The sequence below is a fragment of the Vicugna pacos genome, chromosome 2 (genome assembly GCF_048564905.1).
Source record: "Vicugna pacos chromosome 2, VicPac4, whole genome shotgun sequence".
Classification (NCBI taxonomy): domain Eukaryota; kingdom Metazoa; phylum Chordata; class Mammalia; order Artiodactyla; family Camelidae; genus Vicugna; species Vicugna pacos.
In genome coordinates, this window is record NC_132988.1 from 108,207,867 (window position 1) to 108,279,955 (window position 72,089).

The following is a 72,089-nucleotide window of genomic DNA, read 5'->3' on the forward strand; positions in this document are numbered from 1 at the left end:
CTGGAGAAGAAAAGTTTCAAAAGAAATCAGGTAAATTAATTAATGGAGCAAGTTCCAAAGATTGAAATAAAAAAATACATAGTAGTTATAATCCAATAAAGAAAGAGGAAAGTTTTCATGTCAGTGATAAAAAGGTATAAAACTGGATTGGTAAAGATGTATAGATTTTTCAAGTGGACAGGGTCCAATGAACAGAGGGAAAGAAGTGAATAACATTTATTGAATTTTCCTTATGAGACAGGCTTGGTACTGAATTTTATCCTAAGTAATTCTCATAAGAACTCTTGTAATTATAGGTCTACTTAGTTTAGGTTATATGCCATAATTTTAAAAAAGGCAAAATCTTAGTGGCTTAATTAAAGTTTTACTGCATGCTCACATCAAGGGAAAATAGTCATTCAGAGGCTATCCAGATTCATTTCCCTTGACCAGCCATTGAGTGTTTGGAATTCTCCACTGGAAAGCAGATGGCTGATAGAACAGGGGAAAGTGTTTGTGTAGGACTAAACCCAAACTTTTAGGGATCAGGCTTGAAAGTGGCATGCACTAATTCTGCCTAGAGTCATGTTATCCCTGACTCACTGTCAAAGCTTGACAAGGAACCTTGATGGATGCCAAAAAAGGAGATGGAACAGGGCTTGGTGAACTTATAGCATTAAATATGAGATAGTAAGTTTCATTATCTCCATTTTGCAAAGAGGGCAACTGAGCGTGTTTAAGCAAAGCAGCACAGCTTAGAATATTGAGTCTGGTTAGTTCTGGTGTTGATTCTCACAGTAAGTTTGGCTGACTTCTGCAGGAAGTGACAATGAGGGCCAGGAGTAGAGAGGGAAGGCTTCACGATCCTTTTGGGGAGAAACCAAGTATATAAGATGTGGGAACAAACTCATTACAAAGGATTGAAAGCTAGAAACTTGCATCTCCCTTGAATCCAATTACTCCAGTAAACTGAATTCATTCATTCATTATTCAAAAAATATAATTAGGTGCACATTACCTCTCAGATGCTATTCCAGATGTTTAGTGCACAAAACAAAGTATCTACCCTCATGAAGCTTACATTTTGCTTTGCAGAAACAGAGCAGTATAACAAAGATGTTGATTCTGTTTAACTCATGCCAAAGAATGAAATACTAGATTAAAAAGGGTAAGAGGTAACCTAAAATTAAACAAACAAACAAAAAACCTAAAAAGTTAGCATAGGAACAATGGCTGCTCAGAGGAACTATATAAAAACCAAACACAAAAAAATAAAAAAAAATTAATGAAGAGTTTCCATTGTAGAAAGTGGAATTCTAATTGAACTGGCTTATATGTAAGGCTCTTGGCTAAGGTGCCTTAATAGAAGACTGTAAAAATGGCGGGGTGGGGGCTGAAGGATAATTATCACTCCCAAGTTATTATATGATTATTAGAAAAATAGAGAATAGATGTAATAAAAGCAAAAATTCAAAGACGAAAATAAAGCAAAGCAACTACAAAATAAATTATTTTTAAGAACTTCAAAGTGCAATAAATACGAGTAAAATAAACAGAGTGACAGGAGAGAAAATAAATGAGAGGAGACGCTATCTTCGATAGTACCTTAGATACCTTAAGGAAAGCTACTCTGATTAAGGTGGATTTAAAAATGGAGGATGGGCTAAGCCTGAAATAAGCCAGGAACAAGCCTGCTAGGTAGAAGGAATAAAAAGTACAAGAGCCTTGAGGCAGAGTATTTTTATAGGAGCAGAACATGTGCTACTATAGTGAGTAGGAGCAAAGGGAGAGTGGAGCATGCAGAATTCACACCAAGTTATGATCGATTAAGTTTAGGTTTATCAGAAGGGATTGTTGACATTTAAAAGAAAATCATGTTATCTCCTGAGTGTCAAATGATTGAATTCTTTAGTTTTTTAAAAAAGGAAATAGAAAATTCCTTTCATCCTTTGCTTATTCTGCTCTCATCAACTTTGTTTTTCTACTAGAATTTTATCATAATGTTGTAGGGAGGAACAAATCTGACTCCATTTTAGACCTGTTCCTTTGGCTCTAACCCTGTGCCCTGTTTCCTGGGCTTAGTCATGCTGTTCTGCACCTTCTGTAAAAGACGGTTGCCTGGAGCCTGAAATAGACAGGATAGTTTGGCCTTTAAGGGTATAACACTTCCCCATTCATATAAAGATAAAAAGTTGAAGAATAGAAAATAACATTTTACAGGTTTACAGGGACACGATGACTTGACAGCTGGAAGAACAAAGGATTCCAACACCAAGAAGCTTGCAACAAACAACCAAAACCCCTCTCCTTCTTAGTATAAAAGGAGCCTAAATTCTGATTTGGGGAAGATGTTTCTCTAGGACATTAGTCTCCCATCTTCTTGATCTGCTGGCTTTCCAAATAAAGTTGTATTCCTTGCCCCCAAACCTTGTCTCATCTCCCTATTTATTGGCCTGTCATGCATCAAGCAGAATGAGTTTGGACTTGGTAACAATAAGTGCAGCCCACTTTGGAAGTTTCCAGGCATTCGCACCAGTTTTAGCTGCATCAGACCTTGCCAGCTCTTTTAGGAAAGAATCTTCCTGTTCACAGAAGCAGCAAACAAACTTGGACGAGGGGGAGAGAAACAAACAAACATGTTCTTTGAAGTAACTCAACCGAAGCTCAGCCTTAATGGAACCACTTTTTGCCCTTGTGACCTTGGGAAAGTTATTTAACTTCTCTGATCTTAGTTGGCTCATCTTTAAAAAAGAGACAATAGTACCTAACTCTCAGGATTGATGAATGAGTTAAATGAATCAACATACGTTAATGTTATGGCTTGAAGTTTATGTCCCTATGTATAATTCATGTATTGGAATCCTCAGTGTGATGGTCTTAGGAACTAGGGCCTTTGGTAGGTGATTAGGTCATGTGTGTAGGCCACTCATGCATGGAATTGGTGCCTTTATAAAAGCGCCCCCAGAGCCCTCTCTTGCCCCTTCCACCACGTACAGACACAGTGAGAAAATGGCCACCTAGGCACCAGGAAGCAGGCTCTCACCGGATATCAAATCTGCCAGTCCCTTACCCTGGTACCACCCACTCCCAGAACTGTGAGAAATAACGTTTGTTGTTTAAGCCCCCCAGCCTGTTGTATTTTTTATTAAAACAGCCTGAATTGATTAAGACAGTTAAGTTATATAGTTAACTACTATAATTCCCAAAACTTAGAAAGGGCTCAATGAACAGCAGCTTTTAAAAAAGAGCATGAAACACGCCAAGCATGGAGTACTCAAGAAGAAAGCCAGCAGCACCCACTTCAAAGAAGTTAGAAACATGCTTGACTTCTGAATTTTTGTCACAATCAGATGGTTCTTTGTGTAACCTGGAAGTTTAGTTAAATAACTCATTGTTTTAGTTAAGGTGCTCCAGAGAAATGGAACTAATAGAACGTGTGTGTACATATATATGTAGAGAAAGAGAGAGAGAGAGAGAGAGAATGAGAAAGAGAGATTTATTATAAGGAATTGCCTCACGTGATTATGGTAGTTGGCAAGTCCAAAATTGCACAGTGGGCTTGCAGGTCAGAGACCCAGGAGAGGGGAGGCTGTGGCTCCAATCTGAAGTCAGTCTGCTGTAGAATAAGACCAATAATGTAGGTGGAGTCTGAAAGCTTTCTGATGAGAAATTCTCTCTTGCTCAGGAGAGGCTGATGTTTTTGTTCTATTCCAGTTTTCAACTGATTGGATGAGGCCCACCCAATTTATGAGGGCAATCTGCTTTACTCAAAGTCTAACAGTTGAAATGTTAATCTCATTCAAAATACTGTCACTGAAACACCTGCAGTATATTTGATGATACATCTGGGCAATCCATGACCTGCCAAGGCTGACACAAAAAAATCAACTATCACACTCATGTATTTGTCTATACTTCTGTGACCATGTTTCAGCCAAACTGGCTCAACTGATAGATCCTGTGAAAATGTCTAAAGATAGCATTGGTAAAAATGTGATTTTTTTAAAAAAAAAGTTAAGGTTGGTTTTATAACAGTCTCTATCTCATTTTGAAAAGATTTGAAGTAGATAAAAAAATAAAAACCAAACAAAAATGCAATATTATGTTGCAAGAAGAATATGGAAATACTTAACCTGGTAATACATTGTCACACTTAATCAGCATTTGTTTCTTGTATTCATACCTCAACTTTTACTTGAAAACCACTGAAATGCAGGAAAATATTATAAATTGGTAAAAATGAGAGGGAAAGTAAATAAATGAGAAATAACATGAAGTTGAGGTAGAAATGAGGGAAACATACACCAAAAAGCAGAGGGCACAAAACCAAATAGTTAATGGGAAGCAGATACATGATGTAAATGAATGCAGTGGGCCAATTTACGGTAATGTGGGTAGTGGAGACTTTGTTCAATTACTTCCTTTAAAAGGGACTAACTCTTAGGTAAGTGTGGTAAGAATATGGGTGGACTTTTGTAAAAATTGTGTGTGTGTTCTCTGTGTATGTGTTTGTGAAATGTCTAATTGTCCAAACAGAGTTTACAAAAACAAAAACCAAAACCCACACATTCAGGAGACAAATAAAACCCTGTACGCAACCAAATATTGCTCCCTGCATCCTCACTTCAGTTCCTCATAGTAGTTCTTAAAGTTATATCTAAACTTTCTTGCAACTAGAATATACAAGGAGTCTTAGTCGGTTTTAGGATTAAAAATATCTATCAGATAAAATCAAATAGTTGTTAAGGAGAAGAATGATTATGATCAGACGGAAATGCCTCTGCAGGGGCGTAGAAATAAATTTTTGTAGTGTACTGTAGACATAACAATTAGCCCCTTGGTTCACCTCCAATAATATTTATGAGGGTAGGTGGTAGTCACTACTGATGTTGAAAGGAGAAAAAAAAAATACATTCAATCCCTAACATAAAACTACAAATTGGCAATTTTCACAAACTTTAAAAACACAATGAGGACCTCTTAATTCCTTACTTGGACAATCAACAGTTGTTATACATACCATCCTAAAAAAAAATCTATAAAATTATTGAAACATTTATTCAAACATATGGAACTGTGAATTTTCTTTTTCATTCATCGTTGAAAGTCCTTATTGTATTTTAAAATGGTGTAATATGTCTCTTACAATTTTTTTTCAGGTTTCAACATGTAAAATGCCTGCCTAAACTTCATGAGTCCATAGCAATATGCGTCACAAGATACTGTGGATTTAATGAATGTTACTAACACTGCTAACACTTTTAATATTTTACATTGTTTAATTTCACAGACTCATGAAACTGCAAGACTTTTGTTCATAATTTCACAGAAACTACTAAAATTTCCTTGACATATGCCAAATTTAGATTAAATTGTTGCCGCATAAGTATTTAATTAAGGTGAACTCCTTAATGCTTTAATACTTCTGGTTTATTTGTTCCTAGGTGTTTTTTTCTTTCCCACATATCTTCTAAAGCCTGGTATGAGTTCCCAGAGGGTAATAAACAAATACAGATTGTAGGTAGAACATATTGTAAAGAATTAGAGAATATATTTTCAAAATATTTTTGTATACTTTCAATAAAAGGGGCCAATTTTCCCTCAGAATGCAGTTTAAAGAAGACAGGGTTAAATTCTTTCTTTTAATCGATCCTTCTCTAAACAACCAATCATTTATTTAGAAATGGATGGACATCAACCCCGTTGGATATGTATCTTCCACTTAAATTTAAATTCTTAAGAGAGCAAAGCTTGCTTTTAATATTTTTGAATTTCTAGAACTGTGCATAGTTCATGGCACAAAGTAGGTACTTAGGAGATATATATTAAATAATTAATTTATCTACATGTGTGTGTGTATGTTTGAAGGAAAAATATTGTACTACTTCAAGCCAAAATTGTGTGCTCAGCCTATATTTGATGACTATATACATGTAAATTTGTGTGTCCTTTTTCTTTCCCTAGACACTTTTGTTTAAATAAAATGGCCTTCCCATTTTGTTTAGTTGTTAGATTTTTGTCAGAGAGAAAATTAAGTAAAATACAAAACGGAAAAGCTAAAGAAAAGAGTTGAACTACTTTGAGTCCCAGAGGTTCTTCCACTTGGACCTAAGTTATTTTCATTGATTAATGCGAGCTACCTACTGCTGTTGTAGGTATGGGTAGTCGACATGTTTACTTACAGAATTTTTCAAGAGCAACAAACTTTTTACAAATTGTGAATCCCAGGAAAGAATGAGGCAAATATCCCCTTTCCTCTTTCTCCTCTTCCAAGGAGCCAAGCACGAGATACAGAGAATTGTTGCATAAACAGAACCAAAAAGATTTGTAGCTGCTACTTGTACTTGAGTAACATGAATATTGGCCATGCATTTAGAAAGAAACTTCTGGAGCAGATATTAACTATGAATAAGAATAAAAGGCTTTAGATCAAAGTCCTGATATCACTAGAAAATAGAGAAAGAGCCTGGGTATTTTACTCCAGTAGATAAAATTGAATAAGGTGGGATTAGCTGTACTTTTCAAAGACTGGCTTTGTTAGACAGAGTCAACAGCTGCCAATAGGTTATAATGAGACAAATGCTAGAAGATTCCTCTGTCCCTAAATTTCTCCTTTGTCAACCAAGCAATTGTAAAATGATAATAACTCTACTGAGGAAGGTTCTTGCGAGAGTAAGGGATGATCTATACATGCACCTGGCAGTGTGTTGACCTAACACACAGAAGCATCTCAATTAATATTCCCTTCCCTCACCTTTTTCCTGAAGTCATGGAAGACTCTGGATAAAATTAAGATGTTATCTTTGAAGCCTAACATTTAAAACTTTCCATTTCCTCCCCTTAAATTGGAAAGTTTCAAAGCATGAACTTTCCCTAATAAAGACTGACCGTAGGTCTCCAGTTACCTGGGCAATCCTGGTTTAAGAGGTGTAATAATTAATAGCATTGCCTTAAATTCTCAAAATTGTCTTAATTAGGGCGAGAAAATATACAATAATCCTATTAATAAGGCATATCTAATTGAACATTTGAGTGTGACCATTAAGAAAGTTCTGGAAGCAAGATATGACTTTGGCAGTGCTGGATCATAAAAGCTTCATTATGGAGTTACCTGAACAGCAGTAGAAAACTGAAAGGTCAATGAGAGAAGTGAGAAGGTATGGAAAATAGAGAAGTCCCTCTCAAAGGGGAGGGTTCTATGACCAAAACAAGTAAATAAATCCACCTAAATCATGTAGATGGGTAAGTGCAGACATAGGGCAGTAATTAAACTTAAAATAAATTATAATACAATAAGTTCATTTGTTTTGTTTATTGAAATAAAGCATTTTTGGTTCAAAAATATGTCTTCTATTTGGGAAATCTAGAAAATGTATAAATAACAAGATGTTTGTGTTTTAGAAAGTTTTGCCTAAAATGTATCTGGTATAATCTTAAATGTAAGGATTCTAAGCTTCTATAGGTTCTGGTAGTCTAAGTGTCGATACTAGAAGAGCTTGTCCTTTTCCTCTTAAAAAATACACAATACGTTAAGAAATCTGAGACACACAAAGATGCACCCAAGACCTAGTCAGAGAAGCTTTGCATAGAAAGCTAATAGGAACTTAGATTTGATTGGAAGCTTACAGCTGGGGAGACAGGAGGTGGTGAGAGGAAAAACCCCAGCAACATGGCTGGATGCCCAATCAGAGGGAAAGAGGCAGCTAGTGGAGGATTTCCCATGGCAAGGACTCAGAAGAACAGAGATGTTTAGCTTTAAAATATCAATTTATGTCTCTGTGGTGAATTTTTTAAAGTTTTTCTTTCTCTTTCTGGCTTACTTCACTTAGAATGACATTCTCCAGGAACATCCATGTTGCTGCAAATGGTGTTATGCTGTCAGTTTTTATGGCTGAATAGTATTCCATTGTATAAACATACCACTTCTTCTCTATTCAATCATCTGTTGATGGGCATTTAGGCTGTCTCCATGTCTTGGCCATTGTAAATAGTGCTGCTATGAACATTGGGGTGCAGGTGTCATTTTGAAGTAGGGTTCCTTCTGGATATACACCTAGGAGCGGGATTCCTGAGTCATATGGTAAGTCTATTTCTAGTCTTTTGAGAAATCTCCATACTGTTTTCCACAGTGGCTGCACCAAACTGCATTCCCACCAGCAGTGTAGGAGGGTTCCCTTTTCTCCACAGCCTTTCCAGCATTTGTTATTTGTAGACTTTTGAATGATGGCCATTCTTACTGGTGTGAAGTGATACCTCATTGTAGTTTTGATTTGCATTTCTCTGATAATTAGTGATACTGAGCATTTTTTTCATGTGCCTATTGATCATTTATGTGTCTTCCTTGGAGAATTGTTTGTTTAGGTCTTCTGCCCATTTTTGGATTGGGTTGTTTGTTTCTTTCTTATTAAGTCATAAGAGCTGCCTATATATTCGAAAAATACCATATGAGATCACTCATATGTGGAATCTAAAAAAAAAACATAAATACAAAACAGAAACAGACTCATAGACATAGAATACAAACTTATGGTTGCCAAGGGGGTGAGGGGTGGGAAGGGACAGACTGGGATTTCAAAATGTAGAATAGATAAACAAATTTATACTGAATAGCACAGGGAAATATATACAAGATCTTATGGTAGCTCACAGAGGAAAAAAATGTGACAATGAATATATATATGTTCATGTATAACTGAAAAATTGTACTTTACACTGGAATTTGACACAACATTGTAAAATGACTGTAACTCAATAAAAAATGTTAAAAATTAAAAAATTAAAAATTTCATCTCAACATTTCATTAAAAGTTCTGTATTCAGAACAACCTTGTGTCAATGGAACTGTGGGAAAGTGAATGATCTGAATGAGGCAGGAAGTGATGCTTTACCTTCATATGGCAATGGGGAGCAGAGGTGACTATCCACTGTGAAGAGCCAGGTGACCACAGGAACATCGCAGAGTTCTGGTGAGGGACCCAAAGACCAGGGAAAGCTGGCCACAGAACAGGTTAATTCAGAGGTGGACATAAGCCAGACCCTATTTATCCTAAATATATTAGAGAAAGGTTACCCTCAGGGTTCAAATTCCAGCTCACTGCTTAGTAGCTGGGTGATCTTTGACAAGTTATGTAATCTCCTAATCTGTAACCCTAGAATAATGAGAGCATCTCCTGCAAAGATCTGCTGGGAAAATCCTATGCAATGGTTCACTTTAATGCACACAACTCTGTGCCTGGCAAGTAGCCAGAACTCTATAGACGATAGCTGGTAGTTCGATTTAGCATTAGTAAATGATTTTGTATTCAGTATAATATTTTTGTGTTCACTTGATATCATGTTACAAATATTCTCCATATCACTGAATATTCTTTGAAAACTAAGTTTTCAATAAATGTCTAATTGTATGTGCTATTGATTCATATGCTTAATTGAACTATTTCTTCATTTATGACTATGTTGTTTCAAATTTAAACTATCATAAAAAGATAATAGCAAGCTTCCATATTTACAACTTGATTGACATTTCTGATTATTTAATCAGGAAAAATCCACTGAATGCTACTTAAATGTGCCAAAGTATAGAAGCATTTTAAGATTATTCATACAAGGACAATGCACTCTGCTGGAGAAACATACCAAATCATGTTATTATGATGTTTCCTTGCAAGCAAAGCACCATTGTGAAATGGGTTAAACTAGAAGATAAACTATTAGAAATTCCCAAGCTAGGGCAGCCTCCAAAGTTGCTTGATAAGGAGGATTAAGGATCCACGTTCTTTACATTTCTCCTTTCTTGGTGTTGACGTCATACTCAGGCGGGCAGCCAAGTGGCTACTACAGCTTCAGGTATCTCCCCTGGACACAGTAAGGCACAGTGCCTCCTTCCATGCCAACAAGGAAGTCTTCCCGGAAGCCTCCACACACTTCACTGGTTATTGGCCAGATTGATCACATGCTTATTCCCAACCAATCCCTGTAAGAGAAGTTGGAATTGCACAACTGACTTGACTAGTTACTTAGAATGGACTGGATACAAGAGAATCAGCAATAAAAGCCACGATTTCCACAGTCAGTGTTTGAGAGTACCACTTCAATTCAATCCCTGCTGTACCGAGTATTATTGTAAACTTCCATTTCTATTTGTTTCCCATCAAAAAATATGTTTGGGTACAATATACACCATGGTTCTGCACAAATAGTGTTGACTAACTATTGGGCTGAATGAAAAAATAAATGAATAATTGCTAGACTGAGCTTATCAGGTCTTCAGTTCAATTGGGCTGTACGCTACCAGGTCAGACACTACTAGCTTGGGAGAGGAGATGAACTTTCTTCAATACAAAGGAGATATTATATGCAATGAAAGGATCTTGAACAATAATATTACCCAAAATCTAAATCATTATTTGGAGGAAACCTATAAACTGACTGTAAATTAAAATGTGAAAATGAGTGTAGAGGGAAGTGAAATTTAAGCTCTCAATGGGATAATCCTTCAGCAGAAATGGCCTCACACTGTTTTTCTTGGATTATTTTGAAGCCCATTGTATTATCTGAAGGAAGTCTATTGAACAGTGATTGACTGGTGCTGACCTGGTGTTACATTCATTTTGCACAAAAGCTTCCCTGCTATAGTGCTTGGTGAGTTTATATATTGAACTCAACTGTGAGCCTGAAACAAAATAAAACCACTCACACACTCCTTGAAGGTTTAGTATGACACATTCTATTGTATTATAATTTTGAAAAGAGTCATTTCTCCTGATAGCTAATTATTAACTTTCAAATGGATGCTGTACAAATTTCAATCAAATCTCTTTATTTTATATAATTCATATGTTGTCAGGAAATATAATTCCCCTTGAAGGAGTTTCGAAGTTTCACTGACACCCAGATTTCTTTGTTCTGGTTTTGGTCTCCTCTCTTGCTGCCCCCGGGGCAAATTGGAAAACTACCTTATTGCGCTTCAAGCTTTCAAATTCCTTGATGTGCATCACTGCACAGAATAAACATTCAGGTGATTTCCAAGCTTTTTTTCTGTTTTCTTTCCTTTTTCACCTTGACCTAAAAGTTGTGGCGATGCTATGCCTAGCAGGAGTGTTTCAACAAGTGCACCCAAATATTACACGTGAAGGATTTCACTGCATATTCACAGTTTGATCCCAAATTGTAACTTGAGTGTTATTCACATATGGCCCCCAAATTTGATTTTTTATAGAGAATATTTAGAATCTTGTTTTAGACTAACGCTGATATGCTAAAAGTGATAGCGGTAAAGATTCCATGTAGTCATTGCTTACAATTATGCAAGGAAAAAATAAGGAAGCCCTAAACTAAAGCAGTCATAGACACACTTGGGGAATATAGACAGGAGTTATTTGGAAGGTTATTTGGAATAAAACTTCGACCAATTGGAAGTTGGAGATAAGCTGGAGAGAAAATTTTATGCCAATTTTCTTGCCTTTGAACATTGGAACTCATTCAAATCTTCATCACAAACTTCCTCTGTACTGGGAACTGTTTTAGGTGGTGAGAATATAATCATAAACATGACATATAAAAAGTGTTGCCCTCATTGAGATTACATCTAGGACAATTGTCTTGTCTTGCTTGTATCAAGCATGCAGACTTGGTACCACTAAGACTGAAACTCCAAGGAAGAAGAACATGTGTGAGGGAGGAAGAAAGTGAGCTCTGTTATGGGCTTGTTAACATTGGAGCACAGATTCTGGTGACGGTGTGCAGCTGGCCGATGGGTCGAAGAGTCTGGTGCTCAGGGAGCACTCTGGGGTGACATTTCTCTGGTGCTCATGCAGTATTGAAAACTGTGGGAAGAGCAGCGATCAGAATGAGGATGAACTGATGAAGCAGTGATGCTCTTTAACTGCCACAGAGGTAGGTGTCGGATAGAAAAAGCATTTAATTACTTTACACAAGAAGTATCTTTATGCAGAGCCACTTTCAGATCGGACCCTAAGCAAGAAGTGATTTCTTCCTCTCCAGAGAACTTTTAAATTTGCCCTTGTCTCAGGTCAACCCAAGGAGTAGGAGGTGAAAACGGGAAGGATAAGGGAGACGCTTGAGGCATCATGTCGGGACACCGTCATCTTCTTTGAAGTGCAAAACCCTTCAAGCTTCCAACTCAAGCCCAGGGCTTATTCAGGGGCCTGTAACTGAGGCATCCAAGTAAAGTCAGTTGCTAGCAGATGGATCTACTCCCTCTAGCTGAGGATTCTCACATGAAAATGTGGGCCAGGCAAGACTGGGACCTTTACTTTATTTTGAAGAGATATTGGAAATCATTCAAATCCTTATTGCAAACCTCCTCGGTGCCAGAAAACTGTTCTAGGTGGTGAGAATATAACAATGAACACAACAGACAAAAATGTTGCCCTCATTATATTATATTCATCTAGAACCATGGATAATGAATAATTAAATCACGTAACATCTGATGGCGAGAAGTGAGAAAGTGCTGGAGAAATCAGGGGCTTCATTTTAAATAGATGGTCAGGGAAGGCTTTACCAAGGATGTGACATTTGAGCAGGATCTGAGATAGGTAAGGAAGGGAGCCATATATGGGCAGAGCAGGAAGTCATTTTCACAAAGGAAATAGCCAGGGCACAGCCCTAAGTCAGGGCTCCAGCTCTTGACTATATTCTGAAGGCAGAGCTGTGAGGATTGGCTGTGAGATAAGATGGGGAATGTGTCAGAAAGAAAGCAAACAAATGTATCCCTAGGCACATTTGGAGCTCTCTGCATCTGAGACAGAGAACGAGTTTGAAGTCATCTGTTTGAGAAAGAAGGTGTTCAAGAGAGAAGATAAACTGGGGCAGGTTAATTTCAGGATGATGGGCTGGAGCCCAAACCTGTGCACTTTCTCAGGTGCCCTCGACTGGCTTCTTCTTCCTTCTTCCCTGTTGCTGGCTGTCCCCTACCTATGCTATAACATCCTTCTATTTTTGACCTTGGATGAACCAACCGGTCATATCTAAACACTTGGATGATAGCACACTGATAGTCCACCAAAAGGACAGAAGTTAAAGAGAATTGCCTGGAGGGAGCCAGGCAGATTTCTCTCTCCCCTAGACTACTCCACACTGTAATTTTTTCTTGTAGCCTTCCCTGGATGTGGAATAAAGAAGCCTACTTAAGAGTTTGCCATGTCTCTCTGTGGCACATTGTTCTGAGGTGACCAGTGCAGAAATGCTTCACTTTATTCTCTTACATCACTTCCTTTCTCTCTCATCACCACTGCCCCAGGCTTGCATTTTAATTCTTGCACAGAATCATCTTTCTACATAAAAGACGGACTAGAACAGTTACCTAAAGGACATGCACGTGGAGCTGCCAAGCAGGAAACTAGATGGGAGACTGAAGTATGGGGGTGGTGCTTTTGGGAAGATCAAACTACATTTGGGAGCCATCAGGGCGTGGATGATATTCAAAGTCTTGGGACTGGGTGGTCTCCACAAAGAAATGATTGTAAATAGAGATGAGAAGAGGTCCAAAGACTAAGCCTTGGGTACTTCTGCATTTAGGGGTCAGCAGCGGAGTGTGAAAAGCAACAGCCAATGAAGGAGAAAAAGACTCTGAGGGTGTACTGTGGAAGCCAAGCAGAATGAATTACAGAGGAAGAAGTGAAGTGTCAACTGATGTGCATATTAATGTGAAATCTCCCAATTTTATAATGTTAACAAGAAAGTCAAACTTAAAAAAAAATAGAAATGATCAGAACACTTCTAAGAGCTATTTGGTCTTCAAACTGGTATTTTGCAAAATGCAGTCTGGTAAGAAGGCTTGCCCTGACTGTGATAAACAACCTTCCTTTTGCTCTTTCTCCACCTGTGCCAAGGCCATGACCTACTATTCCCCCCCACCCCCAAATATATTTCCTAGTTATAGGTTTTTCACCTGGACTTGAACTTAATAGAGACAGCTAACAGTTATACAGCACCTCCTTTTGCCAGGCATTGTTTTTATCTAGCTAGTTAGCCAGCTCCTTCCCATCATTTATCACATACACATATACATACATGCTACACACATGATGGATAATTTCTAGTATCATCGCCAGTAAAATTCAAGACAATTGAATTGTTGAGCGTCTAAGTAAATGACCAAACATCGTGCAGTAAACATGAGGCAGAACTGGGATTTGGACCCAGGTTGTCTGGCTCCATGGTCCATGCTCAGAGCTTCATACAGTACTGTCTCAGGAACTGTGGGCTGTATGTCTGGACATCCGGCCAGCTAGGGGAGTTGCATTAGGCATTGTCGCCTCGGCTCCCCAGGCCCTCCCTTTTCCTATGCTGATTCAGGCCCCTGGCGGGCCACATGCCTCAAACACCTGAGGGTGGGCATATTGAAAACACCTTTCAGGGAATTCTAATACACCCTGCCTCTCTCTCTCTCTTCAGCTCAGGGAAAATCACTACGTTAGATGGCTTGTGTGGACATCTCTCAGAGGGATGGTAAAGTCATTAAACTGAAGTTTACGGAGGATTAAATGTCAGCAGTGTGCTAAATACATATCACAAACTTAAAAATGCTCACCTTGTGGGTGGCTTCATTGTTTTTTTGAAAGTTTGCGTTTTTTTGAAAGTTTGCCTTGCAAATACGTTTTGCATAAAATACTTAATTTTCAGTGTATGCTGAAACATACATTGCTGGCTGCTGGCTAGGTCAAACTTTGTGACCCTCAAGAATCGCTCTGATATTTGGTAAAAAAAAAATTCTTCATGATCGCAGATAATTGTTCTTTTTCAACTCCCCACCCCCACTCTTCCATGGGGAGAACATTCTGCTTATCTTACTTCCACTTATACAATTATAAGGACTCGACTAAAATCCTTTGCCTTACGATCTACTTGTTCATAATACTTTCCTGGGTAGTTTCCTAATGATGATAAACGTGGACCCAGAAAAATACAAGTTTTGGAATATGAATCAAATCATTTTTTCTCCCCATATTCATGTTCATTTTCTTTTGATACATCCCCGGAAAGAAGCTGTTCTTGTCACACTTTCCTCACAATGACACCTTTATACTTAAAGTAGTATGGAATTAATTATGAAAAAGCAATCATCCAGAATAATTAACAGCAAATGAAGATCTATAGCTTGGCTTATTTAAAATAGGCAGACGAAAACAAGGTGTTACTGTATAGCACAGGGTACTATATGCAATATCTTATTATAGCCTATAATGAAAAAGACTATGAAAAGAAATATGTGTGTATATATATATATGTATATGTATATTAAAGCTGAATCAGCATTCTATATGCCAGAAATTGGCACAACATTGTAAACTTGAGTATACTTTAATAAAAATAAATAAAATAAAATAAATCTGTGGTCTCAGTACCCTGGAGAGAGGTCCTACCTCACAGAGGATCCGTCTCCATAACTGACCCAGATGTGTGTTTTGTTCTCCATTCTCAGCAGAAATTCTAATACTGGATGGACTGAGAAGCTGAAGGCTTGCCAGAGAGCAACAATCTCTGGGTAAATGTTCAGCCAATCTTGGGCTTCAACAGTCTAAATGGTATCATTTCTATCACTTAAAGGCTCTTCCCCCACTCCCCCCCCCAAATCTATCATTCCACTTTTCATGTAAAGCTTGAAGTAATACGCATATATTGTGAGTGAACTCTAAAGCAATTTAGCTCATTTTGTCCCCGAGATTTACAACAATGGAAAAGTTCAAGGAAAAAAGCAACATAACGCATTGTTTTATGGATAAGAAAAACAAACCCAACAGAATCAGAAATGAAGCAGAGTTTTCAAACTGACTGAGGGATCTGAATCTTAAACTGCTAAGTCCCACTTTCTGTTTGCCTTGTCTCCTGTCCAGCTGCAGGAAAGGGGGCTGGGTAAGGGGAGCTATAGAAACATCCAGCAATAACCTGCTATTTGGATAATAATAAAGACAAATGTAGCGTGAAGTTCTCGTAATGCAGGAGGATAACATTGTTAGAGGGAGAACCTTAACTGGTCATTTCATGTTCTGCCAGTAACAATCCAGGAAGAGGAGTGAAATCTGCTATTGTTGACTTTATATGGAGACTCGTTCCTTAACGGTGTAACACAGGTCAGCATAGCAACTACTAATATTTTCCTGCATATCATATTATGCTCTGAAGGTTGCCTCATTAAATTTATATCAAATCAGGAACAGGATCACCATTAGGAATTCAGTGTTGTGACTCTGAAATTACAATATTTCAGTTTTATAACTTTGGCCTGGTAATCACTAGAAGCAGTGCTCTCCCTAGAGGTGAGATTTATTCATCAGTTTTATTCCAGAGGGAACAATAAACTAGAAACCTTCTTGTTCGTGAACATTAGCAAGAATTGTTCGTGGAACAACTTGCAAGTCATTCCACCATGCAGAAACCACTGGGCCCCTTCAAAGAAGCCATCCGCTCCACACTAAGCCCCCAGGATAGAATTTTAAGATTGTCTTCTAACTGGTCTCCTCTGAGCTAGAGTCATCTCCCTCACACCCAAATCTGACTCTGTCACTTGCCAGCTTTCATTCAGGTTTTCTCATCTGTAAAAATGGGGATAATATATGCACCCACCTTAAGAGTTTTTCAGAGATACATTTGACATATTTGATATCCAGAGTGAATCATTTTGAAATCATTAATGAAAAATTATTTTCATTAATAATGATGGAATAAAGTGAATAAATAAGAAGAATAGCTGGAAAAGAAACATGGTGATAATATTCTTTCATTGGACTTTGTGTATATTAGTTACACCAGCAAAATTAAAAACTAAAAATATGCAATACATATTATACTAAAAAAGTAATAGATTCAGAATTTTAATTATATCTTTATAGTTTTGGATTAAAAAACACATACCTATTATATTGATCTCCTACAATGACGAACAACTGAATAACAATAAAATAGGAGTAAGAAATTTTAATTCTAAGCATGTTATTCAAATTTGGTAAAATATTTCATGTGTGAACTAAAATTTGCTCTTACTAACCAAAAAGTACAGCTTGCATTTTGCACTGTTTGATTTTTAAAAAAAAAATATTTATTCTTTTTTTTGGGAGGGAGGTAAATAGGTTTATATATTTATTTATTTTAATAGATGTACTGGGGATTGAACCCAGGACCTTGTGCATGCTAAGCACGCGCTCTGCCACTGAGCTAAACCCTCCTTCAATGTGTTTGATTGTTTTACATTTTAAATTAAATAAAATTTCACATGATCATATGAAATAATGGAAGCTACTCAAAATCACAGTAACCAGCAATTATAGGATTTAAAAACAACAAATGATAGCTTCCAGGAAATAGTATTTTATCATTGGAATTATTTATAATTGCCAACTCATGATGATAATCAAAGTCTGTTTTATATAATTGTTTTAAAATATGCAGTAGATAATGCATCTCTTTATTGTCTATGTCAAGTGGCAGACTTACCCCCAGGTCTTGCCTATTGTGTGCTGAAACTTGGGAATCTGGTGGTGTTAAATGGATTAACATCTAAAACACTTAGAAGAGGGCCTGACATATGGTAAATGCTTAATAAATATTATTATTTTTAAATAACAATGATGCCTCTCTATATTTACTATATATCCTGTTAAGACAAAGTCTAACCTTATTGATATATTTAAGATCATTCATTAACTGATCACACAGTTTTTTCTATTACTTAAAAGAGTAAAGTAAAAAAGCTTCAGAAGTACAGAAATTTCATTCTTAATGAAGTATATCATTCACTCACTGCCAGGCCTTTTGCTAATTTCTTGCTGACAAGCCTTCTCTCCCTTTTACCTTAGGAAACTTGTCAATCTTTTCTTGAAATAGATTTTATTTTATTTTTATTATTTTTTTATAGAGGTACTGGAGGTTGAACCCAGGACCTCATGCATGCTAAGCATGTGCTCTATCACTGAGCTATTACCACCCACCCCAACACTGTCATTCTTCAAGACACACTTTAATTGTTGATCCTTTTTTCTCAACTCTCCTGCTCAGGAAGAAGATTCACCATCCATCCAATCATCTGTCCGTCTATATATCCATTTGTTTCCTCAACATTTGTTATCAGAATGCTTGCCATCTTAATAAAAATTTTCCAGAAATAAAGAATGAATAGGAACACAATTTCTGTCTTGTACCAGTTAAAATCTGCTAGGGAAAAGAGAGAAGTGACAACAATAATGCACTATTTTTAGTGCTGTCCCTAAATGTAAGAATGGAGTGCTATCAGAATCTGTAGGATGGTAATTTAGACAGTATTGGAAAATCAAACATTTCCTGAAAGATATCAAAAACATTGAAACTGAGAACTAAAGGTTAAAATTTGTTTAGTCAAAAGGGGCAGTAAAATGGGAGAGAGAGGAGAATGTTTTAGCACAAAAAATAACATGAATTATGGTCTGGAGGGAAAAAAAGGAATTAAAATAAGTTCCATGTTTTTTGTGGGATAGAAAGATTAAGAATGGTGGACCATTCTCAGGACCACTGAGTGCTGGACAGGTAATCCAAGGCCAGATAATCGAAAACTCTGTCAAATTTGAGTTCAGTTTAGATAAAAGGGTGATGAGATACCATTGAAGGGTTTTAAGTAGAAATGTTACTTAATTTGGAGTTTTAAATATTACTCTATTAATAGTATAGATTATGGATTGAAGAGGGGAAAGAAGAAAGACTATTTTGGTTGTTGTAGGGGTCTGATCACAAGATGATGATGACTCTTCTAAAATAAGGCAAGAGAATGGATTCTCGAAGTTCAGCAAGTATAGTTGGTAGGACTTGGTGACTGGATGTTGGTTGCTAGAGACAGGAAGGCATCAAGGATGGTTTCTGAGTTGGCTTAAATACTAGTTACTAAGGTGGATGAAACCGGAAGAGATGGCCCCAGTCACCAAAATTGGTCATATCACTGGGGAGCAGGTTTTGTGGAAGGATGATGAGCTCCATTTTGGTCTTCCATTTGAGAAGTCTATGGGACATCAAGGTGCAGGTGCCAAGAAAACATCATTTGGAATTCATCTGTAAAGAGACAAGGGTGGAAATGAGCCCTCAAAGGGAGTGTGAAGGGTGAGGAGAGATCTGGCTGAGGGAGGAGCCCTGAGTCATACAGAAGTTCCAGGAAAGACAAAAGGAGCTGAGCCAGCAAAAGAAACTGAGAAGGAACGCATGAAGAGGGAAAAGGGGGCCTGGAGGGCAATGATGTTGCGATGGTATTTTGGTGTTTAATATATCTTATAGTTCTATCTGAATTTACTTGTCTCTTCCACTAGAATTCAGTTTCTTGAGGACAAAAACCATGTCTTTGTATGCCTTGATTCTAGCATAATATCCAGCATTCAGTAGGTGCTCAGTACATGTGTGGTGAATGAAAAAAATAAATGCAGTATTCAGTAATAGAGGTGATTTTGCACTTTGTTATTTTTCTGAAGCAGCAAAGCATTTAAATAATCAGGATTGGTGAATTCAGACATAGCCAATGTTGTCTGGTGGAGGGAGCATGTGAATGTATCATTCTTGTTCCAATAGTTTAATTCACATAGGCGATCTAAACTTAAATAACAGTGGGTTAAGAGCTCTTAAATAGATGGCAAGTTACAATTGTACAGAAGAAAAGCAGTCCATAGGGGAAAGAGTGTCAGTCATAATGAGTCAGCGTAGATTCCAAGACATTATGACCAAATTAAAGAAAACATGTCAAAAAAGTTGGAAACCGAGGGCCATAGGGAAAATGTTGTAATCAGAATCTTGCCGGAAAGAGCCTGTCCAATCAGTTTAGGCAGGAGGTACGTGCCAAGATAGAATGATTTATGTGGAAAATTTGAAAACCTGATCCACACTCCATTGAAATTAGTGGATCATGGGAATAATATGTGGTTATTTTGTCCCAAGTCAAATGGCTTGATTTACCATTCTCAATAGAATATTGAGCAGGTAATGAAGGAGATGAGAATATTCCTCCAGAAAAAAAGCAATGTAAAGGCCAAAGATTTCTCATTAAAGTGGAACGTGCTTGGAAATAAGTAGGTTTTCTGATACCTAGTTTATAATCAGTTTTGTGTAATGGAAAGAGGACACATTTTAGAGTCCTACTACCCTGGGCTTAAATCCTGATGTAGCCAAATGCAAATTATATCACCTTGAGTAAGTTATTTAATCTTTTGGATTCTTAGTTTCCTTATCTGTAAAATTGTCATATTAGTTCCTAATTTGTTGTTCTGAAGAGTGTGATAAAATTTAGATTAAGTTTCTTGGAGTGCCAGGATATTAGATGCTCAATAAAACCTGGTATTTTTTTCTGATTTATGGCATAACTTTCCAAAAGGCACTAGTAGTGCCAGAACCATGTGAAGACAGCAGTGCTAGTTTGTTGGTTATTCTAGTCATTACATATCTTACAAAGGTATATTTCTCCAAGTTACTAAAAACACAAACAAATTCATTTAACCCTTTGATTTTATTCTGTTGTATAGATAAAGGTTAAGGCAGTTGTTATAGTCAACATATGTAATTCTGTAACTTTGTACGGTTCTGCCTTCACACACCACAGACACACACACACACACACACACACACATATGAGCAACAACAAAGCAACAATGAAAACATATATTTATGACCAAAATAAATATTAACATGGGCTATGCGCTCTAAGCAAAGGCTTTCCCTGAAAATGTAGGCAAACTGAAAAGATAAGATTTTATATTACTCTGACAACTTGATGGAGAGTCAGAAGTTATAAGGAAGGTCATAGGAAATTGAAAAAATTGCTACCAGCTATTTTCACCATCCCACAGAAAGCAAGAGAATGCAGAGGTCTCCCAGATAGCAGACTAAAATTAATTGCTGCCTACATTATGACACAGTTACTGTACTGCTTAATTAATAAGGAATTATAAGAAAATACACAAATGAAGAGCAGAAATAGCAATGTAATTAATTCTTTCTATAATTCTTAAATTAGAATGAGGAAAGATAGCAATGAATTGATGCATTTGTATTGTGAATGTAGTGTATGGAATAGACTTCCCATAAAAATTGTCTGAATTGGGTTTGACATTGACAATGCTTCAGAATCACATTGTCCCTTTCAGATGTGATATTATGAGTTACTAAAGTAATGAAACTTCCTTGTTTATAGAAAATGAGATTTAAAAAGTATCCAGACTGCTTCCTCAAATTGTAATGCTGTTTCTGGCCAATGAACAAAAATTTGAAAGTATTTATATTTTAACTAGAATTTTTAAGTTTCATATGCAATGCTGAGTATGGAAGCCATATTTCAAATAATTCATGAACACAGACTTGTTTATTTGAAAGGATCTAAAGATAATTGTAGAATCTTGAAGACAAAAAGGAGATTAGAGACTAGAAAATAAAAGGGAATCTATACTTGACATGGAAGTGGAATAGAAATCATAATATTAGTGAGGACTTTTGGTCGATCATACTTAGAATATAGCAAATATTCACAATTGGTATAGCATCAAATCAGAAGCTGGGCTTACTCTTAGAGTTAAGTCTTGGAGACTGGTTTATTTCCAACACCATAGTGTGGAGACCCAAGAGGATTTTCCAATGAAGGAACTGAGAAGATTAGGATGGCTAAAGATACGGGACTGTTTTAGTATTTTAAAAACTGGTACTGTGTACTGGCTAGTTGCTAACCCTGGCTATACCTTATTCAATGTTCATAATAAAGCAAGCTTGAGTGTTGAGGACCCAGCTTCACATATGTATGGAATTTGATGTGGAATCCTTCCATGGTCCTCAAATCTAAGAGGATGTTATTCCCTCTTTGGAATCCAAAAATCCCCACTCACCAGCCTAGGATTCTGGCCTGGTAGTAAGCCTTACCCCTGAGCCACTAATGGAAACCATCCTGAGGAGAAGTCAGAACACCCAGCAAAACCACATATGTGTATGGAACCTCAAATCATTCATGCAGTGTGAAAACCTCAAGCTTGGAAACTAATCTAAAACTGGCCTGAAAATAGAAATGCCTGTAAAGATTTTGTAGAGATATTAAAAAGCATTTCTTAAGGATGTCTCCAAAAGCTGGGGAAAACATGGGATTCTCATGAGAGACAATCTCCACTTAATGCAATAACAGACAGAATAACTCTGCATCCAAGAAAATCCACAACCAGAGATTGTCATCTTATTCCAAGTGGAAGAATTCATGTTTGCAGAACTAAAGATAAATGGGCACTCTGAACTGAATTTTAAAATAAATACATTAGAATTGTAAAAGAAGCTAAAGTACTAACATATTCCTAAAGTATTAACAATGCATAATTTTTTAAAAGAAGAGATTGATTTTTTTGAGGGGGGTGTAAAGAACCTAGCAGAGATTCTAGAAAAAAATGTAATCACTGAAATAAATAAAAGAAAAAGATCATATGATAATTTTCATAAATGCTGAGAAGAAATTGAGTATCTGTTTTAGGTAAAACATGCAATAACATAGTAGTCAGTGAATTCTTAAAAAAATATGTATGTGTATACATTCACACACACACTCACATATACAGTCATAACTGAGCCAAAAAACAAACATCATACTACTTGAAACACTGGACATAATCTTTTCAAAGTCCAAAAAATGAAATAATCATAATGCCCACTATGACCAGCATCCATTCTATTCTGTTCTAATATGCACATTTTAAACCTGTTCACGTTTTTAATGTGAAATGTGCCTTGAAATAAATGGTGTCTAAATAATCTGTCACAGTTTTACTGACATAAGTTTTTCTATCTTAGTAGTAGGTAAATTCATGATATATTTTAAAGTCAACAGTGTCTCATGCTTGAAGGAATCTTGTGTTTTACGTTGCTGATGAATTATTTGCCGTATTACTGGCCAACGCAATTAGACAAGACAAATGGACCAAGAATAAGAATTGCAGCAGAGCGGATATGATCACTATAGAGATCATTTACTTCTGGAAAACTTAGGAAAATAAACAACAAGGTAACCATTTAGAGAGTAAAACAAAAAGATCCCTTTCTCATTCTTTATAACAGACATAGTCTGAGAAAGATTAAATATACAAGATATGAATAAAAATCTGGGGGAGAATCTAGAAACAATAGCAAGAAGTCTGAATAACTAGTGTAAAAATACCACCTAAAAATTAGAATTTCTTAACAATGGAACAAGTCTCTCAAGATTGTGGTGAACAAATCATCATTTGAAATATTAAATATGAAATTGCATTGATACCACCCAGTAATTCCAGGGAGAGAACTCTTGTTTTGCACTGGATGGGATCCCTTACAGTACAATATCACTCATGTTCACGGGCCCTCCAAGAAGGCAGTAGAATGAGAAGGTTCCAGTTTAAAATGGTAGACTGAGCGTATGTGTTTATATCTCTCTCACCCATAACCCTCTGACTTTACATTAAAACGTTACAATGAGAATGAGGCACATTGTTGGTGGGAAGGTTTCTCTTGTCAGTTTCTTACCTCACTGAGCCAGATATAGCAAAACAGGAAGCCTTTCCAGTAGGCCTGAAGTCAGCAGGATTTCTGAAACCCTATTTCCTTCACTTAAAATCAAGTCCCTACCCCATCTGTAGCTTGTATAAGAAACAAGTAAGGATTTTTTTCTTATTCTACTAATGTAAATTACAATATTCTAACAGCATTTATTAAGTAAATTATTATTTTTCCATTGAATTGAAATGACAATATTTGACCTTTATCAAGTTTATTTATATGTATATTTCAATCTATTCTTAGACTACTCTTTTCCACTGATCTATATGTTCTTTTTGTATCAATATCATTGTGTTATGATCACAGTGCTTTAGAATATTTAGTATATGCCCCCTTATACTTTTATCTTTCATACTATTATTGGCTTCTCTGATTCGAAGTATTCTAAATAAGTTTAAAATTATTTTTCCTAACAGGTAAAATAAGATTCTTACGGAGTTGTAACACGTAATTTTGATGTAGAATTATCAATTCTATTTTATTTCTTCTTATTTATTTTATGAATTCATTCATTTTATTTATATATTATTTATTGTATTATATAATATTGCATATCGTGTTTATTCCCTGTGCATCAACCACCAATATAATAAAAATAAATACCATTTAAACATAATTTTAAATGAAGACAGGCATGTACATTTAATTGGGAAGGAAAAGTAAGAGTCAGACATACCAAGGTATAAACCCTGCCGTTTCCATGCCCTTGCTGTGTACAACTTTGTAAGCTGATTTACCTCTATGTGTCAATGCAGTTGACAAACTTTCAGAAAGCATCTTTGTTACACTCCTTAGATTTTATAAAATTTTATAATCATATTCCTCCTAGAATAGCAGCATTAATGATATATGATAGAGTTTCTTTAGCTGAGTATTTTTTGAAGAAAATTCCTTTCTTCGTTTCTTGAGATAGTCTAAAATCTCTGTTGCCAAGTCCTCAGAGAGATGGGTAACTAGACTGTGTTATTTTAGCCTTTGTGGAGTATTATTAACGGAATTGCACTTTAGCATTTGGCTTTTTGTTTACACTGGAGGGACATTATAATAAATGAGGCTAGGAAATCCACTGCTGTATTTACTGTAAGGATATTGTTGATTGTCTTGTTCAAAATTTCTTCTATAATCACAATACCAGCAATAGTTCAGCTCCCCTGATTATTGGTTATCAAGTAGTGTTGTGGATTTATTTTAATTTTGTAATTGATTAGTTTCTCTTTGCATTGGCTAGTAGAAAGCTCAAAGACAATATTTTGCAGATGGAAAGTAAATTTTGTACGTAAACCTAAATAATGTTTTTGTTTGTTTGTTTTCCTACATTATTTTCTCCTGCCTTTTCACCTTCTCTGGCTATATTTTACATCTGTTTTTAAGCCACCTAAAATCAATTTCAAACAAAGAAAAGGCATGAATACACAAGTATATAAATAAATGAAACCATTTTTCTTAGCCCCAGTTTCTTCAAGTGAGGCATCATTCCTCTAGTGCAAGTCTCTGCTTATTGAGGCTATTCTTGATCTTTCTTTAAAAGATTGCACCCACATTACACACTCTATCCATCTTTCCCACTTTATTTGTTTCCAAAAGATTCACCATCTTCTGATATTCTAAACATATTTTGTTAATGTTTATTTTTGTATCCTTCCATTAGATTATATTTTCATGTTGACTGCTTAACGTCTAAAGTGATTGGCACCAACTAGGTGCTTAAGTAAAATTTACTTAATATCAGTTTCAAAGTAGTTCCAAAAATAGTATGACATGTTTTGAAATGACCAGTACAGTGCCCAGCACACTGACTTCTCTTTCTACTCCTTTGCATTTAGAGAAATCATAGTCAGTAAGGCTCTGGCTCTTAGCTACTTTGTTAAACTTCCCAGATTTTGGGCTCTTATTTCAACCACAAATGCCAGTCTTGGAGGACAATTTTTATTCAAGATTCAAAGATGTAGTTCTTTAGACTAATAATGAACTATAATAATATTTATCATTAGCTGTATGATGGCAGGAAGCATATCCCTTTTGCTCACTCATATACCTACATCTTGGCAGTGATTAACAAAAAGCTGAGGAATATCTATTTTGATGAATAATGAATGAATAATTGTAATAGTACTTTTCTTAAGACTTTTTTATGTTCTTATAGTTCTGATAAACACGTTAACTAATATCTATTTTAATTCCTCACATAATAATGTGAGTTGAAGGAGGAGCATGTATAACGCAGTGGTAGAGTGTGTACTTAGCATGCATGAGGTCCTGGGTTCAATCCCCAGTACCTCCATTAAATAAATAAATAAACAAACAAATACATAAATAAATACATACCTAATGATCTCTCCCTCAAAATAATGTGAGTTGAATACTGCTATCATCCAACTCCCTCCATTGCTATCCCAGTTTTACAACTGAGAAAACTGAGGCTGAGAGACACTAAATAATTAGTTTCACGAACTGACATGGGAAATATTCACAGAGCTGGGACTTGAATCAACAGGTTTCTGATTTTAGATGCATATGTTCAAATTTCAGCAACATTATTTTGGACGTGGCCTCTATTCCTCTTTCATGCCGAGTATATTTCTTTTGTGTATCATCCTAATTGTCTGCATCCTTCAGTAAAATCGTAGATAGCCCTGTTTGTGGATATTAAAGGTAAGTGTTAGTGCTGCAAGTTTCCCTTTTCCAAGAAAAAAAAAACTTAAGTTGTTATAAAAATGACTTTTGATCCTTTTAGATTGTCTGATAAGCCACGTATAACGCTTGAGCTAATCTTTTCTGAAAGCTCTTTGGGCAAATTGCTGTTAACACTCAGGTCTGACAGTTTAATGCTATTACACTACAAAATATATGTTCTTTCCCAAAATAAGCATGTTTTATAATAGCAATACAGATGTCGTCAAGGGGCAAGGTTATCGGGAGATAATTAGACTCCAGAGAGATTACAGGCTCTTACATCATGAGAGCAATATTGCAACCCTGCCTTATTAAATAATTGTAAAAAAGTCAAAGTCAACTATAAATACACACATTTCCCTGTAATTACTTTTAAAAGTACAAAACCAAGGTATCTGCCAATGTGCAAAGACAATAAGGCCTCTCTCTATTACCCTATAATGTCTAAATATAACCTAGAAAACTGACTTTCAAACTGAATTTGAAATAAGAATGTGAAAGAAGACACCTCTTCCTTCCTTTGCTAACATTTTTAGGTTAGCTGTTTTAAGGGCATTTTTAAATCCTGGCAAATGAATGACTGGGTTCCAAGAAATAATCTACCCACTCTACTTCATACAGTTGCTGAAACACGGCCTCCATACCCCGCTTACCAAATTGAGTCACGAAGACAGAGTTTTGGATGAAGTAGAAAAGGCAACTTTATTTCTTTGCCAGGCAAACGAGGTCACACCACTGTGCCTCTAAGACTGCGAGGCTGCTGGAGAGAGAAGGCAGGGGGTTTCATAGTAAAAGTTCAAGAGTTCAAAGAGTAAAGCTAGTTTCCATAGAGATTGCATACAGGGTAACAGATTGTTTCAAAGTTGTTCTTGTTTTTGCAGATGTTGTGGTCCGCTTCCCTCTGCTGGGCATGAAGTTCACCTTCAGCTTTGGGACTCTCTTAATATTTTTGTGCCTAGAACAAAGGAAGCATAAGAAAGGGCTCCCTGGAAAAGAGCTCTAGAGAAAAATACGTGCAGTTTAAAGTCAGGTTGATAAATGCTTTCAGCCTTTTAAGTAGGCTGAGGCCTGGGATTTCCTGCTGTAGGCTGAGGCCTGCAGCTTGAACAACAGGATACAAAGAAACCACAAGGGATCAGGAGCAGGGCACTGGGAGCAAGAGCAGAGCACTGAGTGTGATCCCTGCACACAGCACCATGAAGGGGTTGGGTGGACCACACAAGCCTCCTTCCTCTCCAGACCAACCCTGGTCAGCAAGAGCATAAGAAAAAAACCTCTGAACCATTTTACAGTTAAGCAGTTACAGGCACCATTACAGATATCCGATGGTCACTGATGATGACAATAGGGTCCTGCTCAGTTACAATACTCCATTTAAAAAATAATAGTAAAACCTAAGTACATGCAGTTCTCCAAAAATAAGTCTCTGTGTATTTGCACATAATATTTCCTTGTTCTGAAAGATCTCTGCCTCTCCCTATACTAAATTTGTCAACTAGAAGTTGATACCAACTTGAGAGATTTCTACAAATTTATTATAAGTTGTTTTTAAAAAATTTTCTCCCACTACCCCTAATCACTCTGATTTCCTTAACATGAATATGTTTAAATATTTTTCCTCTGATGTTCCAATAACATCTTATGATTTATTTTATTAACACAGTTCTCTGATTATATTATATTGTATATTCACACATGTTTGTCCACAGTAGACTAAAAACAAGGAGCATAAAGCCCCAGTTACTACCACAGTGTTTATCACAAAGCATTTCCTCAATAAATATTTATTAAATAAATGACTGAAGAAATTAATAGGTAAAGTTGTCCAAAGCAGGTAAACAGGAGCAGCTATCCTAAATAAGGGAAATTATATTCCCTAGATAACACGTCCATTGGTAACTACTTCTGCCCTCTGTCCCAGAATGATGCTTTAATTATGTTCTTTCAAGCACAGTTATATATTTAAGTGGACATTTTGGAACATTTAGATTTACATTCCTATGCAAGCAGCTTCCATTTACACTTAATCTCCCTAAGGGACTTGGTTTTTCCCTTTTGGTGCCCCATCCCCAGTGCCTACACACTGTTTGGTACAAAGCAGTCAGTGTGTGACTTCAAACACATAAGGATTATTTTCCATCTGTTTCTTTTAAAGCATTTACATAACTTTCACAGGGTATCACAAATAATTAGTGACAAAACTAAAATTCAAAATAAGATCTTCTGTATTCAAATATGTGCATTTTCCATGAGATTCTTTCCAGTTATCAATCAATCTCAGTTCATACAACCATACCAAAATTGTTTGTTGCTTATCTTTGTACTTGACCTTTTCCAGAATCTCAAGAGAAATAGCTGTGAAGTGTCTCCTTCCTTTAGGTTCTGGATGCAATTTATACTTTCAAGATTCTGAAATCCTACCCTAATCAAGACACTGGATATTTCTTTTTCCTTTCCCCCATAGCTTTACTAAGATATAAATAAAATGGTATATATTTAGAGTATACAATATGATGATTTAATATGCATATACATTGTGAAATAATTATATTAATTAACATATTTATCACAGATTTTTTTTTCTTCTGTTGACAATATATATGTTACCTAACAGAAGGCATTGCATATGAAGTCTTTTAAGGTCCATGGGATCACTGAATAAGCCAACAGAGATTACAAAGGATAGTGTTGTCTCGTTTTTTGCTATGACAATGTACTTTTCAGAGTCTAACCTAATTGCGTATTTGTTGTTCAAAAGTGTGTTCATTCAACTATTCACTATATTTCTTTTTAATTCCACATTCAATCAACAAGAATTTTTTTACATTTATATTTTTAAGGGCTTCACTTAAAATTTTAATATAAATTTAAATATATGTGTAAGAAAAAACATTTCTATCATGGTTTTGAAGCTTGCTTTCTGGTGATTGACCTCTTTATTATTTTGAGTTGTGATATTGAGAGCTTCTCCAGCCATAGAAGAGAGAAGAAATATCTTCCAAAGGTAGATTTTCCAGAAGTATTTGTATTAGTCAAGATAAGATAAGTTGCGCTCTAAGAACAAATAAGCCCATGAATCTTCATGTCTTAGCAGCATCAAAAAGTGTATTCTTTGTTTATGTTGCATATCTAACGTGGGGGTTGAGGTAGAAAAGTGAAATCTGCTAGATGTTATCTCTCAGTTACTAAGGCTATTAAAGCTACACAACATTGTAATGGTATCATCTGGACCATGGGAACCCTGGGCTGGCTATGGAATGGGAAGAGACAGCATGGAGCTGGCATACCAGCTCTTAAATGCCTGAACCTTGAAGTAACACATTGATACTGCTCACATATCTTTGTATCTTTGAGTCTTTGGCTAGAATTAGTCATAAGGTCCCAAAGTAACTGTGAGGAAGGGCAGGAAATATGAAGAAGCAAATAGATATTTATTGATCCAAAAAATGCCTTCGCTACACCAACCTTTGAAGCTTACTTTGAAGCTTATTTAACCTAATTTAATCAGTGAGCCTAAGGACAAATTTTTCTAATGTGTAGATTTGCTAGTAATTTAGCTTCCAGTTCGTCAACATACAAGGTAAAAGTTTTAGATAATGGTTCATCCTCGTTGTTGAGTGACAAAAACAAAACAAACAAACAAAAAACTCCACCATATTGTAAATGTCATGTGATAGTATCTTAAAAAAATGTAAAATTTAATATTTAGCATTTTTTTATATAAAATATTCAAACATCAATCAAAACTCTCCCTCTTTCCTTTTCCTCCCTTCAGTAAACAGAATCTTAGCTAATGGTTTGATGGAAATAAATGACTCCCATACACATCATTTAATGGACAAAAGTGTTTATCCTGAAAAAGATAATATTTTTGACTGCTCATAAATTCTATCATGTTTTAGTAAGAAAGTTTTCATATTCATCTTTAGATGAATGAATGGCAAAAAACTGAATTATGATAGTAGATGCTATCTGCTCCCCCCAGACTGATAATTTTGTGAGGATTTTTTCTTTCATTCTTTCATTCATTCATTCAGTAACAAAATAATTATTATTAGCTATTGGATGCCTACAATATGCCAAGCTTTGCTCTCACTCTGAAAATATAGTCTATAAAACAGACATGTTCCTTGTTCTCATGGAGCATACATTCTAATGTGGAAGGACAGAAAATAGTAGAAATTCAAGAGTCATACTGAGAAGAAAATAAAACAAATAAAATATGGCAATGGAACAGAGTGACTGGTAAACAATATTCAAAGATATGTAGTTAGTCAATATAAAGGAACAAAATGGAGGCTATTTGATTTGGCATTTTGAGATTTTATTGATGGCCCTGGTTGGGCTGGGTTATGGGAATAAATAAGATTGCAACTCACTGAATAAAATATAAAGAAATGGTGTCAGTGAGCAGAGGATGCTCTTTTAAAGAGGCTGATTTATAAAGAAATAAGTCAGTTGTTTGTGGAAGAGGCAATGTTGAAGGTAGGACTTTTTAAATTTTTGTTTTCTTACAATTCACCTCTTAATGAATCATTGTTTATTTCTTATGGCACTTCTGTTTTTGTTTTTTTTCCTTACACTTTTTTTTTGGTAAAAATATTAGCTCTGATAGAAAGATAGCTCATATTTACTGAGTTCTTCCTATGAGTCTGACAATGTCATAATAATTATTCCAACAATCTAATAAGAGCTGGTAGGCTCTTAAAGTGGTTCCTATGACTCCTGCCTCATGGAATTCATGCCGTTGTGTGATCTTATCTTGAGTGTCAATGGAACCCATCGGATAGTGGCAGATATAAGGGGATGTACATAATTACAGGTCTGTGATTATATTACATTAGGTTGTAGCATCTATATCACCAGAGTCTCCTCTCTCTTTCTGGCTTTGAGGAGGATCAACTCCACGTTGGGAATCCCATGTGGCAAGGAGCTGCAGGTGGCTTCTAGGAGATGAGAGCGGCCTCTGGCCAACAAATAGCAAAAACCTGAGATCTTCAGTTGTAAACCTACAAGGAACTAAATTTTGCTAACGATCTGAGTGAGTGTAGGAGCAAATCTGAGACTAGTCATGCCTCAGATAAACCTAGGAACCAGTCCCCCTTGACTGCAACCTTGGGAGTCACTAAGTAGAGGACCCAGCTGAGCTATGCCCAGAATCTTGCCCTGCAGGAACTGTGAGATAAGAAATGTGTGCAGCTTTAAGCTCTGAAGTTTGTGACAATTTGTTATCCAGAAACGAAAAACTAAAACAACTTACAAGGAAATTTAGAAAAAAAGAATTTAACAAAAAATCAAACAATTAGTGGTGGAACCAGAAATAGAACTGAGTTTTAACGGCAAAGTCCTCACTCTTAACCACCATGTTCTACTATCTCTGTATCAGATGACAGATAAGCTCTTTCTTGTTTAAGGCAAGCAGCAGTGTCCCACACCAACCATGGCTTTGGAGCAGAAAGAAAGTTATCATGATCTTGGCTTTGCCAATTACTATCATTTAAAGGCAAGTTACTAAACTCAGGCTTGTTTTCTCATTTGCAAAGTAATATCAATTTTAGAGTGTACTAAGAGGATTACAGTATGTGTTATATATAAAAGGCCTAAAACCACATAAAGACCTAATAAAATTTTTAAAATTTTTATTTTATTCTCCCATTGTATATGTTTGAGTTTCCTAATGATAGAATGAGCAATTTCAGCAATATCCTAGGATCCATTTTGTTTGTCCTAAGGAAGCCAATACTTCTTTGAATGTGACATTGGCTTTCTAATGATATCTATCTTAACATAGGTGAAAGACAGAATTACGTGCTCTAAGACTACATCCTAATATGACATGCTAATAACCAAGTAGGAGATTCATCTTGGCTGGCTCTTCCTAAAACCCAGAGAGCTGTCAGGAGGCAGTGATGAAGGAGTTAAAAGAGGCTGCTGTTGGCAAGTTCTCCTTAAATCAAGTGACTATTACCAACAATAGAGAACTGGTAAGGGTGGGGGGCTGGTGATAGCAGGCGGAGGTGAAATAAATAGTTCTCCCCAGCACAAATCTCACTTCTATAAGCAAGAGGGGACTGGCAGACAGTTAAAAAGGGTCTTTTATGCAAAGCATTTCAAGGGCTATGATGAAAATACACTATAAAATACACTCTTAGCATATTAACCAACAGCTCAGCCTAGACAAATAAGAGCATTTTCAATTTGCTCTTAAAAGTCTCAAGGGAGCTGGAAAATTCTTACAGCCACAGGAAAAAAAAAAAAAAGGTGAGTCTGAATGCAGTCTGAAGAAAACATTCTTGCCTTATTGAATCAAGTTGAACAGGGACCACAACTGGAAAGCAAATCCCTGAAGACGAATATTATACAAGAGGCAAGAGTCTCTGAAAGGGAATTGAGGTCTTGGTTGCAGAAATCTCTGCAGATCAGGGATGAAGTCTGTAAATGAGCCAGGGGTCTGAGAGAAAAGAAAGACCGCTCCATTAAAGGCAGACAGTAAATACAGCTGGGTCCCAGGGAAGACCCTCACGAGTCCCAGTGTGTCTGGAGTTAGATGTTAGTGCTGGTGGAACATGTGCAAACCTAGTATCTGAATCCTGCACTTGAAACTCTGACAAAGGATTGACTGACTTTCACTTTTCCACTAAATTCTTAAGCACAATAAGAGCCTAGATTGCAGATCAAAGGAAGAAAGGTATGTAGCGGAAAAGAACAACAAATAAAGGGCTTCAAAACAAAGCTCTGCATTTTTCAGAATTTTGAATTATCTCCACCAGTTAGACATTGACTCGATTAATTTTTTGAAAAAGGCATATTGAGCTATGTCTTTCATATTCATATTCAAAGAGATGATTTTATTAGGACTTCCAAATGAAAGTACCAAAGTGGAAGCCTGGAATAATGTACTGAATTGTAAAACAAATGTGAGATTGTTACTGTGTTTTTTTAATGAGTTGCAAAATAATGATGGATTATCAGGAGAAATCATCATTTACCGTATGTCTTTATTTTGAATTATTTTGCTATTCATTTTACCTTCAACATATATTGAGAATGCGATCATTTCTCATTGCATCCATTACTACCACACTCATTCATTATATCTCTTTCTGGAACTATTGCAGTAGCCTTGTGATTTTCTTCAGGTCTCTAAATTTAGCCCCTTAAATTTCGTTTTCTATATGAAATACAGATTGATACTTGCAAAATACAACTTATGTTACATTATTCTTTTGCTCAAAGTCCTCCAATGGCTTGGCATCCCATGCGAAATAAAATCCAAATCCTTTACCTGGCTTACAACGCTTTTCACGATCAGACTCTGCAACTTCGTTGGTTCCATCTCCTGACACTCTCATCCTTTCCTGGAGTTTATATCACAAGAAAAATAAGTGATAGAATCAGGTTTCACCCCTGTGTCTTTTTGCTACACAATACTGCCTCTAACCACAACATCCTTTTCTCAGTAATGGCATGTTTGATCCCAATCATCACTTTTGTTTTTCTAAATATTTCAGGACCATCTGTACGCTAAATAATTTATTCTAAAAATTTACCTGGGATCAGGGTTAAACTTTTGTTTTGGAAATCAAATGTTTATTGCTTATAGACTTCTGATGTCTTTGAACTTCTCAATGATTCTTCACAAACCATGCTATACAGTATGTCCCCTAAAAGTATTTAAAATCTATGAATCAATAATTTATAATCTGTGAATCTATCCAATGCATGTATATTTAAGTACTGCTGAAAAGTTACATGCACTGACATCAAAGTTTTATATGCATTGTTCTCCACCCTCAGATTTGCTTATAAACATAAAAGTGAAAAGTGGGAGTGGGAATGTAACAATTGCTGAATGGCACATCTGCTGTGATGCTCATCAATCCAGACTACAGCTACTCTCTTCCCTGGTGGTAAGAGTTTGACCATCTATCGTTAGAGACCACGACTCCTTTCTAAGTTACGACCATCTGGTATTGGTTGCAGTGAGGCCAATCCCATGGTAGTCATCCTCCAGGATGAGTGTTTTCAAAATCCATCTTGCTGTACATCCCAGTTATTCTGGTGACAGCTCAGACTTTCAGCATTTCAGTCCACCAGTGCTCTCTCATGGAATGCTCATTCCTGTAGTGGTCTGAACGTCTCTTCAACTAATTAAATCCCTGCCCCTAACTTTCTCTAAATGTTGTTTTCCCCCTGGGCCTTCTGTATTCCATTCAGTGTGTGCCTTGAATGCTTCTCTTAACTTTATGCCTTTTATTCATTGACTCATTTTCTCAGTTCCAGTTGTGTGCCTTAACATGAGTCCCTGGTTGCCTGGCCAACACCTAATGTTTTTTTTTCAGATTTTGGCTCACATACCTCCTTCCCAAACTTTCCCCCTATCCTCACATACCTACACCAGTTACTTTTTGAAAACATTTATCATCCAATGTATTTCCTCCTAAAATGCATTTATTGTACTGTTGACTGCTTTCTCTTATGTATGACTTATTAAACTGTAAGCTCTTTGAGGGAAAAGGGTTACTGGTCTTTTTCACATTTTTATCACTACCATGGTAGCTTTAGGAGGAGCCCCAAAGCAGCTGCCATTGACTTTAAAGGATAAGTAATCTGTAACCTAGAGAAAAAGAGTAAGTCTGATTGATGGAACACTAAGGCAAATCATCAGACAGAAGATAAGTGACATTTGTCCCCCTGGGTTTACCTTTGTCTTGAATATATCATTTTATGTTAGTATTTCTTTCTGTAGCATATGGTGCCTTGTTATGAAACACTCCAAATAATTGAAATTATAAAAAGATAGTTACATAAAACTATACAAAAGATAATTATATAAGGATTATAATTACTGAAAATTCACCTAACTTGATTTTTATTTTACTGTACTTTTCATTTTAAATGATAACAATTGGCAGATAAAGGTGAGGCTGCTCTGTGTATCCCTCCATAACGGCACATACCTCCTTCCCTTTTCCTGCATTTGATATTTCTCCTCGTAGTTTACATACCTTTTTCAATTTACCTATATCCTCAAAGCAAGTAGTTCATTTTTTGTGTTCCAAACCCTTATATAACTGCTGCCACTTTATCAGTTAGAGTTGTAGTCATCTGAAGGCTTGACTGGCACTCTTGGAAGGATCCTCTTCCAAGATAACTCACTCGTACGGCTATTGGTACAAGGGCTCCATTTCTCAGCACATACACCTCTCCGCCGGTGTGTGAGAATCCTCCCACAAGGCAGCTGGCTTCCCCAGAGTGAGTGATGTAGGTGAGCAAGACGGAAGTCACGTGTTTTGTGTGACCTAACCTAGGAAATCACAGACTGTCATTTACACAGTATCTTACTGGTTTTAGAAGCCATAAGAACACATGAGAAGTAGACAAAGGCACAACTACTAGGAGGCATGGATTGGGAGCCTCCTTGAAGACTGGCTATTGCAATTGTCAAAAGGCTTTACAAGGTCTTTAATACTGAGTCAAAGGTCTTGTCTCAAAGTGATATTGGAGACTTCAAGCCAGGGTTAGGTATGTGTAATTTTTTCTAACTTTAGAAATTCATCTTGCTACCTACGCCAACAGTCAAGGGATAGAAGTGGCTTCATGAGTCGAATTTCGTGGATCTTACTCCAGTGTCTGGTTTCTAGCAATGAACCTGTATCAGGTCCTCTGCTCACATGGGACACTGTCATGTGAGCCACCTTTGTCTTACTTATGGATATAGAGTCTATTAAATGTGTGCTTTAGTCCAATGCAATGTTTTATGTTTGATTCTGGTACATGGGAACTTGCCTTGATTCCTATATATGACTAAATATATACATTTGACGTATCTTCACCATGTATTTGCCACACAATGAATATATCAAAGTGCAAAGTTATTATTTTGATTGGAGGCTTTCCTGACCAAAAAAAAATTGGGGCATGTTCTTAAAATTGCATAACACAGTTTTAAAATCAGTTTAGGCATGGATTCTAAAAGAAAGTGTAATAGGGAAGAACAAATCTGACTCCGTATTAGATTTGTTCCTTTAGTTCTAACCCTGTGCTCTGTTTCCTGTGCGTAGTCATCCTGGTTCTGCACCTTTTGTAAAAGAACGTTGTCTATAGCCTGAAATATACAGGATAGCTACTTCTCAAGGCTCTGATCTTTAAGGGTGTAACACTTTTCCAGTCATACAGAGATAAAACATTGCAGGGCAGAAAATAACATTTGTCTTCTTGGAGGTTTACAGGAGCATCATGACTTGACCTGCACGGACAACTGCAAGAACAAAGGATTCTGACACCAGAAGTTTGCAGCAACCAACCATTCCCCCTCTTTTGTTTATTATAAAAGGAGCCTGAATTCTAACTTGGGTAAGATGGTTCTCAAGGCATTAGTCTCCCATCTTCTTGGTCTGCTGGCTTTCCAAATAGAGTCGTTATTCCTTGCCCCAATACCTTGACTTCTGATTTATTTGCCTGTCATGCAGTGAGCAGAATGAGTTTGGGCTCAGTAACAAAAGGAATAGCAGTGGGCATCCAGAGTCATTATTCCTCAGGTGATCTCTGAGGAATCATGAGGTATGCAAAAGGAAGTTTGGTTATATTACCTGGACTCAATTTAAGACATGAGTGGGAAAACAACATAAAATTGTCCATAAAGATTTAAGAGATTGTTGGCTTCAGAAAAGTCAAAGGTAAGATGGTAGCCTTCCTAGAACACAGCCACCAACCACAAACTCATATTGAATTATGGTTCTTTTATGGTTTAAAATATAGTTTGTATATATAATATATATGCACACACATATATATTTTATATATGTATATATATATTTATATATATACATATATATATATATATATAAAAATATAGTACAAATACAGACTAGAATAAAATTCTAAGCTACATGCATAGATGTTTACTTGACTATTTCTTGCCAGGTGGAAAATTATTGGAATTGTGTTCATTTGTACAACAGAGACGACTTTATTTCACTTGGTTTCTTTCTGACATTGTTTGGCGTTTCTTTATTAGTGAATCTCTTCCCATTAATTGTAATTCCACTGTTTCACTTAATCTGACATTTGCAACACATGTGATATCTTATTTACTCATTTATAAATTATCTCATAACAAACTTGAGATCCATGTCCTAATGACTTTAATCACTCAAATAGTCTTGAAAAATAATGAATAATATTAGAAATGTCAATGTACAAGCAGAAAATTGTTTTGACTAGTGAGGTTGAGAATTTGTCAAGTATTATCCTTCCATACTGTCATCAGATATGCCTTTACAAGGTCAATTTCTCTGTCCAGTAATGAGAGCACAGAAAAATTCAAGTGCACATTGACTGTCAAGTATAATTCTCTGAAAGAATGAATAAATTTTTACATAAAACATTAAAATTGTTAAGTTGGCTGCTGAGAAATAGGGTTTATATTTAAAAATGAAGTAAGAGCATAAAACTAGAGCATGAGAGGAAGTTGAAATTTCAGAGATGATGGAGATGTCAAGAGAAAGAAAAATATATAGATTTCAAGAAAATTCATGTTCAGACTGAATTTGATGTATGAATAACTTTACCCAATGACTTTGAATGTCGAAACAAACCATATTTCCAGCAAAGGAGATGCTTTGGGAAATAATTTGATTTTGCAATCCTCAAAAAATCCTGAAGAGTTAGGAAAATGAATTCAAGGGAAAGAGCTATTTCCAGATAAAATAAAAATAAAATGAGCAGAAATAGATTAATAAAAATCTAGTAAGTCCAAATGAAAGAGCTCCATGTAGACTGAGTGATAGTCGTACGGTAGGTATTACAAAGGGTACTTTGGAATACAGGGTGTAAGTAATTCTCAAAAGTGAAGTCAAGCGTTAAAATACATTATCTAGTTACCAATGAAGAATAAGATGGTTCCTGAATCCTTAACTCTTAAGTAGAAACTGAGTTTCAAGCTCCTGGTGCCCTTCAGTTTCCTTAGTTCACTAGAACATTCTCGTTAAACACTGAAAATAGCATCAAAAGAGACAGAATTTTAACCAGTGTCAAAAAGAAAGAAAAGAAAATCTACATAAGAATAATTGACCTTTGAGTTGAGATGCAAGGATGTTACATCCTTAGTATATATTTTTTTGTATTTCTCTAATTCTAATAGCATTCAAATGATGATTTTGCTGGGTCAAAGCATAGCTAACATACTATATTAAAGAAACCCGGATAGGAAATTATTTAGCATGCATCTTGAAAAGTATGCAACCCATATAAATATACATTTGAATCAACCAATACTCACGTTACTGAATATGCAAAATTGGTGGACCTCATTCATTATAAGACTTTATTTTTATAATTTGCCCAAAACTGGGCAACAGTGGAAGAGCCTGATATCAACATCCTACTACAGCCATGGAAAAGAAACTTATTTCTTAAAGTATGATGCCATTCTGGGCTGCATATTAGAAAAAACAATAATACTTTTAAAATATTTTGAATTCTGTTTTACATCAATAAACACATTCTATCCTCACAGAAATTTTATAAATAGTTAGACAAAGATAATTATCTCCATTTTATAGAAACCACACCATGCTTTTTGAGGTCATGCTAATTTACCCAAAACCATGTCTCTAGTTAGCAGAAAAGGTTAAACTCAAACACAGGTTTTCTGATTTCTTTCGTCCTTTAAGATACAGCACAAAAAACCACCTCCTCTGCAAAGGGAACATTCGACTTTTCTTCCTCAGTGCTCATCAATACCTTAGGCATGTTTCCAATACATCACCATCACATTGTATCCAAATGCAAAAAGAAGAATAAAACTGGAGGCAGATAGGTATTAAACAAACATTGCACCAAATTAGAAGCCAATGTTTTACACAATTCTTTAGATCAGTTGAAGCATTTTTTTACAAGGCAAGAAAAACTTTGGAAAAGAATAATATTATAGGAAAACCGATTAGTGATTAAAAGTTTGTGAGTATGAACACAAAGATTAGTTAGGGGCAGCCATTTTTAATTTTCTCTGCCAGTCAGGAGAAAATCTATCTAGGGCACTTTATTTAGCTCATTAACATATCTTAGGAAACCAAATGAATTATTTGTCAGAAAGAATTATCTGGAAAGAAATTACTGAGCTCAGTGTTGCATATCTTTGTGGATATTGCCACACCAAAATTAATTACAATTATTAATAGTGGTTTTCTCTGGGGATGTTTCTTCTGCCACCCGAATAAGTCATTCTGTGTTCAGGCTGAATGTGTCGTGTATTTACTCTGAACGCTATTGCATCCTTTAAGAAGTCTGGGAATAACAGTAACTCTGGATCAAAGTTTTTAGAAAAGTAAGGACGTATTAGCATTGCAGCTCCTCAAAAACTGGAATGCTACAAAAATAAGTCTGTAAGTTAGCAGGATCATCAAGAAACAACTGACCTTTGCAAGAGTGTAGTATCTGGCAATATTTCTTACCTAGAGATGTCTATTATTAATAATTCCATGAATGTTAATGGAAGCTTTCTCTTTGCATGACAAAGAAAATAGCTATATTTGATGTGGAATTATTAAATGACCATCTATCATAGCTGGGCAAAACTGGTTGCATTTATCTGAATGCTGGCTGAAATTTTAGACCTCACATAACTGAAACACATTATTTTTCATGCTTTTGTGTCTTCTTTGCCAGCAGCCCCTTATATTTGAACAAATTACATACGTGTTAAGTTTGATAGTTTGAATGATTTTGTCAGAGAGCAGATCTTGCCCAAGTCAGTCATTTTCTCAGAGGCCAACAAAGGGTAAGAGATTTGCGTGAGGTCGCATAGCTGGGACACCAGGGACTCTCTACTGCACAATTTCATAGCAAGATTTTCAGTCAGGTCATTGGAAGGGCAATGATATTTAGTGCTACATTTCAGACTCTCATTTTCTTGAAAGTTGATTCAATCTTAAGCAATCAGGAAAAGCTCCAAAAGTAGAAAAATGGCAATTTCCTTTTTTTGAACATGCAACCACAAATTTTGGAAATTACATCTATCTGTATAGATTTCACATCACAGTGTCCTCATATGTACATCTCGGACCAGCTATTTCTTTACCAATGATGATGCTAACAAAACATTTCCTGACAATTTTGGTGGTAACAGTAGTTACCATGTTCATAGTGTGAACTATGCTCCAATTATAGTGTTTAGAAAGCCTCATACAGGATGTGGAATGAGATGTCCTTAGTTGTCTCTGAATTTTGACTAAGGCCTGCTAGTTGAAGACAAAGGGCAATAGAGAGCTTGTAAACACATCTATACTGTGCTTCCCGAGATAGTAAAATTGGTCGAGGCGTTATCAGCTTTTGTTACTCATTGCCAGACTTTATAAGAGAAGTTTAGAAATTTGAAAATAGAAATTTGAAGTAGAGAGTCAGGTAGGTAGGGCGTTTTTGATGTAGGAGAGAAGGAGGTGGTATTTTCCTTTCCTGTTTGGTCACGGAGGAAGAGAAAATGTCATTCCCACTCACCTCCAGGCAGGGGAGGAGGGTCATGAGGAGGATGTTCCTACAGATTTGGTGGATGCTAGTTGAATGTTTATGGAGTTATGAAAATTAAGAACCTCATTCTGTCAAGGGACCGGAGCAAATGTGACAAGGAAGTTCTTGGGAGAACTTGATACATGTCTTCTGGAGTTTGAGAACACATGAAACAGTTGCTTCTCACCCATATAATTTGGAAGAAAAAAATTGCCAGGAACATCTTGCAATGGTCAGAACACAGAACATGGAGGAAGAAGACACGTTTTCCAAGAGACAGACTGAACTGTATAGTGGCTTTGAAAACGCCTAACAGAACCGGATTTTGAAGCCTTATGTAAAGGAAGTGTAGTGGTAACACCTGGATGTGAGATACGTGTTCATTTTCTTCTAAGATAATCCCTTCCACCGAGCCTGTCTTTGTAGGTACTTGAAGATGGAAAAAACAGGGGTAAGGCAGACCACATTCCCTCCTGAAGTGCTCAGTTGTAGCAACTGGAGAATAACTGAATCTATGTGAAATGAAAGCATTGATACAAGGTCAAAATCTGGGCTAACATTTTTAAATCATGAAAATGAATCTTATGTGTGAAAACTGGTTGCTTTTTTGACTTTTGGTAGCCAAAATGATGTCAGCCTAGTTATCAGCCCAAGTGATAATCCAGGGATACGAGAGGAAGAATTGACAGAGGAGAGCTGAGCAGTGTGGTGGATAAAGATCGTTGTTTGTACTTTCATCAAATTTATCTTGGTTACATTCATAGGCTGTATCTCGTTTAATCTGTACAACAAGCCTCTATAATAGCTATCTTCAAACCTTCCAATACAGATAAAGATTCTGAGGCTTCAGGGAGCCACTGAAGAACAAGGATTACATTAGATATATCTAGATCTAACACTTCGTCTTTAGTATCTAGAATTCAGTACCATTCAAGAGAATTGTCTTTGATAATAGTAACATACATATGTGCTTTATCTGACATATCTAGGATACACTAGGTACATGGGGCTGTTGAATACTTGAAACGTAGCTAGTGTGACTGAGAAAGTCAGTTTTCAATTGTACTTATTTTAAATTAATTTAGACTGAAATAGCTCCTGGCAGGCTAGTGGCTGCTGTGTTGGACATCACGCTCCAGCCTGCTTCATCTGCCCACTGGTTCTAAATTTCTGTGGATCATGGGATATGGAAGGCAATTTCTCTAGCTCTTAATGGCAGTTCACAATTCTTAGGTATTTGATCATAAAGAGAAACACATATATACACACATCTTGATTCAGTTTAGAAGAACAGTGTTTAGCTATGTAATTGATGAAGCTGTCCCTGTGCTTTTGTGAGAGAGGTGATAAGTTTAGGCAGTCAGCAATGGGACAATGATTTGCAAAATATGCCAGGCTTTAGAAACCCTACAAATAGCAAACAAACGGATGATTCCATGGGACCTTGGGTCCCTCACTGGTAATGAAAGCTGACCAATTCCACTTTGTCATATGTTGGGTTTTACAAAGGGTTTTATTTGAAGTATACAAGCATGCAAATAAATAGAAAGATACGTATATAGACAGATGAATTAAACCTACTTTGAAATGCATTAAGAAGCCAGGAGAGCTTAGATTTTCTATCAGCTCTTTAAATTATTAGCAGTGTGACCACAGGCAATTTAGTTAGCCTCTTTGAGTCTCTAATTTCTTCTCTGCACACGGGGGAGGATGCCACCTCTGTCTCCTTCGGAACCTCTTCTGAGTTTTTGTGGATCATAAATGATGTGCTGCATGAGAAAAGAATGTGTGAGCTGTGAAGCACTACACAAGGGCGGGTTATTATTCATTTGTTACCACAGCAACTGAAGGGCATCTCTGTGACAACAGAACAGCTAACTGAAAAGCAATGATTAAAAGAAAAAAAAAAAGGAGTATTGTTAAGATTGAGGTCCATGATACTTTAATAGCTAGAAAGCCCTAGTACTGATATTTTCCCATATCCTTTTCTTTCCAATCAAGAAATATTACATGGAAATATAATTTCTAAAATACAGAGAACTGTGAAAACTACTGCCATTTTGTTGCGTCCTTCCAATGATTTTTTTTGCTCATGAATATATTTATACAGATAGATCACTAACATCAATTTTTTAAAATTGAGATCATACTGTATATTCTTTATAATTAGCTTTTTTTCACAAATGACCCTTTATGAAGATTAGTGAGTATTTTTTCTAAAATACGATTTTTAAAATTGCATAAAATACTATCACATGATTATGCCATAATTCTTTTTAACAGACTATTATTGGATGTTTTAGGTCTTTCTCTCTTTCTCTCTTTATTTATTACTATTTTTTGAAAGGGGTTTGGCTACTGAAATGATACTGCAGCAACCGTCATAGACTTCCAGAACTGCACAGACACAGTCTTTCTCAAGGAACAGTATTGGAACTGAGGCTGAATGACCAGAAGGAGCCAGACGTTAGCAGAGCTCTCCAGGCAGAAGGGCAAGCAAGTACAATGTCTTCATGGAAATTATGCTTAACTGATAAGACTCTGCATTACCTCCCCAGGGAGGATTTATCATTTACTCTTCTTCTGACTGCACTAGATTAGATGTTATTTCCTTGTTTAAGCAGTTGCAGAGTGGCGGTGAGGGGATCATGTCCAGGCTGTCCCCTTTCAGGTAGACTTTGTCCCCTATACAAGATTTCCATTACATCTAATCTTGCACCCTCATCAGTCCTTAAAATAATATTTGCCATACATTATCTTGTCAGGAAATATATGTTAAATGAGTGCAAAGAGATGAAAACACTTGTAGTTTAGTCTCCTATTTTATAAAGTAATAGCTACAAAAAAGATCCTTGCTCCACCCTTATTCAAAAAAAGGTAATATTTTCTATTCTGATAACTAATTTTTCATTCATTTATACAAATTACGAGGAAGAGCAAAAGAGAAAGTGCACAGAACTCCAGATCAATAAATTTCTTCTAAGTGTAAATTCCCAGTGTTTGATACCCATAAGTGCAGAATAAAAAAGCAAATGAAGAAACACAAATATTTGGGAAAGGGATTTGTCATTGACAGCTATGTGAAAAAAGATGATGCATATGTTTTCTTTGTTTTTATTTTTCTATGTTGGCAATAATTCATGACTTTTGTGCTGATAGTTAAGTGTTAAATTTATAGTTTAAGTGCAGCAGATAGAATGTCTGTTTCAAGATTAATGCAGCTAGTGTAAGTATCATCATCTCTCAGGTCCCATGACATCCCCCCCACCCTTAGCACATAGAACATACTGGAGAGCTTAGAAAAGATGTTGGGATATTACATTCCAGTGGCTGGTGAGGACGCAACACTCAACTTAGGGATGTAACCGAGTAGGACCCCATGGGCCTTCCTGGGACAAACCCGTCCCTCATATCCTCCACTGTAGCTCCTCTCTGATGTACCCAGATGATAGCATCTCATGTATATTTCCTGAGTTTTTCAGATGCTAAATACCGCCACCAAAGAGAAGAAATGAACTACTTGATGATCGGAAGCATGTGACCCCCGGCCTCCTGGCGCCCAGAGGTGGATAGCGTTGACCGTTCTGTTACCTTTACATCAATCAATCAGAGAACTGTTCATGAGTGGATCGCGTACACTGCAGCCCCCACCACCCCTGCAGCTGGCCTTTAAATATGCTTTGCTGGAACTCTTTGAGGAGTTTGGGGTTTTCTTGGGCATGAGCCACCCCATCTTCTTTGCTCAGATCTGCAATAAACCTTTATTTGCTTCAAACTCCGACATTTATTTGACCTCATGGTGCACTGGGCACATGAACTTGCACTTGGTAACAGGAACATTTGCCACCTATCCTCCCAGCCTCTCCATCTCCTAGCTCAACACTGTGCAGGTGTTCCAACATGCTAGAGAACGAATTTCTGAATATTCAACAAAGTACATGACTGGGGCTGAAGATAAGAATGATGAGCTGTTTTAATATGTCAAATTAATTTTTAAACCAACTGCTAGAAAAAGCTAACGCTTAACCTGTCCATGTTTGATTAATGCAGACAAAAATGTCATCTAACAATCTGAGGACAGGAATAAAGACCATATGTGTTCAACAGCTCCCAGGTGTTCTTCTCAAGAAACTCCACTCTACATAAAGCAGCAATTTCAGAAAATCAAGAGATGTTAGTGCATTACTGAGGAGAAATTAAAAGAACCTACTGAGAAACTCGTTTTTGCTCTAGGTTTCTCCCTAAGAAGCCTGCTCCACAGATGGACTGAAGAATTCAAAGAAATCTGGCGTATGCCATATGCTTTCCGCAGAAATGCACATCAACTGTGCTTTACAGTAAAAAAAATCTGCTAGTTTTGATTGTGTACACTCCAAGGTCAAAGTAGGGGTTATTCTGGGAAAAGTGATGATTATGTCTCTGGGATGCTTCAACTTGAATTGAAGTGGGCAGAACTGAACATCATTTCTATCAATTCCCTTGTGCCTTAAGACTGAGTCTGGCTGGCAAAGACTAACCATAGGGCATCCCCCAGCCCCCACGGACCTGTGTAGAAATTTGACAGTGGACTCCCTCTCAGCTGCTGGCCATTTTGAGAAGGCTCTTATTTCTGACTTGTCCTTAGACTCTTATGGTAGAATAGTCCACTGACCTCACAAGAGGATTGAAATACTATGTTAAATAATTTTTTTGAAAGCCTCCATGAGAAAGAACATTGGCAGACAACTTGGCCCAACTGTGTTCTAGTATTTTGTGGAAAGTAGAACTTGGAAGTGATGGATTTTTAGCTGCAGCCATTTCTAAGCAAAGTGTCGAAGGTACAGCTTTGCTTTTCCTTGTGCCTTATGGTAAAGCACCAGAAGAGAGAGAGATGTCGAAGAAGGGGTGTTAATCAGAGAGGACTCTGCACTTGATGGTTTGGAAGATTCTCAGCCCTTTCAGATAGTGTGTTCTGGAAACAGGGCCAAGTGGCTGGACAGCTGTTTGCTAATGAGGCTAGCTGTGTGACTCACGGATCCAATCTCAGGAGAAGCCAGGAACAGAGCTACGTATATTCAGATGTTTGTGAAGGACCCTCTTTTCTGATGGTGAGGACTCACATGAATTGCACATGAGTGAGGCCAGCAAGGACTTTCAGAAACTGAGACCAGCAGAACATTGTCAGCCTGGATTCAAAGGGACTGAGATGGCAAGTAAGAAAGGAGGGCAGAACATCCCTGGTTTCAGAGGGTGGAGCTGCCCTCCTCCAAAGGTGCGGGATTGCTGCCCCAGCGGGCCTAGAGGACAGGGCAGCCATCCAAGGAGAATTATTTTCAAGCCTTAAAATCTGATGGAATTTGCTCTGCCAGTTTTCAGATTTACTTGGAGTCTGTGATCCTTTTCTTTCTCTGATTTTTCTCTTTTGGAATGGGAAGTCTGTCCTAAGTTAGTGTACTTTAAAAGCATATAACTTGGCTGATTTCACAAGTTTCTGATGAAAAGAAATTTTTCCCCAGAATGAGTCACACCTTAAGTTTCACACATAATTGAATTAGATGATGTTTAGATAAGATTTTGGACTTAGAGATGATGCTGGAATGGGTAAAGACTTTGGGGGATGTTAGAATAAAGTGAATGTATTTTGCACATGAGAAGGACATGAATTTGGGGAGGAAACAGAAGTCAAACTGTTATGGATTTAATTGTGTTTCCCTCAAATCCAAATATTGAAGTCCTAACTCCTAGAGGTTCTGAGTGTGATTGTATTTGAAGACAGAGTCTGTAGAGAGGTGATCAAAGTAAAAGGATGGGGTGGGCCCTAATCTGTTAGGACCACTGTCCTTATTAAAGGGGAAATTGGAGACAAACACACATGAGAGGGAAGACGATGTGAAGAGACTTAGAGAGAAGGTGACTATCTACAAGCCAAGGAGAGACGGAATGGTCCTGTCCTTCATGCGCTCATGAAGAACCAACCCTGCTGACACCTTGATTATAGACTTCTGTCCTCCAGAACTGTGAGACAATCAATCTCTGTAGTTTAAGCCATTTAGTTCGTGGCATTTTGTTATGACAGCCCTAGCAAACTAATAAAGTAGGATTTGATTGATATTCCTTAGTTCCTCCACAACCCATGATTAAGCTAAGAAAACAGCCTCAGTGTTAGCGATTCAGCAAATGATTAAATGCCTACTATGGGCAAGCCCCTGGGACAGCAGCTAAAGGGGATAAAAAGAACAGTGAAAACTCAGTCCGTGCTTATGGATTATAGTTTGAAAGAATCATATTTAAAATTTCTAAAAAGAAACCATGTCAGGTACTAGCAAATGGATTTCTTGAAGGAAATAAGCCATGCATCTGAACTGGAAACCATTGTTAGGTATATTGCTGTTTCTTTGTGTGACCCCTTTGACACCTTAACAACAGTGCTGCTGTTAGAAATTGTAAAGTTATTGTTAGTAGAATACACTGAGAAATGAAAGCAGTTGACATTCTCATAGTCAGTAAAACATATCACTGCATGTTTCACAATTTTATACAGAGCTGAATCTATTTTTCAGTCCAAATGTATATAAGTATGGTATTTATTTTACACTTTTGGATACGTATATAGTATATAACATTGACTGTAGTGAGCTGAATTGCCACTGAAAAACACTTGCCTAACAATAATCTGTGTTCTCTTTGTTTGAAAGTATTTTTGTAGATTTTTTTCCCCCTAAGTTCCATTTAATTACAATAGTTTTAATATTGTGAACCCTGAATTCTTTGGGCTATGATCTGCACATTTTCTTCTGTTTTGCAGACAGACAGGTTTTACAAGTACTTTTCTAAATTATCTTCTGATCTTATCCATGGAGCAAGATAATTATCACTCCACTGTGGTGTTGTCTTTACCCAAAATTAATGTTGTATTTAAAGATAACACATGTGGCTAATAAATTATAGTATATCATATTGTGAATCTTGGGAAAATTTTTGATAAATTCTACTAGTAATGATAGAAATCGTTCATGTAGACAGTCCATGCATCAGAATACAACTACAACCTTTATATTTATTGACCAATAAATTTAAGACTGGAGGTAATGTAGGAAGGAATAATGAGGGTAGCAAACTTTGTAAGTAAAAAGTTTAGTGGTAGAAATGAGAGTAAGGAATAAAAATCATTAGTGTGGTACTCAGACCAATCAAGGAGTGATGGATTTTCTCTAATGAAGCACCTAGACCATATCTCACTGTTAAGAATAATGGATGTCAGAAATGTGGGGAAAAATCTAGCAGCTAAGAATGGAAAAGATGAGCTGGAAGAAATACCTGGCCATGTGGGTTGTTCATTTTTTATCTGTGAGAGTGAACAAACAAATCGGAGGGTCCATGTATATGGGATTAACGTAGGCTTTCTGGATCAGTGTTCTACCAGGGTGATTTGACCTGCTGTGTGTTTGGGGGGTGGGGGGTTAACAAGCTCCTGACAAGGTCTAGACCATCCATCTGCTTGGAGGACGGTCCCACAACAAGGTAGAGGTACAGGGAACTGAGTTTTTTTTTTTTTTCAAGTAAATGAGGATTTGTAAAAACTCATCCTTGAGTTAATGTTACTCCAATAGTTTGAGATTCAAAACGGAGACTATATTTCATGGATAATATTATGTTTGTTATAACATAAAAATCTATAACATTTTTAGGTGTTAAGTCCATTCTAAACCAGTAAACTCTTAGAAAAGTACACTTTTATTGCTCACAGGAATCTCAAATTACTAAAAATAGCTGTGTGGGTTGTATTATGATGCAACAGAGCTATCTAGTGATAATCTGTTCTTTTTGCTTGAAAATGTTCTGCTCTTGCCATTTTCTTAGTTGATACCCTAAAGGCATATAGTTTAATCAATCATTCATTCACTCATTCATTTACCAATATTTTCTATATGCCCAGCAGGCAGCAGGAATAGAATCATGAGCAAAGTAAAGTAGTTTTAATGTCTGATATCAGATTTCCTAAGTGTGTCTAAGGGAAGGAGAAAATACACATTTCTAAGTGAAGGATAAAGATCTTGTTGCAGGTCTGCTTCTACCATTGATTTGGAAATGTCTCTGTTGCTCATAATGTGTTATGGTGATTGTAGTAGGACTAACCAAAAAAGGATTACTTGGTGTTGCAGCAGGAGAGAGGAGCTCGTGACATACACGTGTCTCTGTAATTAGATATACAGCTCCTTCCAGCTGTTCTCGGTCATGGGTAATTGCTTCATTGTCTATTCTGTGATGTTAAGAAGCATTGCAAGGACTTGAGAGAAACCAGTACTACTAGGGTAAGTCTGGTATGATAATATTTCTCTCCTTCCTTTAATTCTAATATAGCCAGATCTAGCAAATGAGAATAGAGGATGCCCAGTTAAATGTAAATTTTAGATAAACAATGAATGAATGAACATCTTGGGGCAACCCTGCCTCCTCCATGAAGCTCACTCCTTCTGTCTACACCACAGAACCCTTAGCAACATGCAGAATAGTGCCTTTCAACAGGGGATATGCTATTCTCCATCAGTAGCAGTGTTTACTCTGACAGCGATTCTCCACCCAGGCAGTAGGCATACCCTTCAGGAAGAAAATGTTCTACTCCAAATGTGAGCAAGAGGGAAGTTATGTTTTGAAAAAAAATAAAATCTACCTTTATGTGATTTATGTATGATATATGGTCCTCAAAGGGACATCTAGTGTTCATATTAATACTCTGAAAGGAATCACCATCCTGTGGTAGCAAGCAGGGCAGAGTTTATTTTCAGCCATTCTTCAGATGGGCACCGTGCTCGGAGCCTCACAACAGTAACACTAGCATTATACGGACTTGGGTTACTACTCGCGGTCCTGCTGCTACTGACGCTGGTGCTGTTACTACAATTATCAAATGCACTTTTCTCCCTATGATCCTGTTTTAAATTATTTTAACTCAGTAGTCCTTTAAGCTCTGAATGCCTTATTCTTCTTAGTGCTATTTTATACATGGAAATCAAGATCCAGGGAGGTTAAATAATTTATCCTCCGTCAACTAAATAACCAACATTACAAATGGTATTCGTGATCAGAAGCTACATAATATAACCCCCAAAATAAATATTTTTCCTTCTGTGCCACACTGGAGTTAGCTTAGTCTTTCCCTTTTACAACTTTGAAAAGAGATCACCAGATTATGGAAAAAGCAGTCGGTACCACTCCTCCATGTTTGCAAAATTCTTCAAGGCACAGATGAGAAATTGGCCCATTCACATCTGTTAATACAAGTTTGAAAGCTGAAAAGTTAATTAAGAGCACGTACTATATCTGCTCACTTTTAAAGATGCTATCTCCTCAAGGAAGCAAGGTTAGAATTCTCCACATGGGGAGGCATGTACCCAATCATGATGGAGATTTGTCTCATCGTCACAGGTAATACATTAACTGCTGCAGAAAACGAAAGCAAGTTAAAACCGTATTGTTGTCTTTTAATATCTTAATTATGTATGAGAGAATGGGCTTATTTAAGAATTATCTAGTAAATTACCTTATAACAAATCAGGAGAATGCAATACATTAAACAAAATGGACTATTACAAATATCTAAATTAAATGGTATCTTTCTGTATTTTTATTACAATCCAGTTGGAGGGGCAGAACGTGAAATGCTAAATAATAATAACTGATAAAAATAACAGTTCCGAAAAGTAATATAGGAGATGTTACAAGGCGGAACTGGCAGCTGTATATTCAAAATGGGGTGAACTGTGGCACCAGATAGGCTGGATATGATTCCTAAGCTTTCTTTTTCATGGGAATTGTCTAGAATATTACCTTGTTTTAATTCTCTGCATAGTAACTGTAACAATCTGATTTTTAACAAAGTTAATTTCTGTACAAATTTCTGCTAATGTAGAAGCTCCATGGGAATATGTCTGTGTTTTCACCGTGGTATCTCTGGGACCTGGAATAGTTCATAGCACACAGCAGATGAAAGAGTGAATGAATAAGCAAATCAGCACATTTCTTACTCATTAGCTATGCAGTCTTGGGCTTTTCGAGACCCTCAGTTTTTTCATTTGTAAAATGATATTACATAATTTCAAAGAATTCTCATGATTTTTCAGTATAAAATAAGTAAATCATACTGCACAGTGACAGTAGGCACATACAGGTTCAGTAAATGGTAGCTATTAAGTAAATGGGATACTCTCCCCTTCTCCATAAAATGATTTTATACCCTCTCCTTACTGTTGGGTTAGGTGCCCTTATTGTATCTGATGCAACATGAGATGATCTGTCACATGTCATGTCTGAACAGAAACTGAGTGTCTCTCACTCTTCCCTCTGCCATGAGAATGTGTCTGTTTCAGATAAAAGCCAGGACCCCAGAATGAAGATGTGCCAAACAGACCCCAACTCAACTGCCAGCTTGAAGCGGAGAGTCTGAGATGATCTGCCAAATGTGGAATATGAGTAACAAAGATTTGTTGTTGATTGTCATGCAGGACCAGCTATTGAACTTTGATCATTAAAACATTCTGTGGAATCACAGATGAGTAGCCCACCTTGGCATAAATTGGTTGACAAAGACAGGTTTGAGTTGACAAAGGAAAGGGAATAACGCATTGCTATTATAAAAACAAGGCATGAAAATTGTCCCCTCTTCAGCATATTAGCATCTTGTCTAGTTTTACTGTCGTTAGTCTTACTTCCGTCTTCCCGCTTCCCTTCCACCTAATTAAGCCCATTCACCATGTGTCCCATAAATGGTCACATCACTGTTGGTAATGTCAAGCACAGTGTGAACCCTGGTCCTTTCTGCTCTGTTCTAGACTTTACATCTCTGCTATACTGAATTAGTTGGTTCAGATCCTTGAAACTATCAGTTTTCTGCTGATAGTTTCGCACAAGGCTTTTCCTTTATGTCCTCCTTCTCAAAAGCACTATATTCCCAACTTTGACCAGTAAGGTCCTCCTCAGTCTTCACAATCCAGCTCCAATGTCAGTTACTCTCTATCATCACATGATATCTTTTAGGACAGGGCCATAATTTAATCACTATCCTTGGTGATTAATACAAGATACATCATTTAATATATGTCTGACAAATGCGTGTTGAAATGAATTGGACTGACAGGTCACTTCAAAGTTTTTTTTAAAACCTAGAAAAAAGCATTCTGGATAAAATTCAGCCTGTTCTGCATGTGAGTTTTCATCATTATATTTTGATGAATTAGGTTGGAGGCAGCTTTTTGAATAGAGAAAGAGGAAGTTGGAAGAATTCTTAAACCTAGAAACTGACCTTTTCCCCAGTCACTTTGCTAGCATCGTTTCAACACTAGGCAACAAAAGTTGTTTGGTCTTCGAGTCTCGAGTTGATGCTTTAATGTTTAATGACTTAAGGTCAGGATTACATCAAGAGCTCAGCAGTTTTATCCAGAGAGAGATAGGATAGAGAGAGAAAGGCAATCTAGCTTTGAAAAAATGATCCCAGTTTCCTTATTTGAAAATGGCAGTGATAACTTTTTCTATATCTGTCACATAGGGCTGGTTGGTAGGCACTCATGAGAAATTGTGGTGTAATTTATTATATGCATTATTAGAATAAATGGACATCATCTTTTTTTTTAATGTATTTCCAAAGCAGACATGAGCAGGCACAGGACACAAGATAAATGACAGAAGGCTACCCATGCACCAGAAATAAGCCTGAGTGAGGTGGGAGTCACCTTGGTAATTTCCCTAACATTACAATTTACCGTCATGACCAACAACAGTTAAGAAGTCTTGAAGAAGCAAACAGAGAACAGTCAAGTTTACCTTTAAAAACAAAACGAAAGGTGGAGAGAAGAAAGAAATCCCTGAAATGTGTGGGACAAGGTGAAAAAAAAAACAACAAAAATCAGAACTGTATCTTTCATGCACTATGGATTTTTATTGTGAAGGGTCTTTCCAACTGGGTCTACAGATGGTTACTCTGTAAGATTCCCTTTCCTCACTTTTGTCCAGAGTGTATGGTTTCTTGATACAGACTTTAGAAAACATATTAACTTCCTGTTTTCTCTTGTGTGTCCTCAGTAGGAGAAATGCATTTAATTTTAAAGCCAACAAAATCATGTGACAAAGAAGACCTACTTGGCTGCCACAAAGAAATTAAATGTTGAATAGGGTCATTAATAATTGATAAGCTCTATGCAGATAGAACTTATTGCCTAATTATACAAAATGACTTCTACCTTGGTGTAGAACCAACAAATTGCTCCTCATGGGTCTCTTTGACTTCTTCCTACCTACGTCCTTGATGTATAAAGTACCCCTTATTTCCGACAAATGCTATGCCATTTATTGGTCTTAATAAAGGCCAGACTGGTGGTCAACTGGTAAAATATTATGCAGAAAAAAAATAATTGATAAAGTGTTGCTTAGATTATCTCTTGCTTAAACCCTTTTCTTTATCACAAATTTATAGATTGAGATAAATCTTATACTGGACTGAAGGATCTTGATCTTGGTGAATCAAAACATGAAGACAATTGTGTTGGTTCTGATTTTAGTCACATTTTTCCATAGCTCTTACCCTATGACACATGGTTATGGTGGTTACAATGAAAAGATTCTCAACTCACATATATTTTCAAGGAAATTTATAGATATATAGCACAGAGGCAAAAATCCTTGAAACCACCCTACTCCCTAAAAATAGCCTTCATGAAATAAAAGGAGCTAGTAATGCACCATACTTCCACTGCTTCGAGGGAGACGTGGTCTGATAAGTGTGCTGTGATCAGATGGGCAATAAATACTTTGGGCAGTGAAAGAAGAAATAAAATCTGCACAAGGAAAGAAAAACCAAGAATTGAAATGTTCCCAGAAATTACAGCTGGGCTATAATAGCGTCTATAGGATTAGTCCACACAAGTCATTTTGTAAGTCTCTCGTGGCAGACACAGAATGATACGGGAACACGGCGATGTACAGAATGTTTCTATTACATTCCATAAATTTGCATTAGAGGTTCAGCGTAACATAAATAATGCATGATAAATTCTATCAAAAGAATTTCTGGTGGGGGTGAGTGCACACAGGAAACTGCCTCACAGGCCATATTTTAACAGGCTTGGGTAATGGCCTGGCCGGCCACATTCATGCCCATAGAAACTGTGAGGTTTGCAATTTGTCAAAGGTTAATGGAGAAGCAGGAAAAGGGAGTTTGGTTTAAACTTTAAGCTGGTTTCCTATGTAAGGATACAGAACACTAGCCTAGTGCTCCTGGTGCTCCCATCTCTCCCAAAAAAAGGAAATGCATGCTATCACTTATCTGCGGGACCTAAAAGAGCCAAGCTGGGAAAAGACAGAGTAAAATGGTGGTTTTCAGGGGTAGGGGGGAAGGATAAGATTCATGGTGTTTAAGGGAACAAACTTGTGACAAATAGTAAATGAGCCGTAGAGATCTAATGCGAGGTATGTTGAACACGGGCAATAATATTGTACTATAATAACTCAATGTGGCAAATGTCCCTACAAGGGCAATCGTATTACAATGCATACATGTATCAAAGTGATACATTGTATACCTTAAACTTACACAATCTTCTATGTCAAATGTATTCAATAAAAATACTAGTATCTAAAAAATTAGCAGAGCATTTTGACCCACCCTCAGTTGATTCAGTGAACCCTCCAATCCTGTATCCACTTCTCAAATGCTGACTTGATAATGGAGAGAAGGTTTGGCTGGAGGAGAAAAGGCACACCACATGCAAAGTTTAGTGAGTGACAATAAGCTACAAGTTACTGAGAGTTTACTCTGTGCCAGGTCCCATGCTAAGAATTGAATACATTGTCTCATAATTATCTACCTCATTTAATCCATACAACAGCCTTAAGAGGTTGACTAAGATAAATGTCTCCAGAGGATTACATGACTGTAGACCTGACGAGCATCTACACCTGACTCGATGATCTGTTCTCTTTACCACTACAGTATACTGCTTAGTGATGGAAGCAGTGAATTTTGAGGTCAGCTTAAAGAAAGCAGTTGTGGAGGAAGCAGACTTACCTGAGCCAGAAAGAAAGGGTAAAGGTCTTGGTGACACTTAGCAGTCAGGGATACTTGAAATGGTGTAAGAAGAAGGAATGGCATGAGGATGGGGTGAGCAGTTCAAGGGTCTGGGCCAGGGACACAGAAGAAAGATGTCCAGAACAGCCAGGATGGGGGAAGTTCCCAGTAAACAGTATGATTAGCTGTGTGAGTTAAGTTGACTGGAGAAAACTGAAGCACAGGAGATATCAACTCTTACCTACAAGTCATGGTTGCATGACATCCTTGTTTTTGCAAATGGACAAGAACAAAAATCCATTTGAACATCTGTCCCCCAGGTCCAGTCTCTCTCCTTCCCTTATCCATTCCCTCCAGGGGGAAATGTATTATTCCTTGTCCAGCGATGTTCTGATTAGCCATTATTTTCCCCAGTTAGAGCCATTCTACTCCTTCCTCTGGCTGCTGTGTGCCAGTGCGGGTGCCAGTGGGGTGGGGAGATGACCCTCATGGACTGCATCACTCTCTGGCTTCTTGTTGGGTTTCGCCAATGGAAAGCACCAGCAGGAGACTGGAGGGCAAGAGGAGAGCGAGGTCAGAGTATTTCTTTAGTCTTTCCAAGTTTCCTCCTGCTTTAGTCCCACTTCGCTGAAAGTAGACCTGTTTTTCTACAGTTAGAGCCACCACTGGGGACGCTTTTCACTGGGCTTCAGACGCACGGTTTTCTTTTCTGTTCCTTAAGCCTCAGTGGTGCTGACAAGCTTCCACCTGTTGCTGGTTTTGGGTGCCTCTCCATCCTGTTTCCCAAACTCTGACTTCACCTCTTTCAAGTCTGTTTGAGCCACTTGGAGTAGATTCTGTTTCCTGCCAGGGTCTGACAAGCATTAAGAATAACAGGGGAAGGGAGGGGAGAGGTGGAGGATAAATTGGGAGTTCTACCATATATAAGTACTATTACATATAAAATAGATAAACAACAAGGTCCTACTGTGTAGCACAGGGAACTATAGTCAATATCTTGGAATGGCCTATAATGAAAAAGACTATGAAAAGGAATATATGTATGTACATATATATGTATAACTGAATCACTACTCTGTACATCAGAAGTTAATACAACATCGTAAGCTGACTGTATGTCAATTAAAAAAATAATAGTAATAAGGTTTCCTGGTGGGACTTGTCTACCTGCAGGGAGGCCTTTTCCTGGGGTCCCCCCATGGTAGGTTGCAGAGGATTAAGCCCCAGTGAGGAGGGGCCGAAGGGGTCTAGCTAGGGAGCACGAGTTGGGTGGAAGCTCAGTTTGAGGGGTCATTAGTATTATGCATCCGCAGTGGCTTCGCCCACATGGAGGCTTGCGGGGCACTGCGTGCTCTCTGCTCCCTGCAGAGACAACCTCTTGCTCTCACCAGGACAGTGGGGAGAGCCCCTGTGGCCAGCAGAGACTGGAAGAAGAGGATAACAGGGACATTGCATACCCTTTTTGAAACCCAAGGAAGAGACCTGGGGAGTTTGGCAGTGCTGTGCTTTTAATATGTACCCCTTAAATTAATGAAATGGTGAAATCCTTACTAGACTGAAAATAGCCAACTGAGGAATGGAGACTGGCCTGCAGGTGGAGAGAGGCCTGCTGTTAACCAGAAAGGCTGTCCTCAGTGTCTTATCATATGAGAAAGGAAGGAATATTATCTCTTCCTAACTTTCCCTTGGGAAAAAAAAATACGTGGTTATGAACTAGCCGGTCACAGGCGGACTGGCCACTGTCTTTTGGGGCATGTGGTCACAAACGAGAAAAGAGTGGGGAGAGCAGTGAAGGCATTTGTAACATGAATACACAAAATGAACAAGCTGAAAACGGAACCCCTCTCTGTACTTTGTCCTATGTACTGCCCTCGGGCCCCTCCTGGCTTCCTGAAGCTGAATTGTCAACTGCGGAGTGACACCTCAAGGGCAGGGAATCTTCGTGGAAGGAAGAAATCATCAAAAGCCATCATTTCATACGCATTTTTTGTGTGTCCCTTATATTTCAGTGTGTCTCAATGAGGGGCCCTTGGACAGGAAAATGATGGGGCTGGCAGAGGTGGGAAGTGTGCTGGTTGTACAGAGGATAAAATAACACCTGACAGAGTGTCCCTGTTGTCCCACGATATCCTGTCTAGCGAAGGAGACAGAGAAGAGCCTCCTTCATTAGGAGACAGGGTGACTAGTCCGAGGAGAGGGGCTCACGGAGCATCTCAGGGGTCACCCTCCGTTAGGGCCGGTTCAGCTGCTTCCTTTTAAAGTGAGGCGCTGAAGCCCAGGGAACTTAATGGACTCATGTTGGGTCACACGGTTCTTCGGAGGCAATCTTTGACTAAAGCTCAGCTTCTGGGGTGCAGATGGCCCGGAAGGACAGAGGAATACATAAAGAGGGCACGAAGAGGCATCTTTTGTTCCTCCTTCTGTGCTTAGAGAGTCGGGCTGCTGCGTGGAATCAGAATAGAGGATCCTGATTTGCTCCACTATGTGAATTATGGCAGAAGATGAATATAACCTAATCTTGTGTTTGAAGTGAAATACTTTCAGTCGTTTCAAATTCGCCCTATTGTATCTGTGCTACCAATAGTCAAGTGAACTACGGAAAACCAAACATCTTCTACAAAACAAACGCGTATCTGTGCCACAGAAGTAAAACCTCAGACATCATTGCAAAACACAAAAAATACACAATGTCAACTGCGTGTGAGTCAAGGCAGTCGTCGCTTCTAGAGCCGGCTCAATTTTCAGGATGTATTTTAAAATATTTACAGCGGATGCTTCCTATTCAGCAGCCATTTAATGAAATAGGAGCATTAATAAAATCACTTCTCACCTGCAATAGAGACTTAAAATGTTGTCACTAATGCCAGGTATATAACTGTTTTGCTGGATACGTGCCAGCCCAGGGACCTTAAACAATAGTCATTTTTGGAATAACTTCAATCAAGAAGGGAAAGGTCGAACTGTGAAACAGATTGAGAACATGAGGAAAGTAGGGTCTCCTTTTAAATTTCCTAACCAACTAGAGAATCAGACTGGAAAGAATAAGCATTGATCAGATAACAACAATAAAAAAAAAAGGCTAATTCCATCTCCAAAGATAAATAATTGCTTTTTTGCTTTCCATAGCTCAAGGGAAGCCTGAAGCCAACAGTAATTTATAATCTCACTTGCAATTACTTTTTTTCCCAACATTTTATGAGCATTATGTCTGTGCTTTCAATCAAGCATGTTCAAGCAATAGCAAATTGGTCTCCAACGTAGCGAATTATTAATTAAGGACTCAGATGTGTTTTACAGAGCAATGGAAGCTAAAATCAATGGGTGTCTAACCTGAGGGTTAGGCTCAGACCATGTCAGAAGGAGAGAAATCTATTCCCAGGCTGTCCTAATGAGACATTAAATGATTGTTTGAAAATCATGCTATAGCAGGATTACATGAAATAGACCTTTCTATATACTTTTTCCCTCCATTTTTTTCTAACCCTGGGAAACAGAGCAATTTAATTCCTTGTGATGGTTCCCACTGGTACCACTAGGCTTTTCTGGGAGTTAAGAAAAAAATGAAAAGTTGTGTTTGAGCTATATGCCGGAGAAGGAAAACGGAACATTTCTTAGAAATTAGTTAAGAAAGAGAATGGAATCCCTTCAGTTTCTTATGCTCACTTTATCATGGCCAGCCCATTTTCCAAGATTATACTGTCCATATAGTGGAATTTCAGTTATCTCAACTAGTGGTCTCTTGGATTCCAACAGTGGCACAAAAGTATTGTTCCTATAAAGTATTGGGGCCCTAGAAGACCAGTATGGGTTGATTTAATCAAGGGGAGCGGGGAAGGAAGCTAATATTTGTTGGGGAATAATTAAGTGGTGCATACAGTGCTATCCAGCCAAATCTTCTCTTTAGAACAATATTCGTGCTTGGAAACAGAACACATCCTTCTCATTTGTAGAGAAGAAACTTAGGGCTTAGAAGTTAAGTATCTTTACCAAGTTTTCACTGCTAATAAATGAAGAGGTGTGATATGAAGCCAGGTGTGTCTGTCTTCCAGTCAGTATGCATGCAATCAAGATGTAAAAGCAGCCCAACTGATTACAAATCTGTGAATCTTTTTTGTATGCCAGGTTTGTCTCTCTTGGAAGGAAATTCTTGGCTTGTGGCTTTAGAAATCTTACCGAAACAATATAACTTCAGGCAAGCTGTTGAACTTCTTACAGACTAAATTTCCACATCAGTAAAATTACAGAATTGCAATAGATGTTGCCAAGGGTTACTCTGAGCCCCTAAGGGTTTTATTTTCCTGCCATATTGGCAAGTTTTTCTCTCCCATTCAAATCATTTTGTTTTCTTCTCCCAATCTGATATTGACAAAGTTAGATAATATAAAAATTTACTTAAAGGGCATATTAACTTACCAGGAAATAAAGCTGATGGGAAAGACTGAAAATAGGGCAGCATTTATTTCTGTGTGGAAACACTTTTTTTTAAAATAAATTTAAATTTATAATTCTGGTGCATTTTTGAAGGTGATTATATTTAAGTGGTTCTTTGTAAGACAATATCTAAATACTATACCATTTTATTTTCCCTACTAGAAAACACATATTGCTATGAAGATAGGTTGTGATGGCATAAAAAAAATTTCATAACGATCCGTCTTCTGCCTTTGCTCATTTTATGGGTTTTAAACGATCCATTTGATGCAAGCTTGCCAAAAGTAATCCAAATATAAAAATAGTGAAGAAAACATTATTATATCTATAAAAATAATTTTAATAGAGTATCTGGAAAGGCTCCTTATGCTTCATGATTTGGTTAGAATGAAATTATAGGTAAAAGTTCCAGAACTGAAAATGTTATACTAAAATTAGTGATCTCTCTTGAATTAGGATAAAAATCTAGCTATACACGGTTTACAACAGACTCAGCTAAAATAAAATGTCACGTAATACTTGCAAGTAAAAGAAAAATATATATATATATATGCACACACACACACACAGAAGATGATATGTTAGGCAAATGGAAGCATAAAAATAAAATTCCAGAGATAATGATAATATTAAATAAAGTAACCTTTAAATGTTAAAGTCTTAATCTAGATAGACGTATTTTGCATAAAAAGGGGGGAAGAATATAAATCCAAGAAGAATATAAATCCAATCTGTGAACTATTCGATACTTAACACCAAGGCAAAGAGAATTAACAAAATAAAACTCTTATTAAGAGTCAGAATTGGATAGATCAGGTAGATTTTAAAACCATAAGCATAAACAAGATTACACTACAAAACTGACAAAAGTGACTCAACTCCTGCTCATGGGATTTTATACCTGAGAAAATGCATACTTTTCTCTTGTGACCAAGAATCAATAGCTAAATAAATAAATAAATGGCACAAAACTACTTATAAAATAAATTCAAATAAATTTACAAAAGTGGAAAATTCAGAGGCCACATTGTTTGGCTGAAAGCCAAAAAATATAGAGTCTTGTAAAAAAAAGAACACATTTTTATATTGTCTATAATAAAAAGTAATCTAAATGAATAAAATATATATAAAATAAAACTATAATTGCAAATTACTTACAGATTAACAAAAATTAGACCGTTTCATATAAAAGCATTTTGTATGCATCTAAAACCATACACAAAAGAAAAATCAAAGCTTTTGAATTATTTCATTAATAAAAAAGAAAGAGTATAAAAGAATGGGTTAATACTGAGCTTAAGAAATTTTAACAGTAAAAAGGAATGATTAATAGGAAAATTTAAATAGAAACTTTTGTGAACAAAAAAATACCAAGAAGAAAAAAGTTAACAAAATTAAAAGCTGGTCAAACTAAGTGAATAATTATGCTTATAAAAAAAGACAAAAAATATTTGCAACTTTAAAAGTAACCAAAGAATATAATAAAAATTACAATAAGATAAATATTATAAACAACTATATGTAAGATTTCATAAAAGGGAATGCAAAAAGTTTAATGAAGAGAGAATATTTTATGAAACTACAAATTTCCAAAATAAATTTAGATAGGAAGCATGAAAAGATACATTTTTAAAAAAAATTATGAAGAATAAGTTCTAACCCTAAAAATCTACCAGCAAAGGTGAATTTATAGGTAAATTTTATCAAATCTTTTGAGAATGGGAACTATGTACATTATAAAATTATTTCAGAACAATATGGATATTTTGCTAGCTTGCATAACTTCATACCAAAATGTGATAAAAATGACACTGAAAAATTAAAAATTACTGAAGAGTAATGCTTGAACTATAATTAAAGCAAGCTATGATATAAAGCAGGTGTAGTTTATTTCAAGAACACAAGGTGAGAAACTTTGAGAAACCACCTAGTATATTCCAGTGTCTAAAGTTACAATTATGTTAATAGATAAATAAATTAATAATATTCTACACTTATTACAATTTTTAAAATACTAAATAAAATGGAAATAGAACAAAACTTCCTTAAAAAACTAAAAGAATTTCATTTATGTTTGGCAACAAATGTCTTCATAAGTGTATTGATAAATTTTATGAAATTCAAGATTAAATCAAGAACACTGTCATGTATGTCAGATAATGTTTTGCCTATGTTTTCCTCTAGGATGTTTATTGTATCTTGTCTTATGTTTAAGTCTTTAATCCATTTTGAGTTGATTTTTGTATATGGTGTAAGGGAGTGTTCTAGCTTCATTGTTTTACATGCTGCTGTCTAGTTTTCCCAACACCATTTGCTGAAGAGACTGTCTTTATTCCATTGTATATTCTTGCCTCCTATAGACTGGGATTTCAAAATTGTAGAATAGATAAACAAGATTACACTGTAAAGCACAGGGAAATATACACAAAATGTTATGATAAATCACAGAGAAAAAAATGTGACGGGTGTGTATATGTCCATGAATGACTGAAAAATTGTGCTGAACACTGGAATTTGACACAACATTGTAAAATGATTATAAATCAATAAAAAATGTTAAAAAAAAGAACGCTGATTGTCACCACTGCACCACTTTCATTTAACACTGTTTTAGATTATTCAACTAAAGAAGAGACAACAGCCTTATGTTTGGCTGTATGATCTCAGAAATCAGAAACAGACTTTTCTTCTGATTCTGGGACATTTATTGCCTGGAATACCTTGGGCAATTCCTTACTCCTTGTAAACTGAAATTTGTCATCTGTGGGAAAAGATATTGGTCTCTCTCTCTCTCTCAGAAGTATTATGAGGATTCGATCTAATAACCCCTGTATAGCGATTAGCAAAATGTCTGATACTTTATCAGTTACTAATTAATAAAATGACTATTAACCATATTAGTCATTATTACTATAATCCTTATCATAATTATTGTTATCATCTTATATTTTAACCCAAAACTAGGGAAATTCAATCAGGTGACTGGATAGAGTGAAATTAGTCAAATTCAAATTATTTTGTTCATATTTACAATGGCACATCTGAACATATACTGGGAAAACAAACCAAATCCAAAAAATAAAATACAAAACAAACAAAAAATCTAAGCTAAAATTATAAAATATAAATATACTCATGTAATATAAATCTACATTAGACCTAATATTAAGACCTCTATAAAATGTTACTACAATATTTAAAACAAGATTTTAATAATTAAAGAGTTATCCTCTGGGATGGAATGATGTCTTCCTATCTCAAATAATGCAGACATTTAATTCAATTTAAATCAAAATCCCATCTTTTGATAATTTTGCAAGAAATTTCAAGTGTCAGCTGGAAGGGTAAATGCAAAAGAAAGACAAAGATGAAACTGAAAAGGAGTATATATACATATATGTGTGTATATATATATGTATATATATATCAGAAACTGTACACCAGAAGCTAACACAACATTGTACATCAACTATACTTCAATAAATTTTTAAAAATAGTATATATATATATATATAATACACACACAATGGAATATTACTCAGCATAAAAAATGAAATAATACCATTTGTTGCACCATCGATGGACCTAGAGATTATCATACTAAGTGAAGCAAGTCAGACAAAGAAAGACAAATATCATTTGATATCACTTATATGTGGAATCTTAATAAAATGATATAAATGAATTTATTTATAAAACAGATCTAAACTCACAGACATAGACAACAAACCTATGTTACTAAAGGAGAATGGGGACGAAGGGTATATTCGGAGTTCAGGATTAGTATATTCAAATTACTATACACAAAATAGATAAACAACAAGGTGCTACTTAGAGCACAGGGAACTACATTCAATATCTTGTAATAGCCTATAATGAGAAAGAATATGTATTATTATAATTATGCATATATGTATATATAACTGAATCACTTTGCTATACACCAGAAACTAGAAACAACATTGTAAATCAACAATACATCAATAAAAAATAAAATAAGAGAGAGAGACCAAGAAAATATTGAAAAATATGACTAATGAAGGTGCACCTGTGCTCTTAGAATTTATAATATACTAAGGAGAAAACAATATAAAAGGCGTGCATAAGGATAGATAAATAAATCTTAGGAACCAAATTCAATAATCCAGAAACAGAGCAGTGTATAATGGAAATCTCATGAGCTAAACATGTTTCAAAAGAGTGAGAAAATAATAGGATTTTCAATAATAATTTTGGTACAAAATGCTGTTCACATTGAAGCAAGTGTCATCTTTCTCCCACGCAACTCACACAAAAAATAAATTCCAAATGATTTCATGCTTTCAAGGTTTAATTTAAAGACTAAAAAGAAAAATTAGTATGAGCTACAGGGGAGCATTTTTATAAGCCTGAGAATTTTTAAGCATAAGGTAAACTCCCAAATTTACAAAGAAAATCATTGACAGGTTTGACTATTCAAAAAATATAAATTTTGTGTGGCAGAAGATAGTATCAGTTAAAGTCTAAATGACAGAAAATGCTTTGAATGCATTTTATAACATAGTTCTCTTATCTATAATGTATTTCAACCCTCTACTAATTAAAACAAGAAATAATTTAAAAAATTTATAAATAATCCCATAGGAAGTCAAACACTCTGTGATTTCAGTTATATGAGGTACCTGAAATAGTGAAATTCATAGAATCAAAGTAGAATGGTGGTGGTCAGGGGCTGGGTTGAGGGAGAAATGAGGAGTTATTAACGAATGGGCATAAAGTGTCAGTTCAGCAAGATGAGTAAGCTCTAGAGATTTGCTGTACAACATTGCACCTGTAACAATAATGTTGTACAGTTAAAAACTGGTTAAGAGAGTAGATTTCATGTTAAGTATTCTTACCATCATCATCATCATCATCATCATCATCATCAACATCATCAACTTCCCAGGCAATTCACATAAGAATGACATCAATGTATAAAAACATGAGAAGCAGCTAACGTTCAATAATTATGAAGGAAAGGCAAAATAAGCTAATAAAAACAATATTTAAGAGGTAGTCTTTTATCAGAGACTGGCCAAAGAAAATGTGAAAGACTGTATAGTCAGTTGAATTGTGTTCCCAACAAGGTATGTCTGCATTTTAACCCCAGTCACCTGTGACTGTGACCTTATTTGGAAATAGAGTCTTTGCAGATAAATTAAATTGAAGATTGAGATGAGATCATCCTGGAGTTAGGGCCCACACTAAATCCAATGACAGGTGTCCTCACACTTCAGAAAAAGAGAAGACACAGAGACAGAGAGAGAAAAGTCATGCGAAGACAGAGGCAGAGATGGGAGGGATACAGCCACAAGCAAAGAAATGCCAAAGGTTGCCCACAGCCACCAGGATCTGGGAGAGAGCAATGGGCAGATTCTCCTCCAGAGCTTCTGGAAGGAACCGACAACAGCTAACATTTTGATTTCAGACTTCTGGCCACCGGAATTGTGGAAAAACTTGTTTACAATCTGCAGTTTGTGGTGATTTATAATGGCCGCCTCAGGAAACTAGTACAGGATGGGTAACGTTTAGATTTTGCAAAGAAGTAGGGAGTGAACTATCTTTCATGTTTAAATGGATGAAATTGAATATTTGCAGATAATTAGGAAGGATATTGCCATAAAAATCTGTGTAACCATGACTCCAGTGGCCCATGGGTTCATAAAGATAAGCACATGGAAATATATTGCAGCAATGTATGTAATAGAAACCAGAAAGAAACTAAAAATCTCTCAGTAAGAAACTGACTTAATAAATTACGGTGAGGTTATTAAGTTTTTTATCTATAATCAAAGTAAAATCATTATACATAATTAAAAATTAAGAAACATAATTAAAAATTAAGAAACATAAGTATATGGGCTGGGAAAGATATCCCTACATTATAAAATTAATAACAAGTTAGAGAACAATATATTTGAAGTGACCTCATTTGGTAAGATACATGCATACATGTGTTCACATATATGATTTTGCATGTGTGCTGTGTGTGCAGGTGTTTATCTATATAGACACATGTGTATATGCAGTATGTACATGAGCATGTTTGTAGGTGTGTACTTTATAGGAACAGAGAAGTTTGAAAGTTCATGCACAAAACTCTTAAGAATATTTTTTTCTAGAAGATCATCTTGTTTTACTCTATACATGAAATAAAAGTAACCAACCATCAGCATCCTGGTCCTCTGGCTTGCAGCTGGGCTGGGAGAGAATCCAAGGTACCCAGAAAAAAATACAAGGGAAGTCTGAGTTGAGAGTATTTGTTCCAGCATTTCGTGTCCTGTCAGGTCATCATGAATTGGCTGTGTCCCCCTATTAAATGTTATGGTGTTAGGCAGGAGGCCCACTTCACACAGATGTCTCTCTGGGTTCTAGAACCGCTTTTTTCTCGCCTCTTCAGGACTGAAATAACAATGGCTGTCTTGACTACCCCTGAGGCATCCCCCATTGTTGGTTACATTTCCTAAGTACTGTCCGCACCTTGGTCAGTCGTCCATGATCGTCTTTCATTTACTCAGTTTGAGTCTGTCTCTGTTTCTTTCCTGGTGAGTTTCCCTGTCCAGTATTCACTAACTGGAATTCCCTGACTTGGAACCCACCTGGCCTAGGTGAGGCTAACCCATGGCTGGAACCCCATTTTTGCCAATATAATAAGTTCACTTCTCAAGCCTTATCGATTGACCTTGGTCTGAGCATATAACTTATCAAGCTGGGTGAGTCAGAGACAAGCATTGGAATTCTGCTGGAGTTAAAGGAAAACATTCTCTTCCCACTGTATTGATCTGTCCCTTGATAAACCGAAAACCTAATGCTTCTGGTGGCCATTTTTGTCACCTTATGGAAGAAGCCTGAGAGAATGATGGCAGGACAGGGAAAGACAGAATTGGGAAATGAAGACCAGGGTATTCCTGATGGTATAATGTGACCACGTTATTCAGCCATATCTGTACCTTGACTATCCATGAACTCGTAAGTTATAATGAGTAAGTGAAGCTGATAAACTCTTTTTCTTTTTTCTAATTGCAGTTGCAGTCCTGAATGAAACAAATATCTTGCCCTCTGTCCCGCCAGCCCAGGGCAGTGAGGTATCCTTATGCTGGCTAGCTATGGGTGTCATGACCTTGTGCGAAAAACTCTGCTCTAAAATTGAGGTGATGGTTGATATCGTGCCCATTCAGGTTCCTACATTATTAATTTCTCTCCCTCACTCTCTCTCATCCATCCATCTTAGAAATTTAAACTAGAAATATGAGCAAATTTTATAATGGTTTGGAAGAAAGCAAGAAAGAAAAGTCCACTAGTTTACAGCTAACTCATATCTTCGTGCTTTCGTGCTATTTCACAAAGCTCCAAGTACTAACATCCCAGAGCTGGTGAGAATCCAGATAGTTCCTCAGCTCCAGTCTTCATGAAATTTGGACGTTCTTTAACGGAAAAAGAAAAAAAGTTGTGTTTCTAGTCCCTTATTTCTCTGTGTACTTTACTACAGTCCTGTTTGATTGAGCTGGTTTGTGCGGATGGCCGATCCTTTAATGGAAGAAAAAAATCTTAGCTAAAGGATTTATTGAAATGGACCTATGTTCAGTTTAATGTTTGCTGAGGAAAGCTTTAAAATAATATGCTTTGGTTTCAAACTTCTCTCTCTCTCTTTCCCACTATCTTTGGCTAAGCCTTACTAGTCTTGATGAATATATGTCTATGCTGACACCACTTTTACCCACGCCTATGTCTGCATGCCTGCACTTGTGCTGATTTCACACTGACAGCTACTTTTATATCATTAATGAGTTGTTACCTCTGAATTTCAATTCTGCCTCAGCAAGGGTTATAAACCCTGACTATTAGGAAACCAAAATGAGGATTTTTTTTCTTTCAATAACATAAATATTTTTCATGATTTCCTCCAACACCATAAAGATAAGTCATATCACCTAAACATGCATTTTTAAAAATATATTTTTATTGAAGTACAGTCAGTTTACAATGTGTCAATTTCTGGTGTACAGCACAATACTTCAGTCACACAGGAACATACATACATTCATTCTCATATTCTTCTTCATCGTAAGCTATTACAAGGTATTGAATGTGGTTCCCTGTGCTATACAGTATAAACTTGTTGTTTATCTATTTTATATATATTACCATCTGGAAATCTTGAACTTGCAATTTATCCCTTCCCACCTTCTTCCCCCGCTGGAAACATGCATTTTTAAATAAATGTTCATTTTCTCTTCCGACCCATACCCCAGCTTTCCCTCACCTCCATCTTCCAGGTTCTCCTCTCAGACATTTCCCTTAGTCCAAGCCAAAGCTTATTCTAGCAACCCTCTTGCTTGTCCTGATTTGGAACATCTAACGTCCAAAGGGCTGTTCTAGGAATGGGAGGACACCCCATGGAGGGCTGAACAAAGGGAGTAGAAAGAGAAATGGAAGGACCCAGACAGGATTCTCTTTCACAGGTGTGGAAAATGCGAAGTGTGGGAATTCCCTGGCTAATTTCGGCTTTGTTCCATACATTATAAATTTACAGAAGACTTTAGGAATATTCACCACAATTCAGCAGTGGTTCTTTTTGAAAGGTGACTCTTCTTTATTTTCAGCTCTGTATTTTGGCATGTTTTGCAATAGGCATTTATTACTTTTAAAAAATCACAAAAGTATGAATTCACTAAAGAAGTGAATATTCGAAAGGCACACATGGCTAAGCAAAGTGATACTGAAAACGTCAACATCTTTTGGAGACGTACTACGAGGAATGAAGCAATCTTCCCCGCGATGACTCCCTGCTCGGTACGTAGCACCACTGACACTTCCCTCAGGGCCTGTCATGCTCCTCACCTAACCTGGACTTGCTGGGTTTTCAAAATGGCATTGCATGATGTATGCCTTGTTTCCGGAAGATAAATCATTTTGTTCTCCAGAAAGGATTAAAATAGGATCCACGCACACTCTGTTTTTTTTTTTTTTTCCTCTGCGTTGGTGCTCTTGCTTTGATGGGATGCCTTGAGGAGGATTGCAGAGCATCTAACCAGGTTGTTTCTCGCCCCAGCTGCAGTTGCCTTGTGCCCTCAAGAGCTCTGTGGGGCCTTTACTTTTACTGTGCCTTCATAAATTGGATGAAGTACTCTTTTGTGCCTTCTTCTTGGCAGAGAGCCTAACAAGTGAAGGTTAAGCTTGACTGCTTCAGTAGAAAAGAAGAAAAATATTTCCGCAGCCCTTGTGAAGGTCAGTACAACCAAGTCCCCATTAGTCACTCTCAAATAACTAGAAAATGTGAATAGGTGGTGAGGTTCTGACTCACCCACTCACTGATTCATTGTATACTTATGAAGCGCTTCTTCTGTGCAGATGCTGGGGACCAGATGAGCAAGACACCCTCACTACCCAGGAGGGGCTCCTGGAATAGTGGGAAAGATAGACATGAAAAGGTGAAGTCCAACATGTTAATGCTGGTCATGACAGTGAAAAAATAAACATTGACTGAAGTCGATGCCCCGGATCTATTCCAAGTGCTTTGTATATATCAGCTTACAGCAACCGTAGAAAGAAGGTATTGTCATTATTACTTTTTCCCTCATACAGATAAAGGAATTGAAGTCCAAAGACTTGTTCAAGGTCACATGGCAATATGTGGTAGAGCCAGAATTTAGACTCAAGAAGTCTAACTCCAATAAATGTAAGAGCTATAATAAAAGAATGAGTCCAGTGCTGCAGGAGCCTGGGAGGAGGACAGCCACCAATCCCGAACTAACGGTCTCTTCATGTGAATTTCATCTTAGCTGGATTTTAAGCTCCATGGGTGACACAGTAGACCCACCTCTGCTCACAAGACAGGACTGGCAAAACAGTGATGAAACAGGCACTTTCATGCATTTCTGGTGCACTTCTGGAAAGTAATCTCAATAAATAAACCAGCATGCTGAAAATAATTTTATGCCTAAAAATGTTCATGTTAATTTCCAGTGACACATCAAAATGTAGAATCGCCTATGTGACATTAACTGAATATCTCTTTAATAAAGATCTAATTCACAGAAGAACTCACAAACATTCAAAATGAAGCTTAAATATACATAAACACACACATATATATGTATGCTTTTTAATTCTAGAAGTTTTAGATAAAAATATAAGACAAAGAACAGATCTATTGGGTGTGCTAGCCCATATGCATACGTAGCAGAGTGAAAGCCAGAAAGAGAAAGAAAAATACCATATGAGATCGCTCATATGTGGAATCTAAAAAACAAAAACAAACAAACAAACAAAAACAAAGCATAAATACAGGACAGAAATGGACTCATGGACAGAGAATACAGACTTGTGGTTACCGGGGGGGGGGGCGGGGTAGAGGGTGGGAAGGGATAGACTGGGATTTCAAAATTGTAGAATAGATAAACAAGATTACACTGTATAGCACAGGGAAATATACACAAAATGTTATGATAAATCACAGAGAAAAAAATGTGAAAAAAAAAAAAAGAAAGGAAATAACAAAAACCTTAATAATAAGCACTATTGGAGTTTTCTCCTTTTCTTTTACTTATGCTTTGTTTTTTCTTAATAACGATGTATTACACTCACAGTAGAAATATTTTTTACAGTATACTTTTTGAGTGATCATAGGAAAACAATCTATAAATAAAGCTTGGTTTATCACCAGTAGTATTTTGAAATTATCAAAAGAAAAATTAAATTTTAACCTACTTTCATACATCAATAAATTTGCACCATTCAGAAATTTCTTTTCTTGACTAAGATGTCATCTGACTTTGGAAACAAATAGACTGTGATGAAGTGTTATAATTTCTAGAAACTCATGGCAACAAATCAAATGCGCTAAGAGATTTTCCAGCAAAGCGGGAGCCTCTTTAGATGCTCGCTATTTTCCCCTGGCCTCATGTCAATCTACACACCTCCACTTCTGAACCTCTGAAGACCTCTTCCAGCTGTATTACTTTTCATTTTATCAGGTCTTGTCAGTAAAAATATTACTTAGTTGTTACTCGGAAACGTAAGAATAGACAACTAGGATAACAACGTAACAATTTCATCCACAGCCAGAAATTTCTTCAGCACCCAACTTTAGCTTTCTGCTTTGTTTTAAATTATTGAAAACTCTCCCATGTGAAATCTTAGCTACATCCAACCAGGACGCCCTGATCTCAAATACATACTAATCGAGTTGTTTACTCACTGTGTGACCCAAGATGGTCCCTTCAACCTCTTTTAAATTAGATTTTCTCACCTGTAAAAGAAGCTAGAAAGATGTTTCACAAAGGATCATGGTGTAGTCTAAATGAGATAAAGTAGTCAAGTGCCTGATATAATAACTTGACAACAAATTATATTATTTTTTTTACTAGACTCTACAAGGTAAGCAAGACCTAATCATATTATTTTTGTTAAGTATACCTTTATTCTTTCATTTCTTAAGTGGGAACTGCTTAGGACTATGGAGTAACTTTTCGGGAACTTCTTTCTTTCCTATCCATTTATGTGTTTGTCTCTTTCTTTTTTAGTGTTTATCTCTGTCTTTCCCCATCCTCTGCTTACATCTCTTTATACAAACATATACAAACACTCAACTTCAGCCTTGCCTACACTCTTTAACGCAAACATGCTTTCTTTCACCATATTCTATGCTTTCCTCTCCACGCACCCATATTCATGCTCACACAATCACACTCACACTTGGTGAATAGAGAGACAAGGATAGAAATCATAGTTTCAGCTTAATCTTCTGAAACTGTTCCCTGGTTAATAGAAAGAATGTTTAGGTCCCAAGCCCATGACATTATGTATAAAGAAACCTGTACAAGTTTCAAGTGATAAAGGAAATTTAGACCCTCTGTCTTCTAATTTCATCAATTAGGATGGAGTACTTACTGGGACCAGGAGTGACAGCATCACCTGGAGACTTAGGCATAATCTGAGCACCATCCCTCTCCTACTGAATCAAAACTGCAGGTGGGCCCACCAATCTGTGTTTTAACCAGTTCTGCAGGTGACCATGAGCATGATAAAGTCTGAGAACTTCTGGGCTAGAGAGAGAAAGTCTCATTTTTCCAGTGTCCTTTCTTAGAGAGTTAAGGTAGATTGTTGCTTAATGGCTCAACTTGCTGCAAAATGAATTTGCCAAAACAGTGACCACAATCATTGATTTGTTCATTATAGAATAGAGTCCCTCTCAGTTGCTAATTTTTGTAAGAAACTGGTGAGGAGTTGCATTACCTTTTTTTAACCAAAACATGCAGAAGATTTAAGACAAATCTAATTAGTGCTTTTGCTTACACAGATTGCCAAGAGAGAAGCAAACATAAAGGAAAGAAATGGGCAAGAATCATTTAACCCTTTTGGTGTTCAAACCAGGGAAAACGAAAATTAAAAGAACAAAGCACTCTTTATCACACAGTGGATTCCAACATGCACAGTTTTGGAAAATCCAGTTGTATAATGAGATTATTTTATAAAGAGCCTGGTTCCTTTTAGCTGAATTCTAGGCATGAACATTCCTCCAGTAGGAACAGATAGTTCAAATTTTACATGACTTGACTCCTCAAAGAAAAGAAGAATGTAAGCTCCATTAAGGCAGAAATTTCTTTTATTTTCTCCTCCACTGATGCATCCCAAACACCTAAAACATGCTCAGCACATTATAGATGTCTAGTAATTATCCACGGAATGGGAGATTGAGTAAAAACCACACTTGTATAAGTCGTTCTTAGCTCTTATTTCTCCACTATCCAAAAAACTGAATTCATGGCCATTCCACCAGTGCAGTCACTCAAGGTCCAGAACTCAGAAGGTCTCCATGCTTAGTTTAATGAATGCTCTGCTGTTACCCTCTTGAAATTCTTAATAACATTTCCTCGGAAATGTGTTTTGTAGGTGAAGTCTTAAAGCAGGAGCTAAT